This window comes from Ziziphus jujuba, chromosome 11, assembly GCF_031755915.1.
Source record: "Ziziphus jujuba cultivar Dongzao chromosome 11, ASM3175591v1".
NCBI lineage: Eukaryota > Viridiplantae > Streptophyta > Magnoliopsida > Rosales > Rhamnaceae > Ziziphus > Ziziphus jujuba.
In genome coordinates, this window is record NC_083389.1 from 12024036 (window position 1) to 12084983 (window position 60948).

General features: G+C 32.8%; 3 protein-coding genes across 3 annotated transcripts; 1 reads left to right on the plus strand and 2 right to left on the minus strand.

Moving 5' to 3' along the window:
* Positions 1–35287: 35287 nt before the first annotated feature.
* LOC125419245 (beta-glucosidase 18-like) lies at positions 35288–38231 on the minus strand. Its single transcript, XM_060812516.1, has 7 exons — positions 36954–38231; positions 36791–36857; positions 36467–36525; positions 36261–36336; positions 36041–36115; positions 35864–35951; positions 35288–35756 (listed from the first exon to the last, which is right to left on the minus strand). Exons 1-7 carry the CDS (start codon positions 37119–37121, stop codon positions 35651–35653), a joined length of 639 nt encoding a protein of 212 aa, XP_060668499.1. The 5' UTR covers positions 37122–38231; the 3' UTR covers positions 35288–35650.
* A 133-nt stretch (positions 38232–38364) lies between these two features.
* LOC125419244 (beta-glucosidase 18-like) lies at positions 38365–41941 on the minus strand. The gene is made up of 12 exons (XM_048464783.2): positions 41693–41941; positions 41533–41599; positions 41367–41425; positions 41166–41241; positions 40998–41072; positions 40842–40929; positions 40468–40720; positions 40228–40346; positions 39702–39954; positions 39397–39499; positions 39071–39179; positions 38365–38668 (listed from the first exon to the last, which is right to left on the minus strand). The coding sequence occupies exons 1-12, from the start codon at positions 41930–41932 to the stop codon at positions 38401–38403; spliced, it is 1710 nt and encodes a 569-aa protein (XP_048320740.2). The 5' UTR covers positions 41933–41941; the 3' UTR covers positions 38365–38400.
* A 5595-nt stretch (positions 41942–47536) lies between these two features.
* LOC125419626 (ABC transporter G family member 9) lies at positions 47537–49780 on the plus strand. Its single transcript, XM_048465936.2, has 3 exons — positions 47537–48346; positions 48531–48859; positions 48992–49780. Exons 1-3 carry the CDS (start codon positions 47584–47586, stop codon positions 49655–49657), a joined length of 1758 nt encoding a protein of 585 aa, XP_048321893.1. The 5' UTR covers positions 47537–47583; the 3' UTR covers positions 49658–49780.
* Positions 49781–60948: the final 11168 nt, after the last annotated feature.

Sequence of the window (60948 nt, forward strand, 5' to 3'; positions counted from 1 at the left end):
ATGCGTTGTGCAAAAGTAATTCAGTGGGATATATATTGTTAGATTTAAAATTAAATCAATAGTGATATGGTACACATATATATTATAGTTAGACAATTATTGTACATGTAAATATATAATTACATATTTGCTGTTTATACAGTTTCTAATCCGCTGTGGAATACATTTGGATTATGGGGTGGTACAAAGTTTTGAGTTGTACGATTGAAAATGGTGGTGTTGGAGAGGAAAGAAGTGAACCATGTTGCAGAAAGCTTTGGAGTTCTTTGAAGGTGATACAAATCTAGGACGATTTACTTCTAAATCCGCATTATATTAGTCTGGATCTAATTATGTTCAAGTTCTAATGGTCATATTTACCCCTAATCAACCTGTGATTAGAAACTTTGATATATAATGAAGACGCCACAATAGATGATAGAAGGTCTATTGATAAGTCAAACTAAAATACTTATTCACTAATAGTGTTTTAGATGTTCAAAAAAATAAAGAGAATTCAATTTCACAAATAATTTTCTGTATAAAATTTAGGCTTGATTTCTCATTGAAAATAAACCTTTAAATAGGCTTTGAATGAACAAAATAAAATCCTAAAAGGATTAGGAAATTTCGGCCAACATAGAATCCAATTAGGAAATTGCTTAATTTCACATCCTTCCCTAATCTAATTTGGGATTAATTAATTTCCTTATTTTGAAATAGGAATTAATTAATTTACAATGAAAATAATAAAATAATAACTTTCCTAAACTTATTTGTCCAGCAAATAAATAAATAAAAACCCAAAAAAATCAAACGCAAATTAGAAAACGAGTTGACTAGTTTGACAACTAAGCTGACTTATGTCTGATGTCCGAGCTAACTTATGTCTGATGTCCGAGCTAACATATGTATGTCTGATGTCCGAGCTAACTTATGTCTGCTTGGTGTCTGAACTAAGTTATGTCTGATGTCCGAAGTCCGACGTTCGAAGTCAGATGCCCGATGTATGGGTATCCGATATAAAATGTTCAATGTATGGGTGTCCGATATAAAATGTCCGATGTATGGGTGTCTGATGTAAAATGTCCGATGTATCAGCCTCCACCACTTGGATGCTTAAAACAAATCTTTTATCTTCAGGTATGGACAAGCCCTTTTGAGAATGAATTACTTCCTGGATAAAGGCAGCAAGGTTGTCCTTAAACCTCTTAGCTTGAACCCTAGTGATTGGTCTGGTCTTCATCTGTATTGGATCAATACCCCAACGAGTTGTCGGTTGTGCGAGCTCAGGCGGATTCTCATCATTCCTCTCCTCTTGAAAATGATTTGTCCTCAAATCAAAGTCATCATCTGCAGCAAAAGGAGACAAATCAGCAACATTGAATGTAGCACTAACATTATACTCACCTGGTAAATCAAGTTTGTAAGCATTATCATTTATCTGCTCCAAAACTTGAAAAGGTTCATTGCCTCTTTTTATCAATTTTGATTTCCGCTGTTTGGGAAAACTCTCCTTCCTCAAGTGTAACCAAACCCAATCCCTAGGTTCAAAAACAACCTGTTTTCGGCCTTGGTTAGCATTCCTTGCATATTGCTCGATCCTCCTCTCAATATTTGCCTTAGTTTTTTCATGAATCTGCTTAACAAAATCAGCTTTTTGTTTCCCATCTAGATTAGCACGTTCACTTAAAGGTAAAAATGTTAGATCTAATGGAGTCAAATGATTAAAACCATAAACAATTTCAAAAGGAGTAAATTTAGTTGCTGAATGCAAAGACCTATTATAAGCAAATTCAACATGTGGTAAACAATCCTCTCAAGTTCTCAAATTTCGACTAATTAATGCTCTTAACAATGCAGACAAAGTTCTATTCATTACTTCGGTTTGTCCATCAGTTTGTGGATGACAAGTAGTTGAAAATAAAAGTTTGGTACCTAACTTAGTCCACAAAGTTTTCCAAAAATAGCTTAAGAACTTAGCATCCCTATCCAAAACAATAGTCCTAGGCATTCCATGTAACCTCACAATTTCTTTGAAAAATAAATTAGCTACATTAAATGCATCATCAGTTTTATTACATGCAATAAAATGTGTCATCTTAGAAAATCTGTCTACAACAACAAAAATTGAATCCTTACCTGTCCTTAACCTAAGCAAGCCAAGAATAAAATCCATAGACAAATCTACCCAAGGATGTGAAGGAATCGGCAAAGGTTGGTACAATCCATGCGGCTTCAATGTGGACTTAGCCTTTCGGCATTTCAAGCAACTTTCACATATTTTCTCAACATCTCTCTTCATGTTAGGCCAATAAAAATGTTCTTGCAGTAAGGATAAATTTTTAAAAACACCAAAGTGTCCCATTAAACCAGCTCCATGACCTTCCCAAACTAATAACTCCCTAATGCTACAATTAGGCACACAAAATTTGTTTTCCTTAAATAAATATCCCTCAAATATGTAAAATTTATTAAATTCATGTTTCAAACTGGTTCTAAATCTTTCTCCAAAGTCACTATCATGCTCATAAAGTTTCTTTAATTATTCAAAACCAAGCAATCTAGCATCTAAGGTAGAAAAGAGAACATACCTTCGGGATAATGCATTAGCAACCACATTTTCCTTACCTTTCTTGTAGCGGATCACATATGGAAAAGTTTCAATAAATTCAATCCACTTGGCATGCCTTTGGTTGAGCTTTCCTTGGCCTTTGATGTGCTTCAAAGATTCATGATCCGTATGAATCACAAATTCTTTTGGCATGAGATAATGCTGCCACGTTTCCAAAGTCCTCACCAAAGTATACATCTCCTTGTCATATGTCGGGTAGTTTAGTACAGCTCCATTTAAGTTCTCACTAAAGTAGGCTATGGGCCTTCCTTCTTACATTAATAAAGCTCTAATACCTACACCCGAAGCATCACATTCAATTTCAAAAGTCTTAGAAAAATTTGGCAAAATTAATAAAGGTGCATTACATAATTTTTTCTTCTTTACAACTTCATTCAAAGGTGCTGCGATGGTGCTAAAATCCTTGACAAATATTCGATAAAAACTTGCCAAACCATGAAAGCTCCTCACTTTGGTGATAGATGTTGGTGTCGGCCACTCCTTGATTGCTTGAACTTTAGATTGGTCAACTTTAATTCCTGTAGCACTTACTACAAATCCTAGGAAAACAAGCTCATCTTTGCAAAAGTCACACTATTTCATGTTAGCAAACAACCTTTCTTTCCTAAGAACATTTAAAACTTGCCTAAGATGGTCTACATGTTCATCTAAGTTTCGGCTATACACTAAAATGTCATCAAAGTACACAACCACAAATTTGCCAATAAATGGACACATAACATGATTCATAAGCCTCATAAAAGTACTAGGTGCATTCGTTAAACCAAAAGGCATGACTAACCATTCATACAGCCCATATTTAGTTTTAAATGCGGTTTTCCATTCATCACCTTCTTTCATCATAATTTGATGGTATCCACTCCTAAGATCAATTTTAATGAACATGCAAGCACCATGCAATTCATCAAGCATATCATCTAATCTAGGAATTAGATGTCTATATTTGATGGTGATATAGTCCTACAATCAACACACATTCTCCAAGAACCATCTTTTTTAGGCACTAATAAAAGAGAAACAGAACATGGACTCATACTCTCACGAATATAGCCTTTATCAAGTAACTCACTTACCTGTTTTTGTAGCTCCCTTGTTTCTTCGGGATTGCTTCTATATGCAGGTCTATCTGGTATGGCAGCCCCTGGAACAAAGTCAATTTGATATTCAATCCCTCTAATTGGTGGTAATCCTTTTGGAATTTCATCCGGAAAGACATCTTCAAAATCTTGCAAAAGAGAAAGAATTGAACTTGGCAATTCAAGTTCTTCAAGGTTAGCTTGATCATTAAAATAATTATTTTTATAAATCATGACCAGCAATGGTTTCTTACTTAAGATAGCTTTGTTTACATCTCCAAAACTCAAATAAATTTTTTTATTCTTTCTTTCCTTCCTTTCTTTTCCTTTCTCTCTCTCGGCCACCATACTACCTTCCTCACTCTCGGCTTTTCTCCCACTCTCAGGATCTTCTTTTTTTTCATTTCAATTTTAGCCTTCTCTTGGTTTTTCCACTCAAGTTGGGTTTTAGAACACTTACCTGGTTGGTCTTGCATGGCTTGGACTCCTTGGTTGGGTGTTGTTGCCGTGGGGGCCATGCTAGCTCTCTCCTTGAGTTGTTCGGCTACCCTCCTTTGTTGTGTTTGAATTTGATCTTTGTACACCTCTTTAGGAGTTAATGCCACCAGTTAACCTTCCTACCTTTAAATCTAAAAAAAAAATACTATTCTCGCTACCATAATGAATAGCATCTCTATCAAATTGCCAAGGCCTACCAAGTAAAATATGTCCCACATGCATAAACACAACATCACACAAAACCACATCCACATATTTATCAATGCTGAATTTTATTTTGGCTTGTTTATTTACTTTCATCTCACCACTATCATTTAGCCATTGTAATCTATATGGTTCTGGATGTTTAATAGTTGTTAACCCTAATTTATCAACCACAATGTTACTAATTACATTAGTAAAACTTCCACTATCAATAATCATACTACAAATCTTACCTTGAATCTCACATCGGGTGTGGAAGATATTCTCTCTTTGAATTTCATCATCATCTTTGTATACAGCCAGCACTCTCCTAGAAACCAACCTTAATTCAGCATGTGAGGCATTCAAATTTTCGGCCTCACCTTCAAGCTCTTCCTTCTCCTCTTGCTCGGTTTCACACTCACTTTCTTCACTTTCTGACTCTAGCTCCCCATTGCCTTTTAACACCATGATCCTTCTATTTGGGCATTGGCTAGCGATATGTCCTCGTCCCTGGCACTTAAAAAAAATAATTTCTCTTGATCTAGAAGGTTTAGGATCAGATTTTACCTCATTTTTATGTACTTAGACAGATTTGGCTTTAGGCTCCTTTTTTGGCTGATTGGTGCTTTCTTCTCCCACCTTCGGCTTTGCCTTGCTTTCATAGGGTGGGTTGTTTCTCCAGCCACTTGGAATTGATCTCCCGCTATTGGAAACTCCTCCAAACCGTGAGCCTACACCCCTCCTCTTGAATTGATGCTCCAATTTAATAGCCACATGCAACATCTCCTCTAATCCCACATATTGTTACAATTCTAGTTGGTTGGCTATCTCATGATTCAAACCACCAAGGAATCTTGCCATGGTTGCTTCTCTATCCTCATTCATGTTTAATCTCATCATAAGCATCTCCATCTTCTTGTAATAATCCTCCACGAACCTACTTCCTTGAGATAGGGATTGAAGCCTTTGGTGCAGCAACCTATGATAATGTGATGGTACGAACTGCTTCCTCATAGCTCCCTTCATTTGGCGCCATGTAGTGATCAAGTCATCACCAACTCTCCTTCAGGTGTTTTGCTCATTGGTCCACCATTGGAGTGCATAATGGCCAAACTCCATTGCTTCCAATCTCACCTTCTTAGCCTCCAAATAATTATGGCAATCAAAGATCATCTCCATTCTCTCTTCCCATTCCAAATATGTTTCCGGATCACTTTTACCCATGAATGGTGGAATGTTTACCTTGATGTTGCTAATATCATCACCTACATCGTCTCTCCTATGCCTCCCATGGCCTAGCCTCTCTTGGACAGTAAGTGTTTCATCCATTCCTTCTTCAAAGTCATCTCCGAAATTTTCCTCCCCTAACTCCTCTCTTGGTCGTCCTCAGCCTCCTTGACCTCGACCTCGTCCTCCATGAGCATCCAATCTTATATTCGACCCTCTTTGTGATGTTTCTATCATGTCCATCCTCTTATCTATATTGTCAAATCGGGCATTCATCCATGGCAATTGCTCCAATATAGCCCTCATGTCTGTTTGCTCATCACTCCCCGTAGCTCGGGAATCACCTTTAAATCCTACAGACTCCTCTTCATTAATTCTCAAAGGTGGGTCTCCTCTTCTCATCCTTGAATCTACCATGTTAGTATGAATAATATGAAAATAAATTAAATTCTCACTAGATTCACTCCCTCACGTGTTTCACTCAATACAAGAACTCGACACTCGTGTTTGCACACTAATTTCGGCTTTTAACCCTCTTTTGTGCTCACACTCTCTTGCCTTTTTCCTCTCAATGAATTATCTCAAAGTCCTAATTAAAACACCCACAAAACATAAATTAGATCATAAGTATGTTTTAATTAAACTTATCAACAAAATAGTAGCTAAAAGTAGACAATACCAAAGAATTCAACAAAACCTAGTTTTCGGCTTTTCTAGGCAAAATAAAGCAAATTATGGAGAAACCTTTGGAATTTTTAAGAACTGAACCAGATGGTAAGAGATTAAGGATTCAAGAATAAAATTTAGGAAAAAGAATTTCAAACTCAAACAAGAATCAAATCAAACAAAAATATAGAATAGTGTTGGTTGTTGTTCTTGTAATTCAAGTTTTGTATCAATTCCTTTATCTAATTTTAATCCAATAATTTAAGCACCCAAAATTCCAAATATCCAGCAGCAAAAATAATTCTCCATCAACTTAAATATTGAATAAATAATCAACAAACCAGTAGCTCCAACAAATTTCCAGCAAATAAATCTAACTCCAGCAAATTGAATTTTTTATTTATTTATTTATTTTTATTTGGCTTGTTCTTCTTTTTTTTGTTTTTTTTTTCACTCACAGAATATAAAACAAATGCAGTAGCAAAGATCAACACTAAAAATTGCAATTCCACACCAAAAATCCACCAAACCCGTGGCCTCCAACAAAATACAAAAGTGCAGTTTTTTTATTTTTTATTTTTTTCTTTTTTTATATATGTTTGAATTTTCTTTTTCTTCTTTTTTCTTTTTTTGAAAATATGAATGCAAATATTGAAGACTAAAAAAGCAAAGAAAAATCGACAAAAACCAAAATTAACAAGAACAATGATGAAAAACAACCAACAAACTAGAAAAAAAAAAATACGATAAAACTAGGAAATCCTAATTCAACTAGGAATGAATTTTTATTTTTATTTTTTTTTAAGATGCAGAACGTGTATGGGATGGATGCAACCTTAACCTATTGCTAAAATTGCATAATAACATAAAAACAAATAAAGCAAATAAAGATAGATCAAACCTGAACAAAATTCGATTCTGATACTAAATTATACGAACCTAGGACGACCTGCTCCTAAACCCGTATTATATTAGCCTGAATCTAATTATGTTCAAGTTCTAATGGTCACCTTGACCGCTAACCAACCTGTGATTAGAAACCTTGGTATATAATGAAGATGCCACAATAGGTGATGGAAGGCCTATTGATAAGTCAAACTAAAACATTCATTCACTAATTGTGTTTTAGGTGTTCAAAAGAACAAAGAGAATTCAGTCTCACAAATAATTTTCTGTATAAAATTTAGGCTTGATTTCTCATTGAAAATAATCCTTTAAATAAGCTTTGAGTGAACAAAATAAAACCCTAAAAGGATTAGGAAATTTCGGCCAACATAGAATCCAATTAGGAAATTGCCTAATTTCACATCTTTTCCTAATCTAATTTGGGATTAATTAATTTCTTATTTTGAAGTAGGAATTAATTAATTTACAATGAAAATAATAAAATAATAACTTTCCTAAACTTATTTGTCCAGCAAATAAATAAATAAAAAGTCAAAAAAGTCAAACGCAAATTAGAAAATGAGTTGACTAGTTTGACAACTAAGCTGACTTATGTCTGATGTCCAAGCTAACTTATGTATGATGTCCGAGCTAACGTATGTGTGCCTGATGTTCGAGCTAACTTATGTCTATCCGAGCTAACTTATATCTGCTTGGTGTATGAACTAAGTTATGTCTGATGTCTGAATTCCGAAGTCCGAGGTCAGATGTCCGATGTATGGGTGTCCGATATAAAATGTCTAATGTATGGATGTCCGATATATGGGTGTCCGATGTAAAATGTCCGATGTATCAGCCTCCACCACTTGGATGCTTAAAATAGGTCTTTTATCTTCAAGTATGGACAAGCCCTTTTGAGAATGAATTACTTCCTGGATAAAGGTAGGAATGTTGTCCTTAAACCTCTTAGCTTGAGCCCTAGTGATCTGTCCGGTCTTCATCCATATCGGATCAGTACCCCAGAGAGTTGTCGGTTGTACGAGCTCGGATGGATTCTCATCAGAAGGGTATTGGAAATTCGATCAACATGGTAGAGCTCAAATCTGATGCTATACCCATTTATCCATTCAAAATCATCCATTAACGACCATATGAAATAGCCACGCACATCGGCCCCTTCCCTGCCAATATCCACAACAAAGAAAGTACTTTTTTTTTTTACCCCAAATTGAATGATATTATTCTCATATTCCCCTAATATTATTCTCATATTCTCAAATCTTCTTTCTCTGTCATAAATATATTTTTATATGAGAATCAAATACTTTTTCTTTTTTTCTTTTTTTAATTTTTTTAAGATAAATCCTATGAATTGAACATATATACGTGTAGCAAAATAAAAGTACATGTGATTCTTATATTTACTAGCATTTTAGTCTACCGAACGAGACCTTTAAATGGAAAAGGCATACAGAGAGTGGCATTTCGTGGGCTTATAAATTATTACCTTATTGCACTGGCTAAAGCTGCAAGGTAAGCTTTATGAATTTTATGCGACCCACATCTTGTATCAAATCTTCTACTAGTTCATTCTGCTTTGTTTTTGGAGAATATCCTGAGAAATAGTTGGGTAAAATAAAAAAATTTCTTTTATGGCCAAAAGAGCTAGCAATAAATTAAAATCAACTAAGATACATGAAGATTTTATGGAAGAACACCTTTGGTGCCTAATTTTCTATCTTTCATTCCTATGTTAAATAGTATCGCACCTATGTTAAATGCTTTTTTTTTAATCTCGTTTATTTTATTTTTGTTATTTTTTTGAATATGTTGACATCGCATATGTAACATCCCATCCCAAATCACATCGGAATTCGTGCACGTTGATCGAGGTTGACCGTTGACCAAGTGGGGTCAAAAGTTGACTTTTTGTTCCAGTTGAAATTTTTCGTTGACCAGGGTACCGTGCGAAGTGCATGCCCTGAGTTCGTAGACTAGTAGCACGTCAAAAATGGAGCTACGGTTTGAAAGTTATGGGCAAAACAAGTCAAGGTGCAAACTGTCCAAAAGGTGCTGGGAGTTGACTTTTTACTGTTGTATAATTTTGTTTTGACTCTCATATGGTTGTAAAATACTTGTCGATACGAGTTCATAGACTAGTGGCACGCTTAAATCAGACATTTGGTTAAAAAGTTATGGACGTTTGAAGTTCGCCGGATGCCGTAATATTTTATTATATCTGGCTTAAGTGCACAGTAATGCCACGTGTCATCACCTGATTGATCCACGTGGATGAACAGTGTCACCCACGGTGGCTTTTATTTGGCAAAAGCGCCGGGGAGGAGAGAGAAAGAGAGAGAGGAGAGAGAGAGAGAGAGAAAGCCGACCGGCCACCGGAATCGTCCAATTTTCTGGCCGACTCTTGCTACAGGCGCCAGCCACCCCTCACCACCTACTCATTTCCAGCCAGCCCACCAAATTTCACGGCCACGGGACCTCTAACGTGCCGGGATCGGAGGGTTTTCCGGCGAGGCGCCGAAAATCTTCAAAACCCGATCTCTCCGCCGTCCGGCCTCCGTTTGCCTCACCGCCGGTCCCGTTGGAATCCTCTCCCCTCGATCTACAAAACCGCCAAAAATCTCAACCAACAGCCACCGCACGTGCCGCCGCCGGCGACGGTTGCCGGTGACCGCAGCGGCTCGCCGGAAGTCATTGTTCCGGCGAGTACCCAGTTGCACCGCCGGTCCCTGTCCACTGATTCCGACCTCCTGAATCCAAATCTGGCATCCTTTTCTGCCAATTCGCCATGGTTTGGGAGAATTGAGGAGTCGAATCCTGAAAGCTTTCCGGCGAGATTCCGGCCACCTCGGGTCCGATCTCCGGAAAGTAAGACCGAATCTGTGATCCTCATCATTCAAGCTTCGATTCGGTATATCACTCGTAACTTTTAGTTTTCGTTTGTGTTCGCTCCCCGGGTACCCAATTGGAAGTTACCCGATTAAAATATTAATATATTTGGTTGGTGTACTGTGGATGTTTTAGGTGTGCGTGCGAGTAGTGGAGTTGATCCTGCGGAGGATCTTAGCTGATATACGCGCTTAAGGTGAGTGACCCACCTTTAAAAATATTTTGGGGTAATTAATTGTATTTAATTGGTATTTGAATTATGCTCATGTGGTGCAATTTAATTATTATTTTATTGTGGTTTAATTTTAATTATTATGCATGAGCAAGGTATTTTCAGTAATGAATGGTATGTGGTTTTAAGATTATTTTTGGGCATAATTGGTTTAAATATTTTATGAAAATATTTGTTAAATTGGTGGTTTAATTTTATAATTATGCCCACGGTATTTTATTTGTTGAACCTCGTATTACGAGAAAAATTATGGTTTTATAGGTTATCGATGTTTTCGTACCGATTTGTTAAATGAAAATATGTGGGATGGTAAGTGTGAAAATTTGGTATATTTCCCACGGTAAATTTTGGAAAGAACGGTACGGTTGATTTAATAATTATTTTAGACGCATTCATACAATATTGGTGTTCTGGTGTATGTATATGTGATTTAGCGCGCAAGTATTATGTCTCCCGTGAGTTGCCATTGGACCGTGGGCAGGCAAGTTTGATATTGGCCACAGCCGCCCCCTTCCTTGGCCGGGATGACGGTTTCAGCAGCGGTACTGTCGGGACGCCGAAGTGCCGTTTGCAAGTTTCTCTCTTTAATCTCTCCGCCAGTCGGTGCTCAGGACGCTGGGTATCGGAGGGCATCACCGGTATATGGTGTGGTGTGTCAAGTGTAAGTTTTCAAATAAAATTTCAAACCCCAAAGGTGTTCAAAAGTTATTTATTATATTTATTTACACTTTATTTATATTTGGGGTATTTATTTATTTATTGTGTATTAAATTGTTTGATCCCTTGGTTTTCGGGAAATACGAACATCGGGTTTTGTGAAAAGGTTTTAAAAAGGGAACATTTCCAACGGAGTGATTAGTGAGAGTTTTGAGGGAAATTATTACCTTCAATTGTTATTATTATTATTTATTTATTTAATTGCTGGTATTACTTAAATTCCCTCATTTGTTACTATTACTATTAAAAGTGTTCAGTAGCTAGAGTCACTCACTGAGATGACTAGCATCTCACGTTTTTAAATTCCGTTCGCTTAGGTGCAAGGGGTGGTAGACGTTCTTCCGGAGCGAACCAATTCTCCGCCGCTATAGTGTTTCGAGAAGTACTTTTGTACTCGTTCATTTCAGCTGTATTATTTCTTTCATCTTTGTTGTATTTTCTATTGAATAGCACTTCATGAAGCTCTGTATACTATTTTGGACACTTATGTTTTAATTATGCGCTGGGTTGCTGTTATTGTTGTGAAGTGCTGTACATTTGTGGAATCAATTTGTAGTATTGTGAGAGGAATAAGGGGACGATTTTAGAAGTGTGTTTTCAGTGCAGGTAATTTTTAGTAAGTCCTACCCTTAGGGGAGGTGCTGTCGGATTTTTCGTTGGAAGGTTTGGTGGTATTTCCCTGGGATCAGGGCTTGTCTAGGGTTCTGGAGAAGGAATTCTGGACAGGTCCTGACAGCATATATCAATGATGAAAAGGAATATAGACCAAAAAAAAAAAAAGAAGACAGAAGATTTAGATCTAGGATGTTTGAAATAGACCATGAGATATTTTATATATGTATTAAGCACAAACAGAAAGTTGTTTGCATTTACTAACCATTTTCAGTAACAAATATGGGCATGTTATTATATCGTTCCTTAAGATAGTCAACGATCTTCTTCATGCCTGTTGGAACTACAAAAAGCCTTTCATTTCGGTCTCAAAACAAAGCACAAACCAACTATCTTAAATAGAATTTTAAGGAAAAATAACTACATACAAGAAGAAAATTAAGGAACAGGAACCAGAAAGGAAGTGAGGAAAAACATTTTAGATAACCAATGTACAAACAACATGATATCAAAAGGCGCTCATTGTCGTGTAAGAAAAACTATATCTATCTAAACATGCTCAACATTTCTATATAGCAATTAGATCAATGCGGAATTAAAAATTAGATCGACAAACGTACCTCCAGCCATTTCCGTTGTCTTGTAAACACTCAAGGATATTAGAATGGTCTTCTAACCCTTATCTCTCTCTAAACTGATGGTGTGTTTTTCTGAATTGAGAAAGTAGGCTTAAGGACCTAAAAACATAGTATGCACAACCTTTATGCGTGCTCTGCCCATCACAGAGTCGTTCCAATGCGTGCAGTTAATGGGTGATAAATGGAACGTTATGAAATAACAAAAAATTGTTCATAAGGATGGAATAAATGTGGACAATTATTATTATTATTATGGAGAAAAACCAACATTCTCCCACTTGGTCCATATATTCCATCATTCACCATAGCAAGAAATACAATGCACGAATCATGGCGATAGGTTCTCTAAAAACAAGTATTATCTTCCATGTATCACAATGCATCATGTCTCTTTAAACACTATCCCATATATCTTAATGAATAAAACCTATGTTTATTCTAGGTCCAAACCAAATGATATTTCTCAATTATAAATAAATAAATAAATGAATATACAAATATGTGCACAAAATGCAAATGAGAAAATATCAACTGAATAAGAGTTACATTAAAACAATTAATGTACGTATATCGAAATCACATTATTGAACCAAGTCCCATACGAATTACATGATCCTTAAAATTCTTTGGTGGCATGCCTTTAGTTAAAGGATCGGTAATCATCAATTCAGTGGTAATGTGCTCTATGATCACTTTATTCTCTTTAACACGTTCTCTTATGGCTAAGTATTTGATCTCGATATGTTTACTTTGACTACCACTCTTATTGTTCTTAGCCATAAATATCGTAACTGAATTGTCACAGTAAAATCTCAATGGCCTAGAAATGAAATCCACACTCTAAGGCCAGAAATGAAACTCTTCAACCATACACCATGCGAGATAGCCTCAAAACAAGATACGAACTCAGCCTCTATAGTAGAGGTAGCAGTCACAGTCTGCTTCGCGCTTATCCAAGACACAGCTCCATTAGCAAGCATGCAAATATAACCAGATGTTGATTTTTGTGAATCAACACAGCCAACAAAGTCTACATCGGAATAGCCGATCACTTCCAAATTACCAGTCCGTCTATACATGAGCATGTAATCTTTTGTCCCTTGAAGATATCTCATCACCTTCTTTGCAGCTCTCCAATGGTCAACACTTGGATTACTCTGATATCTCTCCAGCATTCCAACAGTAAATGCAATGTTAGGTCTAGGGCAGACCTGAGCATACATAAGGCTTCCAACAGCTGAAGCATATGGAATAGCTTTCACTTGTTCCCATTTGAAATTATTTTTTGGGCACTGATTCAAATTGAATATGTCACCTTTTACAATGGGTGCTATACTTGGTGAACAATCCTTCATGCAAAATCTTTCTAAAACTTTATTGATATAGGTTTCTTGAGACAATCTCAAAATGCCTCGAGATCTTCTCTATGAATCTTAATGCCAATGACATAAGATGCCTCACCCATATCCTTCATATCAAAGTTCTTTGAGAGAAATTACTTCACCTCATATAACAAACCCTTGTCATTAGTTGCAAGCAAAATATCATCCACATATAGCACAAGAAAACAGATTTTACTCCCACTAATCTTTTAGTATATACACTGATCCATGACGTTCTCTTCAAATTCAAATGAAGTGATGACATCATGGAATTTTAAATTCCATTGATGAGAGGCTTGTTTTAATCCATATATGGATTTATTAAGCTTGTAGACTAAGTGCTCACCATTGCTAGAGAAGAATCCTTCTGGTTGTTTCATATAAATTTCTTCTTCTAGATCACCATTGAGGAACTCCATTTTCACATCCATTTGATATAACTCGAAATCAAAATGAGCTACCAATGCCATAATTACACGAAGAGAATCTTTCTTAGATACAAGAGAAAATGTTTCCGTATAATTGATTCCTTCCCTTTAAGTGAATCCTTTGGCAACAAGTCTTGCTTTATGTCTTTTAATGTTATCTTGTAAGTCTTTCTTTGTTTTAAAGACCCATTTACATCCAATGGCTTCTACACCATCAGACAACTTGACAAGATCCCAGACTTGATTAGATGCCATAGAATCTATCTCTTCTTTCATGACATTGTACCACAAGTCAGATTCCTTAGAACTCATGGCTTGTGAAAACGTTTCAGGATCATTTTCGGCTCTAATGTTGTAATCCGATTCTTGCAGATACACAATATAATCACTTGGTATTGTTGTTTTTCTGACTCTTGTAGATCTTCTTAAAGTTGCTTCATCATTCTCTTGAGGAACTTGTTGTTCCTCATTAACAACTTGACCTACTGGATCAATAACAGCTTATGGAACTTCAATAGTTGATTGTCTAACACCTGTTGGTTCTTGAGGGGTGTGAATGACAATCGATCTATCATTTGAACCAAAGGATTGACTTTCATAGTGATCCAATCGATCTATCATTTGAACCAGAGGCTTGACTTTCATAGTGATCCTTTTCGGAAACTATATCCCAAAAGTCATCACTCCCACTGATCAAGTCATTTTCAAAAAATTTTGCATTTCTTGATTCCACAAATCTAGTGCTATGAGATGAACAGTAAAATCTATAGCCCTTAAACCTTTCAGTATATCCAACGAAATACCCACTTATGGTCCTCGGGTCCAAATTCTTTTCTTGTGGATTATAGACTTTCACCTCAGACGGACATCCCCAAATGCGTACATTCGCAAACTTGGTTTCTAACCTTTGAATAACTAAAATAGTGTCCATTGGACAGCCTTGATTGGAACTCGATTTAATATGTACACAGCCGTCTTTAGAGCTTCAGTCCATAAGAGTTCAGGGAGTTTCAAATTACTTTGCATACTCCTCACCATGTCCAATAAAGTTCGTTTTTCTTCTTTCCGCAACACCATTTTGGTCCGAAGAACCAGGCATAATGTATTGAGTAACTATCCCATGTTCTTGAAGAAACTTTGCAAAAGGACCAAGTGCTTGTCCATTCTCAGTGTATCTACCATAATATTCTCCACCTCTATCTGATCTCACGATTTTTATTTGCTTTCCACACTGTTTCTCTGCTTCAACCTTAAACACCTTAAAAGCATCTAGTGCTTCATTTTTGTTATTAAGCAAGTAAAGATACATGTATCGTGAGTAGTCATCTATGAAAGAGATAAAGTACTTATCACGGTATGCATCCATTTCTGCACTACAAATATCCGTATGAATGATTTCCAACAATTCAGAACTCCTCTTGGCACCTTTCTTTGACTTGTTAGTCTGCTTGCCCTTAATGCAGCTTATACAAGTCTCAAAATCAGTAAAATCTAAAGTACAAAGTACCTCATCATTTACCAACCTTTTAATTCTATCAACGGAGATATGTCCCAATCTCCGATGTCATAACATAGAAGATTTCTCGTTCACAACACATCATTTAATACCAACATTTCTATGAACGTGCATAGTAGCATAGTTGTCATCATTTTGTAAATTAAGACGAAAAAGATTATCAGATAAAGTACCATAACCAACAATTTTAGATTTATTAGACAAACTAAAACTAGAATCTAAAAAATTAAACGAATATCCAACTGATATAAGTCTGGAAACCGAAATCAAATTTCTAGAAAAACCAGGAACATAAAAAGTTATTTCTAAAGACAAAACGAAACCACTACTTAAAACTAGTTTGCACGTTCCAATAGCCTCTACATGTGAGGGCATCTTATTTCCAGAGTAGATGCTTTGTTTACTTCCCACTGGCTTCCGAAGGTCGTGTAATCACTGCAAGGAATTGGTCACATGGATTGAAGAACCAGAGTCAATCCACCAAGTGTTATGATTAACAATTTTTCCTTATGCGCCTCTTCTTCTTACAAAAAAAGCACTTTAACTCCTTCTTGATGTCCGACTGGGGATGAATATTACTTTTTCCCTTTTGTTTGGCTTGATACTTTTTCTTTCCTAGAATTATCAAGTTCACTTTCTCACCCTCCTCCATTGCCAACCTTCCCTTCTCTTGTACACACATGGTCGTCGGCTCATTAATTGACCATTTGTCCTTATGTGTGTTATAGGAGATCTTAAGGAGACATACTGCTGGGGCAAAGTGCACAGAATGTAGTGAACCAGGAAAGTTTCTGACATTTCAACTTCCAACACTTTCAATTGAGCCTCTATATCCCTCATGCGCATGATATGATCACGCACGCCTCTAATCCCAATGAGCTTTATGGATGCAAACTACATAATTAGGGTGCTCGCTAATGCCTTGTCTGAAGTCACAAATTGAGCATCAATTGCCTTCTACAATTCTCGAACATTGCTATATTGCTCAACAGAACCCCAAATAGCAGCAGATATTTTGGTCTTTATGAACATGACTGAAATGCCATTAGATTGCTCCCATTTTTTCATCAAAACCAATTTGGTCTGGAGTGCTGGTTTCAATAATCTTAGGAGGTTCATCTTTCCTAATGGCATAGTCAATGTCCATCCACCCTAAATGAAGGAGAATCCTCTCCTTCCAAACCTTATAGTTGTCACCCTTAAGTTCAAGAACATCGCATTTCATATCAGAGAAATTAACAGATTGAATAACTGCAATATTTAAAACATACATGCTCATTACTTATAATTTTGAGACTACAAACAACAATTTCATGTGTTACCAATGTAAATCATGCTTTGAATTAATAAACCTAGTGACATAAAACTTGCCTGTGGACGAAAGTCCTATTCAATTAGATTCTTTTAATAATTGCCTCATGATAAAACTATCAAATTATGCTCATTTTTTTAATTCATATGGGTAGATTAAGAAATATAATTTGATATTTTAACCTAATTAAACATACAAATATAACAAAATTTTTCTGTGGGTAGATTTTATTATATCACGTATGATTAACTACAACTAATGTTATAATGTGATCCTTAAACTTAATATATAATCCTAATTAATTAAAGATGCTATGTCTAATCTCTAATTAATTAAAATTATATGGATCACCTTCATTAACCAATTCACAATAATGAACTAAATATTTGCATAAAAAACATAAGTAATGCAAATAAATTCAATAAATTTATATATGCATAAATATTATTTAATTGAATTTTGCATATATATCAGCAACAAATTTTATACACACAAAAATAAATAAATAATATCTACATACAATAATTAGAACATTTAAGCTCTTTAATCAATTTTTTTATTTTTTATTTTAATGTGTATAAATTACCCAACTTAATATTGTGTGCATATGAGTACCAAAATATGCACATACAATTAACAAAATAAATAATTTAAAACAATCATTTAAGTAATTTATTGAAATTCAAATAAAGTACCCATGTGGTATAAATAAATACAACATAGATCGTAAACCATACACAAAAGAAAGCCAAATCTAGTGGTCCGATATGTTTTGGTTCCTCAAGATTCCAATACCCAAAAATTGTATATTTTATATCAAAAAACTCAAAATTCAATTACCTAATAATTTATGATGTTTTTATTTAATAAAACACATCTAAAACAAAGGTTTGATTCTACAAAAAAAAAAAACTAAACTCAATTAAGGCATTATGCTGAACAAAACGCAGAGAGCAACAACGAACAAGGCAGAGGTAAACAGTGCTCTGATATCAAATGTAAGAAAAACTATATTGATCTAAACATGCTTAACATTTCTATACAGCAATTAGATCAATCAAAATTAAAAATTGGATCGAAAAACATACCTCCAGCCATTGCCATTATCTCGTAAACATTCAAGGATATTAGAAAGGTCTTCTAAACCTTATCTCTCTCTAAATTGATGGTGTGTTTTTCTGACTTGAGAAAGTAGGCTTAGGGACCCGAAAACATGGTATGCACAACCTTTATGCATGCTCTACCCATCACAAAGCCATTCCAGTGCATGCAATTAATGGGTGATAAATTCATAACGTTTTGAACGTTATGGAATAACAAAAAATTATTCATAAGGATGGAATAAATGTGGACCATTATTATTATTTTCTTAATTATTATTATTATTATGGAGAAAAACCAACATATCGAACACAGCACAATATTTAAGTAGAACCAATTACTTTATTTTATCATCATGTAGCATATGTAATCATTAAATTTACATTATATATGATAATTAAAAGGAATAAAAGATGACATGGTGTACAACTTATGTATAACATCTTTTTGAAAGTAAGAAGGCTATGAGAATTTTTTTTTAATTATTTTTTTAAATAATGGGGTGTGGGGATTCAAATATGAGTCTTACCGGTCACCAATTGGATACCATTTCATTGTGCGATGGTACTAAGGAAGCCTCAAATTGGGCGGTCGTCACCAACAGAGTAAATGCAATCTTTGGCATATAGAGTTGAATAATGGTTTAATCCAATGAAGTCCAAACTACCTCTTATAAGTTTTTTATCCTTATCAGAAAAACTTGGCAAGTCCAACCCAAGGTAGTGATGCATTTCGGCAGGGTATTCTCCATATATTAGGGGATCTAATATCCTTTTTACCAGGAAAATTTCACTACATTTCATTTCAATATACAATATTCTAATATATTATCTCTTAGTCTAATATATATCAGTCTATATTAATATTTACTAATTGACTGAACTAAGCTCATCTAGGATTTTTAATCCTTGTTCTCCGAACATAAAATAGTTCTGCGTTGAAGCTTGTGAAGTTATATTAAGGCATAATTTCCATTGTGGAAATAATATTCCTCAACTAAAGAACTCACCAGCCAACATTGAAGGCGAAAGCTCTGTTAACAGCTCCTCGATCCACTTCTTCATCATCTCTAAATGGTTCGTACATAAATGCATGTGCTACAATTCCAATTAAGCCACCTTGCTTCTCTACTTCACATCAAATTTGTTAATCCCTCCATTCAAATACACCATCAAACTTAAATATGAAAAAGAACAAAAACATAATTAATATATACTATTTGTCCTCGTTGGTGACATTGACATAGTACATTAGTGTATGATCAAGAAGTTTAAAAAGGTCTAAAAATGAAAATTTTAATTTGGATGATCACCTAATCATGGATCAAATGTATTGTTCACTAAATTAATTTACCTTAAAATGCTTATGGTATATATCAGCAGCCTTGGCATCACTACTAGAATCGAGCTGATACACGACGCAAGTACTGCGTCGCACTAAATAAAAAGCGACGCATTCGACGGAGTCGCCAAATATCCTGTCGCGAAATATATAAGATAACAGGCGACGTATCATAACAGTCGCCTAATAAAACATTTTAGCGACGCACATTTAATTTTTAGCGACTCATACAGTAATGTACTTATAGCGCGGATAAAATAACGACTCTTTATAATAAAGTCGCTAATAAATTTTTAGCGACACTTAATACAGTAATGTACTTATAGCGCGGATAAAATAGCGACTCTTTATAATAAAGTCTCTAATAAATTTTTAGCGACACTTACATAATAAGTCGCCAAATAATTATGTCGCTAAAAATACTTCCTGAATAGCAACTCATTCATGTTTAGCGACACATTTGTTTGTCACCTATTTAGCGACGCAGTATTTTTTGCAACGAATTATGTGAGTCTCTCTTTTAACGACCATATATTTTTAGCGACTATTTTTTAGTGTCTCCAAATTAGCGTCTCATTAATTTTTAGCGACTCTTTTTTGTCGCCTATTTTGCGACTCATTATTTTTTAGCGACAAATTTTATATGTCCCTTTTTTAACGACCCGTATAAATTAGCGAGGTGTTTTTAGTGTCTCTAAATTAGCGACGTTCATGTTTTAGCAACAAATTATAAGAGTCGCATATTTATTAATTTTTAGCGACTCATTTACCCATTTAGCGACATATGCAGCAATATATTTATGTCGCTAAAAATTGAAGAATTCTTTAAGCGACATTTTGTGTAGAGTCGCGAAATTTATGAGTCGCCAAATTGATCTTATTATATATCGTTATATATTTTAGGTGACTTTTAGTTATCTTCATAAACCGCCATTTCTTTTATATTTTTTTAGATTTATTTTTGTTAATTTTTAAAAATTTATTAAAATATAAAATTAATTATAATACCAAAAAACCCAAACTAACTTCGTCCAAAATAATTAGAATATAAAAATTTAAAATAAATACTTGTTCATAACAAAACAATAATCAATATAATTAAATATCATATCATTGACATATTTTTACATATGCATACTTATTGAGATGGAAGTTGATGTACTCGTGTTGACGATATTACCCCCTCATACAGCATATGGAAAAATGAAAAAATTTGTTAGCACTGACGCAAAATAAATTAATAAAAACTTAATCATAATTAATAAATTAATTTGTAATTTGGCGGCAAATGAAAATTTAATGAATAGTTACCTTCTTAAGGTTTGGCGTGGCACATTTCTCCTAATTAAAGTGGAAAACACATAAGAAAAAAACACATAATGAATAAATAAATATTACTTAAAATATAAGTTAATAAATATACGTACCAATTTATTTAGAAGATATTGTTTATCCATATCCCCTCACAGTCATTACGAACATAGTCACTTTCACATTCATCCTCATGATCATTTTCATCAACACTTGGCAATTGTATGGCAAATGGATTGTGAGCCATTGTAGTATCGCCAAGAACATCTTCTTCAACCAATTCTTCTTCAACAAAAGTACAATGTCGTGGTGGAGTTAAAACAACAGACCATCTCGAGTCAAATTGATCTTCAACATAAAATATTTGTTGAACTTGTGAAGCCATGATGAATGGGTCAGATTTATATCCAATTTTACTAAAGTTAACACATGTAAACCCCATCTCATCAACTTTCACACCACTGCTGTCAACCCAATCACACTTGAACACTGGAATTCGAAACATAGTGTAATCGACGTCCCAAATCTCTCTTATGATCCCATAGTATGTCATCTCGGCTAAAATTGGGTTATTATCCTTAGCACTAGCAAAATGCTCACTTTTGACAATAACTTTGACACCACTATTCTGGGTAACCCTCTTATTATCCATATTTATAGTGTTGAATCTAACTCCTCTAATGACATATCCTTCATGTTTCGTTACCACCCATTGCGGACCATGGGCTAACAATCGTAATGTTTCAGACACTGTGTGATTAGGTTGACTTCGCTCTTGTGCAATCTAGTCAATAGAAAAATATGAAAAATTAAAGCTAAAACAATGATATTATATATTGAATATTTAACTTTCCCATACCTTATCACGTAACCAGTACGTAAATGTACGTTTGTGTTCTTCTTGAAACCATTTTGCTTTTTTTACTCGATTTTTTTTGCTTGACTTCAAGACTTCAAAATGAATACTAAAACAAATAAAAGTTATTGTAATTAATAAAAATATCCAACATATCAACTTATTGATGCCTATTAATATATTCAAAATATCAACTAAATTATACATGTTGATATATATATATATATATATTAAAAATATCATCTAATTTATACATTAACATGTATATTATACGCACCTGACATACGGTTCCACTTCTGGTGTATTCGAAAGTATATATCTATGAACTTGCTCCCAAAGTTGTTGATCAATTGATTGATTTTTTCCACCTTTAAATGGGGCACCAACATCATCCTTATCATTTAACTTTTGATATCTACCAATTGGGTTTCCAACTGCATCTAATCCTCTCTGAAATTCACTACAAAACTCAATCACTTCTTCACATATGTAACCCTCGGCAATACAACCTTCTGGCCGATTTTTGTTTCGAACATAACTTTTCAATACTTTCATGTACCTCTCAAACGGATACATCCACCTGAAATGTATTGGTCCACACAATCTGACCTCTCGAACCAAATGTACAGTTAGATGAACCATTACATCAAAAAATGATGGTGGAAAGAATTTCTCTAAAAGGCACAAAGTTGTGACAAGATCATTTTGAATATTTTCCAATTCAGCAACAATGATAGACTTCTTGCAAATTGCATTGAAGAAAAAACAAAGTCTTGCAATTGCATGTCTCACATGTTTAGGAAGGATTGCACGAATTGCAAGAGGCAAGAGTTGTTGCATCAATGTATGACAATCATGAGATTTCAATCCTACCATCTTTAAGTCCTCCATTGAAACAAGATTCCTAAAGTTTGAAGAATAACCATCTGGAACCTTTAAGTCCGCTAAACACTTACAAAACAAGTTCTTCTCATGCTTTGATAATGTATAGCAGGCCGGTCGTAGGAAAGTTCGATTTCCTTGAGGCTTAGGGGCCAAGTCTTTCCGTAAACCCATTTCTTGTAAATCTAACCGAGCATTAACTCCGTCCTTCGTCTTACCAGGAATATTGAGCAATGTACCATATATGCTCTCACAAACATTTTTCTCAATATGCAGGACATCTAAATTATGTCGCACATGGAGAAATTTCCAATATTCCATTTCAAAAAAAATGGACTTCCTCTTCCAACATTCTTCAAAATCAACAGTCCTTTTCCTCTTGTGTGAGTTATCAAATCTCATTGCATTAAGCTTATCTAAGATTTCTTCTCCAATCAACAGTTTTGGAGGCACTCCAAATTCTTGAAATCCATTGAAAGCCTTCTTTTACCTTCTATATTGATGATTTGGAGGAAGAAATCTTCTATGCCCGGTAAAACTCATTTTTTTTCCATGCTTTAGCCTTGTAGCAAAAGTATTTTCACTGCAAATTGGACAAGCATAATATCCCTTCACCGCATGACCGGACAAGTTACCATAAGCTGGGAAATCATTTATTGTCCATAGCAACACTGCCTTCAACGTGAATTCTCCTGACGGTAAGCATCGAAGACCGTAACACCCTCATTCCACAACCGCTGCAGGTCTTCAACTAACGGCTCCATGTATACATCAATTTGATTTCCTGGTTGCTTCGGTCCAGAAATTAGAAGACTTAACATCATAAATTTCCGCTTCATACACAACCAAGGAGGAAGATTATACACAACCGTCATCACAGGCCAACAACTATACCTACTACTCAACATATTATGTGGATTAACTCCATCGGCCGCGATCCCAAGTCTCAAATTCCTATCTTCGGATGCAAAGTTTGGCCATAAACGATCAACCAACTTCCAAGATGGAGAATCCACAGGGTGTTGCATTTCCCCTGTCTTAACCTTTCTCCCATTGGCATGCCATGTCAAATTCTTAGCTGTTTCAACACTACGAAACATTCGTTCAAAACGCGGAATAATAGGAAAGTACCATAAAACTTTATTTGGAATATTGCTAGCAACTCCATTCTTATCAATTTTTCATCTAGCAGATCCACATTTAGGACATTCATTAAGGTCCACATATTCCTTCCTAAACAGAATACAACTTTTAGGACATGCATGAATCTTGATGTACTCCATTCCCAAAGCACTCAAAGTCTTCTTAACATTGTACATGGAGGTTGGCAACACATTGTCATTTGGCAACATCTCGGATAACAATTGCAACAGTACATCAAAACTCTTATCAGAATATCCATATCTTACCTTTAAGTTGTACAATTTAACCAAAGCCGACAACTTGGTAAATTTGGTACAACCTAGGTACAAAGGTTTCTCCGCATCCTCCAATAAGGTAGCAAATTCATTAGGATCATTATCAAAAGTTTCTAATGCAGCACGGGTCATGTCTAAGCTATTGAAAGCCACGTCTTCCTTACTACTACTATCATTTTCATTATATTCTACATTAATATTCCCAAAATGAGAAGATGGTCTAATACCATCAGCACATGACTCACCATGCCAAATCCATCGCCGATAGTTGACATCAAACCCATTCCAATATATATGGCCTTTAATATCCCTAATAGTATGGATTTTCATATTCCCGCATTGCATGCAAGGACACCGTATGGCATTACAATCATTGGCATTCTCCATGCTAAATTTCAAAAATTCACTCACCCCCTTAGCAAAATCGCTTGAGGTTTTATCCTTCGTTATCCACGATTTATCCATTTCCCTACCAATCTAAACAGAACAATATCATAAAAAAAAATTTAAGACAAAAGCAAGATTAAGAAAACCCATCGCAAACAAATTATTGACAAAAGCAAGATTAAGAAACCCATCGAAGCAAGATTAAGAAAACCCATTGCAAACAAATTATCGACAAAAGCAAGATTAAGAAAACCCATCTCAAACAAATTATCGACAAAAGCAAGATTAAGAAACCCATCGAAGCAAGATTAAGAAAACCCATCGCAAACAAATTATCGACAAAAGCAAGATTAAGAAAACCCATCGCAAACAAATTATCGACAAAAGCAAGATTAAGAAAACCCATCGAAAACAAATTATCCACAAAAACAAGATTAAAAAAACCCAGCGAACCTAACCTTCGGGTATAATGAATAAATAGATAAAAAATAACCCAATCCACCACATGTCACCGCCAATCATAAAGCGAAAGGAAACTCACCGTAACCATGGAGACGAAGAAAGAAGAATCCAAGCTAACCACGAGGGAGCTGAGACGAAGAAAGAAGAATCCACGAAGAAAGAAATCCAACTTCTAGATAGCAATGCAAGCAAATGGAAAATTAAACACGAAATATCCCACTCTTCAAGTCTCTTGCTTCCAATTCTAACACCTATTATGAAGTGTACTAACACATATTTTGTGAAAAGAAATGGTATTCAAAATCCCACGTAAATCTTGAAAACGCGCCAAAAATTTTCAGAAATTGGATAAACAGGCGACGTATTCAGATAAACTGTGTCGCTAAAGAATAAACAGTTTCATAGACGCTCCTTTTAAAACAAATAAGTTTCTCCAAGTACTGTTTATTTCCTTCTTAAACTTTTGGCAATAACTCTAAAATTGTAATTTTACATTTAAAAAGGTAGATGATCTAGCGACTCATTGATATAAACAGGCGACGCATTTACATATAAAAGGGTCGCCTTATCCAATAGTAATTAAAATTTATTTTTTAATTTTTGTTACTTTTTTTCAAATTACATTCAAAAAAATTTTCACATAGCATTCCAATGAACACCAAGTCAATTAATCTAAAAATATAAAACAGTTCTATCAATGCTCTTTTCAATTATTCTCATATATGAGTATACACAAACACAAAAACACATCTCACGACATAATTTGAGATAGGATATAACAATTGTAAATTGGTCTAAAGCAAGGACCCATAGTCCAATTGCTCGAAGTAAGTATGTTCAACGAGTTGCACTTTCATGTTTCGGCTATCAGTGATAGTTTATATGAACCCAAATAAACTAATAGATTACATTTGGGAAGGAAATTTCAAATAAAAAGCGACGCATTAAAATATTTATGAGTCGCTTATGAGCAAATAATTTGTTTTTTGGGTTTGTGATCTTTCTGTTTAATCAATCTGATATTATTTCAGCATCAAATAACCAGTGAAAATATTTAAATAAGATAAAGAAAGTTTTTTTTTTTTTAATTACAGTAATCGACGACGCATAAACAGTCTTATGCGTCGCCTAATATCCAAAGTTTTTTTTTTTTTTGGGTTAAAAAACCTTCCTTTTTAACTATTTGATTTTCTTGGAGCATCAAATAACCAGTGAAAATAGTTAAACAAGATAAAGACAGTTTTTTTTTTTTTTAAATTATGATAATAGGCGACGCATAAACAGTATTATGCGCCGCCTAATACCTACAGTTTTTTTTTTCTTTTTAAATCTTCCTGTTTAACAATTTGATTTTCTTCCAGCATCAAATAACCACTGAAAATATTTAAACAAGATAAAAAAGAGTTTTTTTTTTTTTAAATTATGATAATAGGCGACGCATAAAAAGTCTTATGCGTCGCCTAATACCTAAAGTTTTTTTTTTTTAATTTTAAATCTTCCTGTTTAACAATTTGATTTTCTTCCAGCATCAAATAACCAGTGAAAATATTTAAATAAGATAAGAGAGTTTTTTTTTTTTAATTATGATAATAGGCGACGCATAAACAGTCTTATGCGTCGCCTAATACCTAAAGTTTGTTTTTTTTTTTAAATCTTCCTGTTTAACAATTTGATTTTCTTCCAGCATTAAATAACCAGTGAAAATATTTAAATAAGATAAAGAGAGTTTTTTTTTTTAATTATGATAATAGGCGACGCATAAACAGTCTTATGCGTCGCATAATACATAAAGTTTTTTTTTTATTTTAAATCTTCCTGTTTAACAATTTGATTTTCTTCCAGCATCAAATAACCACTGAAAATATTTAAACAAGATAACGAGCGTTTTTTTTTTTTTAATTATGATAATAGGCGACGCATAAACAGTCTTATGCGTCGCCGAATACCTAAAGTTTTTTTTTTTTTTTAAATCTTCCTGTTTAACAATTTGATTTTCTTCCAGCATCAAATAACCACTGAAAATATTTAAACAAGATAAAGAGAGCTTTTTTTTTTTAATTATGATAATAGGCTACGCATAAACAGTCTTATGCGTCGCATAATACATAAAGTTTTTTTTTTATTTTAAATCTTCCTGTTTAACAATTTGATTTTCTTCCAGCATCAAATAACCAGTGAAAATATTTAAATAAGATAATGAGAGTTTTTTTTTTTTAATTATGATAATAGGCGACGCATAAACAGTCTTATGCGTCGCCGAATACCTAAAGTTTTTTTTTTTAAAAATCTTCCTGTTTAACAATTTGATTTTCTTCCAGCATCAAATAACCACTGAAAATATTTAAACAAGATAAAGAGAGTTTTTTTTTAAAAAAATTATGATAATAGGCGACGCATAAACAGTCTTATGCGTCGCCTAATACATAAAGTTTTTTTTTTTAATTTTAAATCTTCCTGTTTAACAATTTAATTTTCTTCCAGCATCAAATAACCACTGAAAATATTTAAACAAGATAAAGAGAGTTTTTTTTTTAATTATGATAATAGGCGACGCATAAACAGTATTATGCGTCGCCTAATACCTAAATATTTTTTTTTTTTTTGTCTTCCTGTTTAATCAATTTGATTTTCTTTCAGCATGAAATAACCAGTGAAAATATTTAAAGAACATAAATGAGTTTTGTTTTTTTATTTTTTTAATCAATCTGATTTTCTCTCAGCATCAAATAACTAGTGAAAATATTTAAACAACATGAATGAGTTTTTTTTAATATTTTTTAATCAGTCTGATTTTCTTTCAAGTATATTTATTTTTTATTTAACATTTCAAAACACTTAAAATGTATATGCTTTTAAATTTTTATAGGCGACGTAGTTTCTTCTTTATACGTCGCTCGTTCTTATTTCTTTCTTTTTTTTTTTTGTATTTCCATTTTTTCGTTTGTAAGTGTCTTTAAATATTTTTATTTGCCCCTAAAATGTTTTTAATAACCATTTTTTATTCCCCAATATTCATGAAATATTATAAATAAAGTGGCACGTTAATCTATGGGCTTTCTTTTCAACAATTAACCATAAGTACGGAAACTCATGAGAGGGCTTCGGGACAATCGAGGTGTCAAACATCCTCTCATTATGCATTCTTGTTTCTTTCAAGGGTTTGAAGGATTTTGTGGGTTTCTTTCCTAAATTTAAAAGTTCCTTCTTCCTCTGCTTCTTCCTTCTTGCCGGTGGTTGGGTTGGAAGAACTTCACCTTCTTGCCGTCGCCGTCGCCGTCGCACTGGGTGGCTGGGGTTTTTGCCGTCTCGTCGCCGGGATTGGGTTGCTGGGTTTCTGCCGTGCCGTCGCCGTCGCTGCTGTGGTGGCTGGGGTTTTTGCCGTCTTGTCGCCGGGATTGGGTTGTAAAGGTGTGCTGTTTTTCATCCCTTTTGGGGTTCGGTGGTGTATGTGTGCTGTTTTTGTGTGCTGTTTTTCATCCCTTTTGGGGTTCGGTGGTGTATGTGTTTGCTGGAAAAAAAAATGTTGTTTGCTAGTCTTTTTGTTTTTTTTAAATATTTGTTCGTTACTGTAATTTTGGTGGGGTTTTATGTTGTCAAAATCATGGCTTGTTGTCGACAATGGGTTAGCTAAATTTTGTTTGGAAAAATAGCTATATTTATTGAGTGGGGTTCGATTGTATGTAAAGCAAAATGATATGCTATTATTTGTATTATGTGTTTATATGGTTAAATTCAAGATCTAGCCTTTATAAATTGCGTCGGAAATGTCAGAGGTGGTGCTCTGTTGTGGGTCTTAAAACGACGTCGTTTGTACGACTCAAAATCCATTAGTGATTTAGTCGCCGGATGCAAAGTTTGAAAATGTTAATGACTGTTAAAGAGGATAGATGTTAAGAGAAGATACTATTACTACATCACTTGGTAAATAAATTACATGAATTTATCGTTTATTATTGTTATTAATGTTTTATTCATTATACTACACCCTATGTTCATATTGTTAGTAATATTAATTTGTGTTTATGTTTTTTGTATGTAGAATTATGGATCCTTTTAATGAACATATCCTCTCGGATGGGGATGGCGCTGGATCACCATCCAGTGATATGGAAAGGCCGAATACATCATCCCCAAGGCGTAGAAAACGAGGGGCCACAACAATGAAAGGCCTTAGGAAGCATTTGGCAAGAAACAAAAGCTTGGAACCTCAATATATTGAGGTTGGAGTTGCTATTAACTCTGAGGCCGTTCGACTAAACAATTTGGAGGGCTCGTTGGCTAGGAGCACAATACCAATTAATATACCTAATTGGAGAGATGTGTCTGATAGGTTAAAAGATAACCTATGGGCATCAATAATAAAGGTACGGAGTGCATTATTGTTAGATATTGTTTATTATGAATAATATTTAATTGATGGAGATTTTATAATTCTTTTTTTGCATTTGCAGCTTGTATATATGCATTTTACTTGCATTTCTAACTTACCGCATTTACTTGTCAATCAATGTTACTAAATATATATATATATATATATATATTTTAATTTTGCAGCAATATACGGGTAAGGATGATAGTTTTAGGAAGGCAACTTTAAAAAATTGTTGTGACAAATGGAGAAAATTCAAGAATTACTTATATAGATCTTTTGTTCAACCATATATTGACACACCCGAAAAGTTGAAGCATCGACCCTCAATTTATGAATTCATAAGCCAAGAGGTGTGGGATGATTTTGTACAACAAAGGTTGTCGGATAAATTCCAGGTATAGTTTTATTTAACGCACGGTACTGTTGTATTAAATTGCGCTGCCATTATTTATATAAAAATTAAAATTTGTTATGGTGACTTATGTTATTTGGGTTTTCTAATATGTTTGTTTATAACTTTTGTAGGCATTAAGTCAAAAATATTCGGAAAAACGGCAATTAAACAAGTATCCGCATAGGATGGGTGCAATGGGCTACGCGAGATTAGAAAGAGCCATTGTATGCAATTTATTTTTATTTACATTTAACCATATTAATTTTGTCATTGTTACTTGATCACTTGCATGCATTATTAAAATTAATTTATTTGTAATTTTGAAGCAACTTGAAAGAGGCACTGAAGATTACGTAGACCGAGATGACCTGTGGATACGGGCACGTATGGGGAAGGATGGAAAATATGCAAATGAAGAAACTGAACATGTAGCGGAAAAAATTGTGAGTATTGTATTTTATATGAATATTTGTTGCATATATTATTATTTAGTTCATTATTATATAAACTGATATATTCAATCATTTAAACAATATATTGTAGAATGACTTAAAGAAGAAGGCAACATAAGGAGAAATTCGGCCTTCACCTCCTGTGGATATCCTAACACAAGCTTTGGGAAAAGAGGAGTATGGAGGTAGGCTTAGGGGTCGAGGCAAAGAATACACAGTGAATAACTTTTTCCATACTCCTAAGCCGAGTTCACAAAAAAAGACCAAGTCGGAGGGAAGTGGAAACAATTCAATCTATGAGACGCTGCTCAAAGGTCTGGTGGCGATCGTCAGAAATTCAAGCAGCAGCAGTGCTGCACAAGTTGATGCACTCATATCGGCATGTGGTATTCAGATTTCGTCACTCGCTCATCCAGCCGATACTGTTGCTGCTCCTGGGACCCAAGTCGATGATGTTGCTGGTCAAGGGACCCCTCCAGCCGATGATGTTAATGCTCCTGGGACCCAAGTCGATGATGTTGCTGCTCATGGGACCCCCCCAGCCGATGATGTTGATGCTCCGGGCACCCAATTCGATGATGTTGCTGCTCATGGGACCCAATCTACATATTGGATTGATGCTCCTCGGATCTATCCTGAGGTAATTATATATATATATATATATATATATATGTATGTATGTATGTTTAAGTGGGTTATTACTATCTATATAGCTCCCATGGTTGAAGAGTCTTACCTACCGCCATGAGGTCATGGGATCGAGTCTTTAAGTTGAAGGAATATTGTCATGTGAACATATATTAATCTTTTTATTTTTTTTTTTTAACTTTGCAGGGTGTAAAATGCAATCTTGCACAAGGCAATGTTGGCCATATAGTAGCACGTGGCACTTTGGTACCTTCGCTGCCAACGGATATGTGCCATGGTGTGAAGCTAGGTGCAGCAAATTATAAGGTCACTGTTGATGACGTTATTGATGGATTTGCACCTTTGCCTATTCCGTCATTTGACATCATACGTGTCGGTGATGCTGAAGGTGCATTTGTTGCATGGCCAAGAGATCTTGTTATCTTGCCATCTGAGGAGGTATTGTTCGATGCAGCTATATATATTAATGAAGTTTAAAATAATTTCATTTTTGTTCTATTTTAAATGTTGTTTGTTGATATTTTGTAGGGAAGCTCGAACAGGTCAAATGTTGAGAATGATCAAGATGATAATGTTGATCCCTTAATCGTTACCCCAACGATCCGAGAGTTGCTACGTCGGATCAAGGATGTCGATAGCGATCATTTATGGTTTTTAATATGAAAAAAGAGATCTTTGGGGAAGAACAACAGTTGGGCATAGCGAGTAGCGATATAAACGATTTTTGTTATATGCAAGAATTATCTTCCGAATGCATCTTGTTCTACATTAGGTAAACTAAATTTGGATGTCTTTATAACTAATTCTTTAATTTAATTAATTAAACACTATAATTACTTGTAATCGGATTATGTAGGCATTTATGTGAGGGATTGACGGGCTCCTTCGAAGGGAAATATTGCTTTGTTCATCCGGATATTATTGCTTCGGTTGGTCATCAAAACCCTCATGAACGGATATTAAATATATTGAGTAGATGGCAAGATGCAAGAAATAATCAACTATGGTTATTTCCCTACTGTGCAAGGTAAAATTGTGTTAGTTTTATTGAATTATGTTATGAAAATATTCATTTCGAGAAACATCATATTAACTAAAATAGTTATTGGTGTTTTTAGGAATCATTGGATGCTATGTGTTGTTGATTTATACAAAGCAGTAGCATGGTTTTTTGATTCTTTGAAGACTCATAAGAATATAATTGATAAGGATCTAAAATCTTTGATCGACGAGTAAGTTAATTAATAACTCTAATATTTTTAATTAATTGTTCTTATATTGGATTTGTACGTACTTTTGAAGCTAGCTATACTGTATAATCTTATACAATATTTATATTTCTATATAGTTCCTTCGTTGCATGGAACCAAGGAAAGACATTTGAAAAGAAACTTTGGTAGCAAAATACTAAGGTAATTATTATATATAAACTTAGCATTGTTAGTTGTTAGTTAATTTAAATACTTGTATATATTCGTATCTAATATTACACATAATTTACTGTTTGCAAATTTAGACACCGATGCAGCCCGGGAATACGGAATGCGGTTACTATGTGATGATGATAATGCGAGATATCATTAGGCGCAAAGTTCCTTCCCGAGACTTAAGAGGAATGGTAAATGATTATTAATTTAATGATTTCATCATATTTCTATTATGTAATAATTAATATTTATGATTATTTGTATATGTATTAACATAAGTTTCTCATGTTCAGTACGAAGGTGTCACTTGGTTACAAGCTGAAAATGTCAACGAATTTAGAGATGAATGGGCAACAGCGATGATCACAAGTATCTCAAACCAATGAATATATATGCATGGTAGTGAAATAGCTAGCTTTTGTTTGTACATATAAAATATCGTAGACAAATTTGTGAAAATCGCTCATAAGGTAGTATTTGTTTTGCATGAACTTTGGTTTTAAACATACCAATTTTACAAAATTTCAAACAATATTAAAAATAATTAAAATAAACGATAAACAGGCGACGCACAATATGCTTGAGTCGCCTGATACAAATAATGTAAAAAAAACAAAAACCATCACAGTTATGTGCTTCAATATTTTAACAGATTATTTGATGCCAAAAGTAAACCAGATTGATAAATATTTTCACAAAACCAAAGGAAAAAAAAAATATTTAAATAAAAGGTCAACAGGCGACGCACAAAATGCTTGAGGGTCGCCTGATACAAATAAGAAAAAAAAAACAAAAAAAAAGCTCTGTGATCTGCTTAAACATTTTCACTTGTTATTTAAAGCTGAAAGAAAATCAATTGTTTAATACTTACTAAAAACACAAAAAAAAAAATTAATAATACATTAATAGGCGACGCATAATGATTCAGCGTCGCCTGATATCAATAATATGTCTTCCAAAAAATTTTTTGGAAAAAACAAAAAAAAAATGCACTGTGATGCTGCTTATACATTTTCACTTGTTATTTAAAGTTGAAAGAAAATCAACTATTTAATACTTACAAACAAACCAAAAAAAAAAATTTATTACCCTAATAGGTGATGCATAAGAGTGTGTATACGTCGCTTTACATCAAAAAAATATTTTTCTAAATATTTAAACATTTTCACTTGTTATTTAAAGTTGAAAGAAAATCAACTATTACATACTTACAAAAAACGCAAAAGAAAAAAAAATGTTACACTAATAGGCGACGCATAAAAGTGTTTATGCGTCGCCTTATATCAACAAAATTTTTTCAAACAAATTTTTTGGAAAAACAAAAAAAAAAAAGCACTTTGAAGTAGCTTAAACATTTTCACTTGTTATTTAAATTTGAAAGAAATCAACTGTTTAATACTTACTAAAAATCATAAAAAAATATATATAATAATACACTAATAGGCGACACATAATTCTTATCTGTCGCCTAATATCATTAATATGTCGTCCAAAAATTTAGTTAGAAAAAATAATAAAAAAAAGCACTGTGATGCTGCTTAAACATTTCACTTGTTATTTAAAGTTGAAAGAAAATCAACTGTTTAATACTTACAAACAAACCAAAAAAAAAAAATTTATTACCCTAATAGGCGACGCATAAGAGTGTGTATACGTCGCTTTATATCAAAAAAATATTTTCCCAAATATTTAAACATTTTCACTTGTTATTTAAAGTTGAAAGAAAATCAACTATTACATACTTACAAAAAACGCAAAATATATATATATATATATATATATATTTGTTACACTAATAGGCGACGCATAAAAGTGTTTATGCGTCGCCTTATATCAACAAAATTTTTTCAAACAAATTTTTTGGAAAAACAAAAAAAAAAACAAGCACTTTGAAGTAGCTTAAACATTTTCACTTGTTATTTAAATTTGAAAGAAATCAACTGTTTAATACTTACTAAAAATCATAAAAAAAAATATATAATAATACACTAATAGGCGATACATAATTCTTATCTGTCGCCTGATATCATTAATATGTAGTCCAAAAATTTAGTTGGAAAAAACAATAAAAAAAGCACTGTGATGCTGCTTAAACATTTTCACTTATTATTTAAAGTTGAAAGAAAATCAATTGTTTAATACTTACAAACAAACCAAAAAAAAAAAAAAATTATTACCCTAATAGGCGACGCATAAGAGTGTGTATACGTCGCCTTATATCAATGACATTTTTTCCTACAAATTTTTTGAAAAAACAAAAAAAAAAAAAAAAAAAACACTATGATGCTGCTTAAACATTTTCACTTGTTATTTAAAGTGGAAATAAAATCAATTGTTTAATACTTACAAAGAATCCAAAAAAAAAAATTAACTAATAGGCGACTCATAATGCTTCTATGTCGCCTGATATCAATAATATGTCTTCCTAAAAATTTTTTGGAAAAAAAAAAAAAAAGCACTGTGATGCTGCTTAAACATTTTCACTTGCTATTTAAAGTTGAAAGAAAATCAACTAATTAATATTTTCAAAAATCCAAAAAAAAATAATAATAATTTAATAGGCGACTCATAGAGTTTGTTATGCGTCGCCGGATATTTGTTCAGTGGAACGAAAAAAAAAAATTAAGATACTGTAAGTTTTCTTAAATATTTTCACCTATTTGGAAAGTTGATAGAAAATCATATTAATTAACAATTATCTTTAGTGTAGCATTTAAACAATACAATTGATAAAAAATATACGCACTCTATTAAAGGCGACTCTATTGGGCTGAATATTCAGCGACTATCAGTCTTATGCGTCGTGTGTTTTTGTTTCTCGCGACTTCTCGACGTCAACTTTTTTCTTATGCGTCGTCGATTGGTCGAATTTTTACTGACGTATTAACCTCAGGGTCATGGTTTTATTTTTTTAGACGCATTTATCTCGTAGCGTCGCTAATAATGTGTCGCTAGAGCTTAATTTTCGCGTAGTGCATGTGCCATCAACATGCTATGCATTGCGATGAGGGGATCTACATCAAAATTTCCAACAGAACAGTTTCCAAATGGCGGCGAGCAGTGCATTGGTGGAAATTGTCCAGTTAAGTAGGTACACTCAGTGATGAAAATATCAATATTGATGAAAATATCAATGGTATGATTTTACGGAAATATTTCGATATCGATGGAAATATCAAAAAATTATGGAAACTAGAAATATTTAATTTAAAATACAGATTTTTACATATGAGATAATTAATATAATAAAATAATACAAAAAAAAATACAATTATTAGAGTATAAAAATAATAACATAGTCTATAAACATTAAAATTAATTGTACTTAAAGAAAATATAATGTTTGTTAGCACCAAAATACAGAAAATTTAACAAATAATATTAAGATACATAAAATTCTCAAATATAATTCATAATACATCATCAATATCAAAAAAAAAACTCCTTAATGCTTCAAATTGATTATCATATCCAGATTCTCTTCTTGGATACTGACTACCACTATATCGATATCACATGGAAAAACAAATTATTTGACAAATCACCGATATTGATTACTGCACCTTCATCAAACCAAATAATTTAAATAATAAAAAAAATCTCATCTCTGCATAACAAGCAAAAAGCAACAAGTACCTTTTTTTCCCTTTTTTTATTTTATTTTTTCTATTACACGTCACCGATATCGATTACTGCACCTTCATCAAATACACTCTACTAGAAGGCTTGGCTCCTTGTTGGTTATCCAGCGCTTCACTCCATCTCCAAATTCTTTGAAACATATAGTGGCAAAATGTACAAAATCTTCTCTACGACAAGGACATTAAAAATGTAACTTCAGAGAAATTCATAATTAATTACACAGAGCTTAATTAAGTATAACAACAATCGATGGCAGAGATAAAGACATAATTACTGTATTAAATGGTTTAGCCAACCCCCATATCTATTTTCTGGTATTTGCGACATATCCGCATGGAAAATTGTCACAAATGGCTCAATTCCTGCATTAATTATTATTATGCAAATGATTATTAGTGATTAGTTTTCTGCTGGTTCTAAAACTTAGAACAAAAAAAAAATTAAGAAATACCTCGGAGCAACAGGTTGTCTATGATTTTGTTATAAAACTCGATCCCTTTTGGATTAACATTGCCAAATCTTCCTTCTATTACATCACAACAACAAGACAATTAAAAAAATACTGATAAATTAAGTTCTTATTATTATTATTATTATTTTTTTTTTTTTTGGGGGGGGGGGGGGGGGGGGGGGGGGGGGGAATTAACAGAGTTAATATAACAAATACTTACTAGGCAGAATTCTTGTCCATGAAATTGAGATCCGATATGCATTTACTCGAAGAGACTGCATTATTTCAATGTCTTCCTATATATGTTAAAAACCACCAAATTAAAAAACAAACCCTTTCCTTCAATTAGTAGCTGTGCCCGTCAACCGTCAATCATAGTTCAGAATAAAGACAGGTAAAACAAAAATAAAAGTGACATTCAATTACCAAATAGCGATGGTAATTATCATTTGCAACGTCTCCATTTTCGTTATTTTGAATTTTTCCTGAAAAACTTGAGATGATCAGACAATATAATATATAATTAAAAAAATATATCAAATGTATCTCATTATTACTACTCATCTTTCTATTTATTCAAAGTCAAACACTGAAGAAGTGATGGAAAATAATAACAAATATTTATATATATATATATATATATTATGAAGATATGATAACTATAGATAATGTGCCTCATAATCTCTTTGCATAAGTTTTTCGCTACATCAAAACGGCATAATATATATATATATATATATATTGCCCTACCTGAGATGTAAGTGAAAACATCCCAGTTGCTACGGCCCTTACCATCTTCAGTATATCCACCTTCAATCTGCATGCAATATCGAGCAAAACTGAAACTTAGAAACTAAACAGAGAAGAAGGAATAATAAATATTTAAAGAAAAATAAGAAGAAGAAGTGCAAACCTGATATGAACAAGTGCTGGTTCCAAAGAAAAAGGGTTCGCGGAATTGAGATCTTTGGATTTTCTGTTCATCTCCATTAATGGAAATTTGAGATAAAGAAGACCCAACAAGGAAGATGGCAACAAACAAGGGAAAGAAACAGAGCCGGCCAGACCTTGTGACTTCCATTTTTGTATAATTTATTTATACACTTTAGATTCACGTGGCTTATTATAACTCTAGATCTTTGTATGACAATTTTAATTTCTGTCAACCCTATAATAGTCTCACAGTTGAAACTCAAATAGCTTATTATTAATAATTAATCCACCCAAGTTGCAATATTATAACTTCGTGTCTTTCTCGTGAGAGAACTTTAATGAAATCGTTGCTTTTTATTGAATTATTCTCCCACAATGATTGTATATAATTTGTTCCCATTATATTAAAATATTTTCTTCATTATTATTATTATTATTATTATTATTATTATTTTGGTAATTTCTTCATTATTGTATGCGTTCCACACTGTCTTCCTCATCCGCACTATCGTAATTATACCACGTGAAACTTATAACTTTATAATTACAAAAAGGAGATGTATAATTTTTAAATTTATAATCAAAAGAAAATTCAATTATTTTTTAAAAGAGACTATTTTATCTACATCTCTTGAGGTTTCGCGTAAATACTAAAATATCATTAATTTTTTTAACAGTTCATCTACACCCTTAGAGGAGCCGAAATTACCTTTATATCTTTCTTCAATTAAATTACTTTCAAAATTTTTCTATTTCTTTTTTTAGAAATAATTAATCTGAAGATTTAAAAAAAATGTCTATTTTTTAAATAATTTTTATTTAATCACCACAAAACTTTATTTTTCAAATTGAAAAATTATCGCTTACTTAAATAAAATTAATTAAAATATAGATTAACAAAACTTTAAAGTATTTTGACGAAGAGTAATTTAAACTTCCCTAAAAAGTATTGGATGATATTATTAGAAAACTGAGAAATATTTTTGGTGCAGATTAAGGAAATTTCTTATGGCAAAACCCAGGATGTACACGTAGATGAAGATGGAGGTGTATATCACATCCCTGTTTTGGGGATGGACGCGTGCTAGCTAACAATGAATTTTCTTTTCATTTTCTTTTTCTTTATGCTGTGGGTGTTCACCTGGATTGTCCTTGTCAAAAGTTAAAAATTTCATTTTTAAAATAAAAAACAATGGGTGTAAAGGACATGCTAGCCAACCCCACCTGTCTCCTTGCCACCTTTTTAAAAAGGATAAATTGCTCAAACACACTTTTTATGTTTTGGATTTTATATTGACAAAATTGCCCTTTATCTTATCTTGTGGTGTGCAACTAAATGCCTCTCTTCTTTCCCCTCTAATGGTCTGCCGCAACCAATCCGGCCCTCTCTCTTATAAATTAGAGAATTATTATTATTATTATTATTATTACATATTTGCTGTTTTTACAGATTTCAACCTGTTATGTATTACATTTGGATTGTGGGGTGGTACAGAGACTTGAGTTGTACGGTTGAAAAGGGCGGTGTTGGTGAGGAAAGAAGTAAACCAGGTTGCAGAGAGCTTTGGAGTTCTTTGAAGGGAATTGGAAATTCGATCAATATAGTAGAGCCCAAATTTGACGCTATACCCATGTGTCCATTCAAAATTATCCATTAACGACCATATGAAGTATCCACGCACATCTGCCCCTTCCCTGTCAATAGCCACGCACGTCATGCCATTACTTGTTTCAATTATACTGCTTTTTATCATTATAGGAAAACAAATATTATAAAATTCTATGAGACATTTTAATTTTCAAATGTTAAAATTGGATATATAACCTTTTATATATATTCAACAATATTATTTTAATGTTTCCCCTAAAAGAATGAGATTAAATTGATTATAGGCTATTCCAGAAATTCCTTAAAACATAACAAAATTTCTGTTACGTCTGAATTTCTCAAATCTTCCTTCTCTGTATCATAATTTTCTGTACCAATCTAACTATGATCCTTATTTTTGCCAAAGTTTGAATTTATAACCAAAGGAGACCTTTATCTTTATGGAAATTTTAAGGTATAATTTAGAGTGGTTTTCCATAAACTATTACCTTATTGCACTTGCTAAAGCAGCAAGGTAAGCTTTATGAAATTTGATGCGATTCACATCTTGTAGCATATCTTCTACCGGTTCATTCTCTTCTCCTTTTGGAGAATATCCTGTGAAATTGTTGAAAACATTAAATAAATTTCGTTTCCAAAAAATACATGATTATATATGATGATATGGAGGTACATGATTATTTATGATGATATGGACGGTGATCATTTCGTAATATAAACATTATCAGAAGAATTTGAAAAAACAAAAAAAAAACTTTGGGATGAAAATCTCATGGATGAGAGCACAGACCAATAATTGTTTCCACTTACTAACCATTTTCAGTAACAAAGATAGGCATGTTATTATATCGTTCCTTGAGATAATTTACGATCTTCTTCATGCCTCTTGGAACTACAAAGAACGTTTTCATTCCAGTCTGAAAACATCACAAGCCAACCAACATAAATAGAATTTTAAAAGAAATCAAAGCAAGGCAAGAGAGAAATTAAGGAACAGAAACCACAAAGGAAGTGAAAGGGCCATGAGGATTAATTTTCATTTTTTTATTTTTTTATTTTTTATTTTTTTGTGTTTGCGTTTTTCTTTACATATACTGGGGATTTGAAAATGAAACATACCGGTTCACCAATTGGAATACCATCTCGTTCTGTGAAGGTACTGAGGAAGCCTCGAATTGGGCGGTCACCACCAGCAGAGCAGGAAGAGAAAATGCAGTCTTTGGCATATAGTGTTGAATAGTGGTTTAATCCAATGAAGTCCAAACTGCCTCTAATAAGCTCTTTCTCTTCATCAGAAAACCTTGGCAAGTCCAACCCAAGGTAGCGACGCATTTCAGCTGGGTATTCTCCATATACTAGAGGATCTAACATCCTATCTTACACATAAAAATCAAAAATCAAAAAATAGAAAAAAAAAAAAAATTGCTTCACTAAGTGATTCTCACTTGGTAGTCATTCTCACTTGGTGCTTTTGCACTAGTATAGTGATGTTATAAACATACTTTCCATAGAATAGTGATGTTATAAAGCTTCATAGTATAGTGATGTTATTAACATAGTTTCCGTCTAAACATAATCTTCGTAATCATAATTTTCCTAGAATTTTAAATCATATTGTCAATGGAAATGAAAGTAAAGAACTCACCATGCCACATTGAAAGCCAAGGCTCTCTTAACAGCTTCACGATCCACTTCTTCATCATCTCTAAATGGTTCATACATAAATGCATGTACCACAATTCCAACAACCCCACCTTGTTTTGCCTACCTCAACACATCAAATTCATTAACTCCTCCATTCGAACACAAACTCATCACTTAACAGAAAAAGAAACCAAAACCAAAAAAATACTATTCGTCATCATCACAACTTAAAATATTTTACCTGAAAGTGTTTGTGATATAAATTAGCAGCCTTAGCATGTGACATTAACATGTTGTGCAACGCAATAAGAGGCTCAACATCAGAATTCCCAACAGAACAATTTCCAAAAGGCGGCGAACAGTGCATCGGTGGTAGCTGTCCAATTAAGTAGGAAAAATCTGCTATATGGTTAGCCTCGTTGAGAGTAGTCCAGTACTTCACTCTATCTCCAAATTCTTTGAAACATACAGCAGCATAATGTAGAAAATCTTCTCTGCAACAACGACATTAATTTTAATTGGGACTTGATAATTTATAAAGACATAACTATGTCCCCCAACCACCTGCATAGAAATAAATTTTAAAAAAAAAATAAAAATAAAAAAGGTTATTACTGTATTAAATGACTTAGCCAACCCCCATATCTGTCCTCAAGTATTTGCGGCATTTCATGGTGGTAAATTGTCACAAATGGCTCAATTCCTGCAATATGTAGACATTTTCTGAATCATATTATCATCAAGTGGTCTTTTATGAAAATAAATAAATACCTCTGAGCAAAAGGTTGTCTATGATTTTGTTATAAAACTCTATTCCTTTTGGATTAACATTGCCAAATCTCCCTCCTGGTACATCGCAGTAAGACGACTAAGTAATTTGACTGAAAAATTATTCTATTTTGGGGGGGAATTAACAGAGTTGATTTAACAAATACTTACGAGGCAGAATTCTTTCCCAAGAAATTGAGAATCGATATGCATTAACCCCAAGAGAATGCATAATTTCAATATCTTCCTATGTGAGAAAAAAAACCCAAATTAAAAACAAAACCCCTTTACTAGCTTTCGGTCAACCATTTATGGTCCCAGAGTAAAAGATGAACATGGTAAAATAAAAATAAGAATGTGAAATTCAATTACCAAGTAGCGATGGTAATGATCATCCGCAACATCTCCATTATCGTTATGTAAAATGTTTCCTGCAGTAATTGATACGATTAATTACATGTTTCTATGCAAACTAACACTAAATTGGTAGAGAAAATAAACCCAAAATTTTATATATATGTATATATATATTATGAACCTGGAATGTGACTGAAAACATCCCAGTTGCTGAGACCCTTGCCATCTTCAAGATATGCTCCTTCAACCTGCATAATTGTGTAGGGAAAAAAAAAAGAAACAGAGTGTCAGAAAACAGAGAAGAAAGAATGATAAATATTTTAAGAAGAAGAAGTGCATGCCTGATATGAAGAAGTGCTGGTTCCAAACAAAAAGCCTTGAGGGAATTGAGATCTTCCAATTTGTTGTTCATTTTCATTAATGGAAAATTGAGCTAAAGAAGAGCCAACAAGGAAGAAGAAGAAGACGACAATGAAGAGCAAGAAGCAGAGCAAAGAACTCTTGACTTTCATTGTTAGGATTAATATCTGCAAACATTTATGAGAGAGTCGCACATCATTTATAAAAGAATACGACCACATCAATTTCTTAGTGGACCAAGTTTTAGATCTTCTGTATAATAATTTATTTTTTTAAAAAATAAAAATAAATAAATTTGGCGTTACATTCTAGGATTTAAAACAATATCTATTATCAGATCAACTTCAAAGATAATGGCAATTAAACTATAATATTTTTGTAATTCATTTTTTGTCAGGTAAGTGATTTTTTTTTTTTCCCCTTTTTCTACCAGGTAATTTAATAATTAGCCTACCAAGTTGGAAAATCACTACTTTTTCTTCTAGTTGGGAAATTATAATGAAATCATTTTTTTATTTTTTTATTGAATTACTCCACAAACAATGATCGAAATTATTTTAATATTTTTTCTTTAATTATCAGTTTTTAGTTTGTGCCAAAAATGTCATATTGAGAATGAAATTATTATAAATCAATTGAAAATTTTAAAATAGAAGGTAAGGAAAAACAACTTTGAAAAAGTTCAATGAATCGTTTTCTTACTTTAATCTTTTAAAACATATTGTATTATTGTTATTAACTTCCTACATTTTTTATTAGAAAAAAAAAACTTTTGGCGGACCACAATTATAATGGTAGAGCCACATAAGTTCAATCATGGCTACTAAGTTGCAAAATAAATAAATAAGTAGGTTTCAAAAGTAAATAAATAAATAAGTAAATAAAATTCGCATATTTATATATATATTTTAGAAACATATTGCTACTTAGTAATGAAGATACCATTCTATGTACTTATTTTAATATCATTTTCAAATAAATAAAAAGTAAAAAAATAATAATAATAATAATATTTTTTCCTCACAATTGCTCTATTGAAGGCTAGTTGGGCCATGGCTTTCGTGGCTAAAAGTTTTCGTTGTGGCCTAATTAAAATTAATTATTATGTTAATTTTTGTTTCATCGTGACTAAAAAGTCCATGACTAATGTTCATTTTTGTATAGAAAAAATGTAATAAGAATATATATAATATTAAAAGAAATTCATATCTCTCTTTTTTTTTTTTTTTTCATCTCCAGAAAATTCACTTTAATAAAGTGAATCATTTACTACATATAGTATTTGTTTTCGTATCTTTTAAACAGGTATTTAATTTTTCAAAAGCTTTTCTACTTAAGTAATTATTATCGGAGTAAACAACGACTTTATGTAGGATTGTTTCCAAAGGATATGTTGTTCCAGAAGTATGCATGTCAATCAATTGTTAAGTTTTTTTTTTTTTTTTTTAAATTACTTATTATATTTGATAATGAATATTTTAATTAGTGAAAATATAAACAAATAATTATAATATAATTAAAATTACGATAATACCGTTTTGTTTTATCAATTTTTATTGAAACTTTTTCGTATTATATAGTTGGACGAGTGAAAATTGCATGGTCTCAAAATTTGGTAGTTTTTAAACATAAAAATTACATCACATCATGTGAATTTTATGTGTAATTCCCATGCACGTTTGTGTATAAGGACTATCAAATTCGTAATTTAATAGGTAGACTCTATGCAATTTTATGTATAGAAATTGCTAAATTCCGGATTCATTGGATTTTATACTTAGTTGAACAAGAGATTCAAGTTTAAGGAACGAAATTTTATAGTCTTCAGATATAAAAATTATCACATCATATGAATTTTACATATAAACTCTATGCAATTTTATGCATAGGAATTACCAAATTCCGAATTCATTGGATTTTATATTTAGTTGAACAACAGACTCAAGCTTAAGGAACCCATCACATCATGACCAAAAAATATATATATATAAAAAATCATTCGGCTACCTACTCAATGGAAATGAAAACTAATAGATGGCCCATAGAGTAGGCCTACACGAACTACAATTATTGCTACCAACTTTTAAATGTGTTGTTTTCAAATATCCATTTAATAATCAATTGTATTTTAATAGACTCATAAAACTTTCATTTCCATTATGATATCCTTTTCAATTATTTTTTCAGCTAGTTGATCCATTCACTGCTTTCTTGGAGTTACATGAGAAAAATATTTTATATGCATATATCTGCAAATCTTTTGCACATTTATGTTTTACTTTAAATAATATAATCTAAATCTGACTTTTTATATGATAACATTTCTGCCTTTTTTCTTTAATGTATTTCTTTTTCATTATTTCTCAATGAAATATACATTCTTGATTACTTAGCTGATCTCTATGTATATTTATAATTTTTTATAAATATACATAGAGATCTGCAAATCTTTTGGACATTTACGTTTTACTTTAAATAATATAATCTAAATCTGACTTTCTATATAATAACATTTCTGCCTTTTTCTTTGATGTATTTCCTTTTCATTATTTCTCAATGAAATATACATTCTTGATTGCTTAGCTGATCTCTATGTATATTTATAATTTCTTATAACATGAAATAAAAGAAGAATAAACTCTATAAGGATACAACATAAAAGTTGACTTTTTGAAGTGAAATTATATATTAGCATAAGTTTTAGTTATTATTAATTTATTATAGTCATATTTTATTGTAACTTAACGTATTGATATTATTAATAATTACTAAGAGCAAAATCACCAACTAATGAATTTTACGTTAATAAATAAATTTTTATTAAAGCATTTTTTTTCTTTTTTATATTTTTTTGTAAATTTTTATCAAACCAAAATCACCAACTATGTATATTTATAATTTTTCATTAACAAGAAATAAAAGAAGAATATAAACTCTAAAAGGGATACAACGTAAAAATAATATAAACTCTAAAAGGGATACAACGTAAAAATTGACTTTGAAGTGAAATTATACGTTACCATGTGTGTTTTATTCACCCAAAACCCAAAAAAAAAAATATATATATATATATATATTAAATAAATAAATAATAAAAAATTACCATGTGTTTTACTTGTTATTTATTAATTTATTATATCTACATTTTATTGCAACTTGACGAATTGATGTTATTAATAATGACTGAGAGCCAAATCACCACCTAATGAATTTTACATTAATAAACTAAATTTTTATTAAAGCATATCCTTTTTTTCTTTTTTTCTTTTGGCACTTTTATTGTAATTATGTACAGAAAGAGACAATATTATAATTGTCGATAAACTATTAATATTGAGAAAGAATATTAATATATTGTTTAAGCAAATAGGTTAGGTGATAAGGACATGTCAGATTACTGTAACCGTACTTATTTATCGTTTTGGATAGATTTCATTCTTCTACATATGCAAGCCACAAAACATAGATGATTTAATATTTTGTACACAATGAAAGAAACTTGCATAATATATTAACCTATGGAATATTTTGTCAGTTTTCATATAATTTTCATTTGAACTTTGGATTAGTTATATCTACATAATAATGAGAAATTATTTATCTTTTCTTTTTTTGTTTTTCTGGAGTCTGTCAAAATTAATTCCTCTATAAAAATAGTACAAAACAATAATCATTATCCATGGAAACAGAAAAACAATCACTAATCCTACAACGATAAGCTAAATATTCTGATTCCACAAAACAAATAGGTAAACAAGTATATGGAGAGAAAGAAACAAACAAACTAGGCCCTCGATTTAAATAGTTAAGCCCAAGTTATGACCTTACATGAACCCATTAGACTTCATTAGTGGCCCACTTCGATTTCTTCGACCTTTCCAAATCCACTTGGTATCCCTAAAGTTGCACATAAGCCCATGAGCTCTGAAAAATATCACAAACTTTAAAATATATAAATGGAATATTTTGAAAAAAAAAAAAAAAAAGAATATTTTTTATCTCGTGCTACTTTTCATTTCTATTTAAACTCAGTATTACTATTGATAGTTTTCCGAATTATTTCTTCAAACTACTCCCTTAATAGACGCTGATTCCAAATCCGTCAATGTACAAAATTCACACGCATCCACACACACACACACACACACACACACATATATATATATATTTATGTACCTTTTTGTATGAGTGATTAGTGCATATTGCAGTTCATAATTCATTCCAGCTACAAGATTAGGTTATATATAGCCAAATGGAATCTGATTTCAAGATTATAAAAAAAAAAAAAATTAATAATAAAAAGATTTAAAAATTCTGCTTTTTAATTTTAGGAAAAATTCGCAAATAGTAATGGTAACTGATTTTGTTTTCCGAAGTGAAATTATTTGGTGATGGATCACATGGAGAGTTCATGACGTAGAAGATGAAATTTAGTATAGAGCATTTTCGTTTTCATTTTTATTTAGTTTTTATTTATTTTATTATATTATATTATATTTTTTGTTACAGGCAAATATCAGCCTGCCAACTAGTATTTACTAAACCGACATTATATATTTGGCAATTGATCCAATCATTTCCTCCTCTATAGCCTAAACATTTATTGCGTGATATAGTTTTTGAATTTCCAATGTCAAAGGGATATTAATATATGCCTAGTCATAAATGTTAATAAATGTTTAAGGAATATAATGCCTTCTACCCAATATATATATATATATATATATAATGCCTTAAAATTTTGAGCTTGTTTTGTTTTATTTATTTATTATTTTTTTTTTTTGGGGGGGGGGGGGGAATATTATGGTTTTATTCATAAATAACTAAAATATTTTTGAAAATTGTATTAAAAAAGGCCAAACTGGGTCCCACAGATACCCAAAATACAGAATCATGCAAATAATATGAAGAAAAGTCCATGTATACTAAATTAGGCACAGTACCATGCAGAGAGCTCGGTCTACTGTACATTGTTCTGCTTTATATATATTTATATAGATGTATATATCACATATATGTCTACATATGATATATATAATATTATGTGTATATACAAAACAAAATGGGTTACTTCATTTATACATGTAATTTAAATTATAAATAAGTTCATTGAGATAGTAGAATTATCGTGTGAAATAGAGTGAAAACAGAATGAGAAAGAATGACGCTGCTAATACGGGACTACTCTTATCAAAGCCAAGAGTTTTCTTTCTTTTTTCTTTTTCTTTTTCTTTTCCTTTTTTTTATTTTAATTTATATTTTCTCGTTATTATATATATATATATATTAAATTAATCCCTATAATTCTATACAACCCCGTATTCATGTGTGTGTGTGGATCTCTCTGCGTCACAGTCTCCACTTCAAGAAATAAAGAGGGGAGAGAGGGGAGAGAAAGAAAGAAAAGAAAGAAATAGTTTCAAAGAGATTATTAATAATCAGATCTTTGATCTTCTCCTCTGGAATTGTGAAAAGATTAAGTAATTGTTCATATAATCTTCTTTTGCCCTTTTATACATACACGTAAACGTACTGATCGAAATTTTGGGTTTAATTTCTTGGTATATACATTTTGTGGCCTAACAATGGAGGCCGATGTGGAAGCTCAAAACGGTATAAATGCGGGTTCAGATTCTTCTACCATTTTCCATAAATCAATCCGACCCGTTATTCTTAAGGTACTCATATTTATTTCCCATCTTTTTATTTTCTTGTTAAAACAAGCATTATTAATAATGTTCTTGAAATCTATTTAATTCAATGTTTGAAGTCTGAATATTTCTTTTTTTTTAAAAAAAAATTTAACATATATTGTTAATTTTAGTTTGAGGACGTGGTGTACAAGATTAAACCCAAGAAAAAAGGATTAAAAATGTTCGATAAAAAGAACAACTCAGAAGAAGAGAAATTGATACTGAAGGGACTAACAGGTGTGGTTAAACCCGGTGAAATGCTAGCCATGTTAGGCCCATCAGGGAGTGGCAAAACGACTCTGCTCACTGCATTGGGAGGAAGGTCTGCTAATAATGGAGGAAAGCTAGGTGGGAAAATAACCTACAATGGGAAACAATTATCAAACGCAATGAAAAGGAACATTGGATTTGTTACCCAAGACGATGTTCTTTGTCCTTTCTTGACTGTGACTGAGACACTTGTTTTCACTGCTCTGCTTCGACTCCCCAATACTATCCTATCCAAAGACATGAAAATCAATCAGGCTGAAGCTGTGATCAACCAGTTTGGATTGGCTAGGTGCAAAAATAGCATCATTGGAGGTCCATTCTTGAGGGGGATTTCTGGGGGTGAAAGGAAAAGGGTGAGCATTGGACAGGAAATGCTTGTGAATCCCAGTTTGCTTTTGTTGGATGAACCCACTTCTGGACTAGATTCGACCACAGCTCAGATAATTGTTTCCACATTGTGGGAATTGGCTAGAGGAGGAAGAACCGTTGCAATGACTATCCACCAGCCTTCAAGCAGAGTTTTCTACATGTTTCATAAGGTTTTGCTTTTATCAGAAGGCAATGCTGTGTATTTTGGAAATGGATCAACTGTTATGGATTACTTTTCCGGTGTTGGTTACGCCCCTTCGTTCGCCATGAATCCTTCCGATTTTCTTCTTGATCTTGCAAGTGGTGTGTTTTTTATACATGCAATTGGGATGGTTGTTTAGATTAATTTAATTTGAAATTTATAAATATGGTTAAACAAAGCAGAGGATAATAAAATTAGTTTATTTTTATTGTCTTTGTTTTTTTTTTTTTTTTTTGACTTGTTAACTATGAAAACCAATCAATTTGATGCATTTACATGTTTTAGGTTTGACACCGGATGGTTCGCATGAGGATCAAAATGCAGTTAAGCAGGGTTTAATTTCAGCTTACAAGAGCAATCTACATGATAATGTGAAGGCTGAGCTTCACCAACTCAACCTAGAACAATCTCAGGATCAATATGGACTAGAAGATAAGAACTTTGGAGAATGGCCCACAAACTGGTTGCAACAATTCACTGTGTTGCTTAGCAGAGGAGTAAAAGAGAGAAAATACCAAGCATTTTCTGGCCTCAAAATTGGCCAAGTCCTTGTAATATCCATCCTTTGTGGACTACTATGGTGGCAATCAGATGCTTCCCACATACAGGACAAAGTAAACACATCCATAATACTTGAATATCTCTTTAAATTTCTTTAATTTGCAATTTTATCAAACACATTTATATATATATATATATATATATATATATATAAAACTAGTCTCTCTCTTGGTAATCCAATGCAGATTGGCCTCCTTTTCTTCATGGCTGGATTTTGGGGTTTCTTCCCTATGTCTCAAGCAATCTTCACATTCCCACCGGAGCGTAAAATTCTCTCGAAAGAGCGAGCTTCAGGGATGTACAGGCTATCAGCATACTTCATGTCAAGGATAGTTGCAGACCTCCCAATGGAACTAGCACTTCCAACAATTTTCCTCACCATAGCATATTGGATGTCAGGGCTAAAACCCACAGCTGGGCATTTTTTCCTCACCCTGTCTGCACTATTGCTTAGCGTTTTGGTTTCTCAAGGTTTGGGATTTGCTCTTGGTGCTTTGGTTATGGATCAGAGATCTGCTACAACACTCGGAGCAGTCATTATGTTGTCATTCCTTCTTGCTGGTGGATTTTATGTTCAAAATGTGCCTGGTTTTATTGCTTGGATAAAGTACATTTCGATTAGTCATTATACTTTCAAGCTGTTTTTGGGTTCTCAATATTCAATTAATGAGACATATCAATGCTCTGAAGAAGATGTTAGCAGAATTTGCAAGGTTGAGGAATTTCCAGCAATTAAGCAGGTGGGTCTTGGTGGACAAGCTATTTCTGCAGTGGCCATGTTATTCATGCTTGTGGGTTACCGATTGATTGCTTATATTGCTCTCATGAGAGTTGGGGTAACCAGAAAATAATGTTCATTTTCAGTGATTTTAGATTTTTATTTTTATTTTTTATTTTTAATTTAAAATAATACATATTAGATACCGATTCAAACTCTAGACTTTGCTACCAAATGTAACATTGCCTTTGTCACTGGGCTTGATTAAGGAGAAAATATTTAAGACTTTTGAGTTAAATTATTGTTCTAACCTATGTTATATTAAGATGTATCATTTAGAGAAGGAAATATATCTTGATGTACTTTTTTTTTTTTTTTTGGATATATTATATTGACTAAAAGCAATCATTATATTTATCCACAAAAAAAAAAAAAAAAAAGGTACAGCACCTCTTTATAAATTTTCGACTTTAATGCCCTAACTACCATTTAATAAATTTATTTATTTAAATGCGGACATATCTTTAAGCAGATATATTTCATCAAAAAAAATAATAATAATAATAGCAGATATATTATGGTTGAGGGAGAATGGGTAATGCCCAATTGTTTAAGCAAATTGTAGAACAAAATTATAAATTTTCACAAATGTCCTACTCTTTAAGAAAATTATAGAGAAAAATTATATTATGGATTTTCACAATATACATACATATATAGATATCCAACTCTTTTAAGAAAATTATAGAACAAAATTTCTAACATATCTAATGGGCCAAAGAGATGGTAGCTCAGCCCATAAAGTGAAGTCCATATACTAGGTTTTAGAAAATTTGGGCTTGACCCAGTCTTTTATGTTATAGAACGCGAGTGATTTTATTTATTTATTTATTGATTTTTGTTTTCTTCTTATAAATGTTTTGAAGACAAAAATTCTTGATGGAATATAAAAATATCTGATTCCAGAAGCAGATCCATATGTTTTCCAAGAATCAATGATGTTTCGGAGCATGATTTCATCCAATATAATACAAGTTGTGTTTAATGATTAATTTATTTTACAAAATTCTTACCAAATACTTATGATAAACTGGAAGCAGTTTAGGCATGTTGGTGGTGCTAAATAAATAATAATATCCTTTACTTTATACCCTTCAACAAGGCAGCTAGATAAGAGTCTTGTTTGTTTGTGGACATGGAAACAAGGTTTAGGGGACCAAATATGGCCCTCCATCAAATCTCTTTGCTCCCTACTCTACTCTTTTTAGACAACACAACAACAACTTAAAAAAAACAAAAAAAAAAAAAAAAAAGAAAACACGTTCACACTTACTCCTCTATCCCAAATTACACGTCAAAATTAACACCCAAAATTTAATGATACTTTTTCTTTCTCCCAAATTTCTTTAGTTTTCTATTTATTTAAAGCCATGGGAAAATAAAAATATATAAAATTGACTTAGTATTGGACAATTTATAGTTTTGGTCAGAAAGAACAAAAAATATAAAAATAAAAAATTCTATTGGCAGATGAGACTTGGAGTGCAATTGACTTTTGAGCCCCATATGTGAGACTGTTTACCATTGAACTCCATTTATAATTGGGTTAAATTCTTTCTGTGCCTCCCACCAAAAGCAGTATTCAAGCTCGGATTCACACACACTAAATATTTACTAGTATTGAACCCCAGCCACCAAAAGGGCAAAGCTAGCCAAAATTTTGTTCAAAGTTCAAAGATGACATAAGCATATTCCTTATAATACGGACCTGAAAGCTTCAAATTTGGGCCCATTTTACACCCAAAAAGTTATACTTTGGATATAATTACCAAGGTTGAACTGGTTAAGGTTTTAAAATTTCCGATGTGTAGACCAAATGTTCATCGTCAAAAAAGAAAGCTTAGAATTTGGAATTTCTGGCTTCGGAAGTCCAAAAACGTGATATAAATTTAAGCATTTTTCATCGCCGCATTGCACTTACTGGTGCGGGTTTGAATAATTAATTGATTGCCAAACCCAAAAGTACATATTCACACTATCTACTATTATTATATGTTTCGATTTAATTTTGAAACATTGAACGAGTCTTTTTTTTTTTTCTTTGTTTTTTTTTGGGGGGGGGGGGGGGGCGGGGGGGATAAGTAAGAAAAAGATTGAATGACTTTGCCGATTATCATGTGCTAAAATAAAGTCGGTTTTGTGTTTGAAAAAATCAAATATATGTTAGATTTTTTATGGATCTAAATATACATAATAAATTCCATAAGTCATAATTTACTAACCTCCAAACGCAGCCATTGATAAATTAGATCTTTAATCCTGCAAAATAGAAAACAATGTAAAGTAGTGCCTATGGACACACTACTCTCAAACCACTCTCAGATCTCTGAAAACCCTAATATCAAAATACCGTATGGCATCAATTGTTTGCTTGCCCTAGACCTTTAAATAGTCTCTGCAAGTCAGACTTATCCATTAATTTTGACACACATAAAATAATAATAATTTGATAATATAATTATACTAGAAAAAATATGGATAAGTCATTGGGCTTATAAAGAGAGTTGGTCCTCCAGTCCAATGGGCCAACTAGAGTCTTATAGAGAGTGTGTGACCAAGGGCCCTACTACAAAATAATAAAATAAGCCAGTCCCATTAATGGCATAAATAGGCCCTGTAAGTGAGTAATTGATTATGCCAAGTCCACAAATATTAATTTAATTCAACATTCTCCCACTTGGACTGCATAATCATCATCATATAATCCAAACTCACTTACTATAGAATCTCCCGAACCATAATGCCATTTCATCCAAATATATAGTATACCGACAGGGCACAACAATATACTAGACTAGGCAGTAGAGATTCTCTCAGTAAATCTCCCAAAACATGTTACCATTTCAACTGAGCACTTTGCATGCCATAAACTCAGTCTAGGTAGTAGAGATTTACCTAATCATGTGCAATCCCCCAACACACAAAACCATTTCATTCAAGCACATTGCGTATCGACAGGATACAACAATATACCCAAACTAGGTTGTAGGGATTCACCATGGCACCTGTGGATCAACATACACATATACATAGACTAATAGTCTCATCAGGCCTGTAAATATAAGGAGCAATAATATGTGTAATAAATCATCTCATAAATAAATAATGATCCACATACATCAATGTATTAAAATATTCAAAGAAATAAATAATTCTCAACATGGATATTACTACAGAAAACATAACAAACTCCCACTGACCCACAGCAGTCTCAACTGCTTAACAATCCCATACGGGACACATGCTCCTCAAATATGCCTACCGGTAAAGCCTTGGTCAGTGGATCTGCCACCATGCTATAAGTCGGCGTGTGAACAACAGTAATGAGGCCCTCTTCAACTTTCTCCTTTACCACAAAATATTTCACATCAATGTACTTCGCACCAGGAGTACCTTTTAAATTATTGGAGAAAGACACCGCTGCAGTATTATCACAATACATCATAATAGGCCTCTCAATGGAGTCAACCACTCCTAAATCACGGATAAAATTCCGTAGCCAAACTGCATGACGGGTAGCCTCATAACACGCCACATATTCTGCCTCCATAGTCGAGGATGCTGTCACTGACTGCTTGGCACTCCGCCAAGACACAGCACCTCCTGCCATGATAAATATATAACCAGTGGTAGATTTCTTATCATCCACACAACCTTTATAGTCTGCATCACTATAACCCACTACTTCAAGAGAGTTGGTGCGACGATATGTCAACATATGATCTTTAGTACCCTGAAGATACCTAAAGACCTTCTTAACTGCTTGGTAATGAATAGGAGCAGGATTGCTCATAAATCTACCAAGCACACCCACAGCAAAGGCTATATCAGGCCGTGTACAAACTTGAGCATACATTAAACTACCTACTGCTGAAGAATAGCGAACATTCTTCATTGCCATCCTTTCTCTATCATTCTTGGGGCACTGATCCTTAGAAAACTTTTCACCTTTCGTAACCGGTACACTTCCAGGAGAACAATTATGCATATCAAATCTCTTAAGAATTCTATCAATATAAGCTCTCTGAGACAATTGTACTACATAATTAGTCCTATCTCGAACAATCTTGATGCCCAAAACAAAAGAAGCCTCACCAAGATCTTTCATATCAAAATAGTTGCACAACATCTGCTTTGTCTCAGCTAATAGGTCAGTGTCATTAGTAGCCAAAAGTATGTCATCAACATACAACACCAGAAAAATAAAACTGCTCCCACTGACCTTCATATATATGCATTTATCAACAACATTCTCCTTAAAACCATTTTGGATGACAACCTCATCAAACTTAAGATACCATTGTCTTGAAGCTTGCTTAAGACCATAAATAGATTTCTTAAGCTTACAAACCAAATTACCATTCCCTGTTTGTTGGAAACCAACTGGTTGAACCATATATACATCCTCATATAAATCACCATTCAGAAAAGCAGTTCTGACATCCATCTGATGCAACTCCAGGTCATAATGCGCTACAATCGCCATAATAATTCTAAAAGAATCCTTTGTGGATACAGGAGAGAAAGTCTCTGTATAATCAATTCCTTCCTTCTGACTAAACCCTTTAGCTACAAGTCTAGCCTTATACCTCTCCACTTGACCATTGGAGTCCTTTTTAGTCTTAAAGACCCATTTGCACCCAATAGGCTTGCTACCCTCTGGTAACTCAACCAAATCCCATACTCCATTTGATGCCATGGATTTCATTTCATCTTCCATTGCATCCAACCAAAAATTTGAATTTGAACTGCTTATGGCTTCCTCATAAGTGACTGGATCTGAATCATCACTTATGTCAAACTCATGCTCCTGCAAGTAAACCTCATAGTCATCAGGAATAGCTGATCTCCTAGTCCTTTGTGACCTCCTCAAGGGTACATTAGCATCTGCAATAGCTGGAATATCTTGCTCTTCAACAATGATTTCATTCTGACCAACTACTGGTTCATCAACTACTGGATCAACAATATCTCTATCAGGAACAACTATACTGGGAATGAAAACACTTTCTTCTCTAAATTGAGATTCCCTTGGACCATTACTATCATCAAACCCAAAATCATCTTCAAAATAAATGGCCCTGTCTGATTCCACGATCCTGGTGGTGTGAGAAGGACAAAAGAATCTTGAACCCCTAGATCCTATACAATAGCCAACAAAATATCCACTAATGGTTTTAGGATCCAACTTCTTAATTTGGGGATTATAAATCCTTACTTCAGCTTTGCAACCCCATATTCGAAAATGATGCAAATTAGGCTTTCTTCCTGACCACAACTCAAAAGGTGTCTTAGGAACGGACTTACTTGGAACTTGATTCAAAATATAAGCTGCCGTCCTTAAAGCCTCTCCCCACAAATAATCTGGCAACCTAGAATTTGCCAACATAGACCGCACCATATCCAACAAAGTTCTATTCCTTCTCTCAGCTATGCCATTTTGCTGAGGTGTACCAGGCATCGTATATTGCGCATCTATGCCACACTCACGCAAATAAATAGCGAAAGGCCCTGGGTTCCTTCCAGTTTCATCATACCTACCATAAAACTCACCACCTCTATCAGACCTTACAGCTTTTATTTTCTTATTCTTTTGAAGCTCCATCTTTACCTTAAACTCTTTAAAGGCAACTAAAGAATCTGACTTCTCACGAATAAGCTCAACATGTCCATAACGAGAGTAATCGTCAATGAAGGTAATAAAATATCTATAACCACCCAAAGCAATTGGTGTAAAAGGTCCACATATGTCAGTGTGGATTAACTCCAAAACATCTCCACACCTAGCTAACTTATCCTTTCTTACCTTGGCAGTTAACTTCCCTTTCACACATTCAACACAAGTCAACAGATCAGAGAAATCAAGATTAGGAAGTATCCCATCCTTCACTAACCTTTCCATTCTGTGCCTAGAAATATGTCTCAAACGTTTATGCCATAACATTGAGGAATTGTCATTAACTCTTGGGCGTTTGGAAGCAACAATAGAATTAACAGAGAAATTGAGACCATTATTAAATAAATCAAGCTTATATAAATTGCCACATAAAGTTCCAAAACCAACAACTTTACCATCCTTAAATAATTCAACTTTGTTATTTCCAAACAAAAAACTATAACCTTGACTATCCAAAACAGAAATAGATAACAAGTTTCTTCTTATTGAAGGTACATAAGAAACTTCTTGCAACTCCAAAGCATATCCAGTGGAAAGCTTCAACTTGATTGTTCCCACAATGTCCACCTTCACTCTTGAGCTATCTCCCATATAAACATGCTGCTCAAGATTGGTTGGGCCCTTTCGGCTTATCATCCCCTGCAATGAATTAGTAACATGAATTGTAGCTCCAGTATCTAACCACCAAGAATTCATAGGCACATCAATAATATTGGTCTCAATCATTAAAATATTACCTTTCTTCTCTTGCTTTCCCTTTAAGGTCCAACAGTCTATCTTCTTGTGCCCAACTTTATTGCAGTATCCACACCTTCCATTGAAGTACTCTTTCCTTTCTCTAATCTGAAAACCACCATCCCTAGGTCCTTTAGGCTTCATACCAGAAAACTTCTTCCTATTGGGGTTAAAACCCTGCCCAGGCTTGAAACCTTGTCCTGGCTTGAATCCATGTCCCTTCTTTTGGAAAAACTTCTTGGACTTATCTACCTGATGTGAAACCATAGCAACAGACCTAGACTTACTTAATTTAATATCATCCTCTTCCTTGACAAGGATAGTAGTCAATTCCTCCAAACTACAACCTTCTTTCTTAGTATTCAAACTCGACCTTATATTATCAAACTGTGATGGAAGACTCCTCATTATAGAATAGGTCAAGAACTCCTCTCCAATGTCCATCTTAAGATCCTTCAGCTTATTATAATAGGAGGAAAGTAGCATAATATGGTCCCTTACTCCTTTAATACCATCATACTTGGTATTGTTCAATAGGTCCAAATAATGATGCTTCTCATTCATATCAAACTTGATAAACTTCTTTCCTATCTCCTCAAGAAGTCCCTTTGCAGTATCCACTTTAGGAATACTAGCATATATGGCCTCATCCATGTAATTCTCCATCATCATCATACAGCACTTATTAGAGTGCTTCCAATCCTCATAAAGTTTCTTAGCTGCTACAGTACTTTCATCAGTCGGAATCTCTGGTGGATCTATCTCCAAAGCCAAATCCAATTTCATGAAGGTCAAATTCATAACTAAGGTTTTCTTCCATTTCTGATAATTTGTCCCATCCAATTTCATCATGGCAGTCATAGGCATAAGATTTGGGGTGCTACTAGCTGTAAAAATAGTAAACAACAAGACATTTAAAAAAAAAAAAATTTAAGACAATTCAATTACTATTTTCCAGCCCCTCAACACAAAAACACAAACACAAATATCGCTTAGGGCCTTTGTAGCACTAAAGATACCCTTACGCGGGCCAGGGACAGTCAACCAAATAACCACAATCAAATGCATTGAACTGAATCACCGACAGGGCAACTCAGAACCTGCAATACATGGCATTTAATTAACTTCCACTGCCATTCCAGGCGTCATACAAAGCAACTAAAACTACCGACAGGGTAGCTTAATTACCCGCATAGACCCTGGTTAATAAATGGGAGAAAATAACATATTGGCAATTTCATGAAATAAGCAAATATAAAACATCCCATCCACTATGCCAATATACATTACATTGGTACACATAATGCAGATAAAATAAGTCTCACGACAGGTGAGTACCTAAAATCCCACACTACTATACCAACTAGGCACAAAGCCTCTTTGGGTAAGCTCACACAATCCAATTTTCCAATCACAAATATTTAATTTAATTTAATAAAATTGGAATGTGATAATTAAACAAATAAACAAACAATAAATAAATAAATTGAACAATTGAATCACTAAATTAATTAATAAATAAACAAAAATAAATCAATAAAAATAAATAAGTTTTTTTTTTTTTTGGCCTGCTGACGTCATCTGCTGACGTCAGCAAACGACGTGTCGTGCTGACGTCAGCAGATGACGTCAGCAACCACCCATAACGACACGTCGTTTCTCTCTTCTTCTTCAGCCAACCGGGTCACGGGTGACCCGGTTCCAGTCCAAACGGGTCACGCGACCCGCGATTTTACCCGGCCAAATCTCACCTTTCCGGCCATCGTTGCCGACGATTCCGGCTCCGTTAGTTTCGTCTTCCCTCGGGCAACGTTTCCCACAAACAAATTTGATTCAAAAACAACTCAAAATAAACATCCAAGCTAGGTTTATTTTCGGCCAAAAACACAAACAAAAAACCCATGGAAACATAAGAAATTCGAGCAAATTTTAGTCAAAATTGATGCTGTTTGTTTCGTTTATTCTTGGGAAACTTTTCCCCAAATTAATTTGGTCCAAAACCCAGAAAATCAGTATGTGAAATTCATGGCCGAAAACCCAGTTTTTTTTTTTTTTTTTTTTTTTTTGAACAAGCCCGATATTTACAAATAAATTTTTTTTTTTTTTATTTTAAGAACAAACAAAAGCGACCATGAGTATATATATATATATTGGAACACTGATAATAATGGCAAAAAAAAAACACAGATCAATATTCACATGCTAACTGCAATAAACTTCAAAAAAAAATTTACTATGCATATTAACCATGTGCTCTGATACCAATTGTTAGATTTTTTATGGATCTAAATATACATAATAAATTCCATAAGTCATAATTTACTAACCTCCAAACGCAGCCATTGATAAATTAGATCTTTAATCCTGCAAAATAGAAAACAATGTAAAGTAGTGCCTATGGACACACTACTCTCAAACCACTCTCAGATCTCTGAAAACCCTAATATCAAAATACCGTATGGCATCAATTGTTTGCTTGCCCTAGACCTTTAAATAGTCTCTGCAAGTCAGACTTATCCATTAATTTTGACACACATAAAATAATAATAATTTGATAATATAATTATACTAGGAAAAATATGGATAAGTCATTGGGCTTATAAAGAGAGTTGGTCCTCCAGTCCAATGGGCCAACTAGAGTCTTATAGAGAGTGTGTGACCAAGGGCCCTACTACAAAATAATAAAATAAGCCAGTCCCATTAATGGCATAAATAGGCCCTGTAAGTGAGTAATTGATTATGCCAAGTCCACAAATATTAATTTAATTCAACAATATATGCATATATATATATATATATATATATATATATATATATGAATTATAAATATCTGGTGTAAAATATAAATGTAATAAGGGATAATTGATATATTTAGATTTTTGCTGAACTCTTTGATTTCTTCACCAAAAGTTTTAATAAATAGTAATGAATTGTCGGTGAATGTCATCAAAGATATCTGACAATTTAAGCATTTATTTTCATCATTTTTGTCTCTCTGGTAGCCAATGGAAATTTATTAACAAGGCTTGTGAGCACGTTTTTCTACTTATTTTTATTAATTACCTTGTTTATTCAAAGCACAAGCAGAAATTTTTCCAAAAAGTGAGTCAGAATACAAAGAATATAGGCACATACTTTTGCACCCAAAATTAGTGGATCGCTCTATGTCTAATCAAAAAATGAAAAAAGATGCTTAATGCTTCTTCACCAATATTTGTATCTGCATATATAATATAAGCCTTATTCCTATGAGCTTTTCACTCCACTTTTGTTTTTTTCACTAAAAAGGCAGTAAAAGTGGATCTCAATCCTTGCGTTCTCTGGCATCCCATAAACCACCAGTGAGTGGTCCAGTGGAAATTTGTCCCATTAATTGTTTGTTTGTCAGAAAAGTAAGTTCATACATTCACCAAGAAAGTAATTTTTTTTTTTTTTTTTCGTAAATCAAGAAAGTATGATGGTTGAGTTTAAAGGCCTTTGCGGCCACAAAAAGCATCTTTTATTCATTTATAAGGAACTATAATATAATGTTTCCTATTTATATATTTATATATTTTGTATATGTAACCATGTTATAACATTTCCAATTTGCAATGTAAGATTGGAATGTATTGATATACCAAACATATAATATCCCAATTATTTATCCAAAAAAGACATACAATATCCCAATTAATAATTTTTTTTTATAAATAAACCGAATAATACTACAATTTACCTTTCAAGTATATGTGTATATATAGAATTATTCTACTGTCAAAACCGTCTGAATACGAACTAGAAAAAAATAAATATTATTTTTAAAAAAAATATCCTAAATAGTATCGATTTTTCTCCCACACATAGAGAAAAAACCAACACTATTTAGAATTTTCTTTAAAATAGCATCTGCTTTGTTTCTTGTCTATATGCGAACGGTCCTGATTATAAAATTATCCTATATATATATATATATATATATATCTTAGATATAAAATTCCACACATTGCTTTCTAAATTATTATTTACAGTCTTATTATGGTATTTTCCAAATGAATTTTGTCAAATATGTCACACATACTGTTCAAAGTAATTTAAAGTCAAATAAAATAGTTTCCAAACAACATTACATAAACATGTGTATGTTTGATTTTTTCAAATTTATCTGTTAGAGGCAGCAAATTAATAGTTTAAGCATAAATGTATAGTGTCTTATAGTATAGCTTGAGTACATGTAAATAGAATCAAACAAATCGAAATTAATTGTTATATCTATATACCATGCATGAATGAGAACCATTTTGCCATTTTTCTTTTTCTTTTTTTCTTTTTTTTTTTGTTTTTTTTTTTTTGGTGATAATAATGAGAACCATTTTGCTTGGGCATTGTCAACTACACTCTAATATTTATGCTTTTTCTTAGTGTTGATATGGTAGGCAAATGCCTAATGATTTTCTCTCTCTTTTCCTTTTTCCTTTCTCTATTCGAAACAACGAAGAATCTCTTTTTCTCTTTATTTGTAAATAGAAATGGATGATATACGACAAAATGCATGTCAGACAATTATTTGTCAAAAAAGGTTAATAGTATTGATACCATAGGGTGACAACACGGGCATTATTAAAGGAATTCGGTAGAAAAAAAAGCTACGGCCTCATCACTTTGGGTCCTAGTTTACCTAAAAATTTGATATTTGTTATTCCTTTATCTCTTAATCATAGATGTTGTTATTTTCTCGAAGATAAACACTAAAAATTGTAGCTATAGATATGAGTTCATAAAATGCTTGGATTCTAATCAAGAGGATAGAAAGATTCGAATACCACCAAATATCCTATAAAAAGTTTTGATCGATTTAAGATTCATAGCAGCTTAAACAATAATATATGTAATTTTATTCTGTTGTCAAAAAAATTATCTCCAAACAATATAACATATTTCATTTTCAATATTGGAATTACTAATTATTTTTT

Excerpts from the sequence above, each read along its gene's own strand:
- LOC125419245 (XM_060812516.1), bottom strand. The coding sequence starts at position 37,121 with ATGGAAGTCACAAGGTCTGGCCGGCTCTGTTTCTTTCCCTTGTTTGTT. Across the intron at positions 36,337-36,466 it reads ATAATTACCATCGCTATTTG|GAAGACATTGAAATAATGCA; the intron begins GTAATTGAATGT and ends TAACATATATAG. Across the intron at positions 36,116-36,260 it reads ATGGACAAGAATTCTGCCTA|AAGGAAGATTTGGCAATGTT; the intron begins GTAAGTATTTGT and ends GTGATGTAATAG.
- LOC125419244 (XM_048464783.2), bottom strand. The coding sequence starts at position 41,932 with ATGTGGTCGTATTCTTTTATAAATGATGTGCGACTCTCTCATAAATGT. Across the intron at positions 41,600-41,692 it reads CCAGCACTTCTTCATATCAG|GTTGAAGGAGCATATCTTGA; the intron begins GCATGCACTTCT and ends ACAATTATGCAG. Across the intron at positions 39,500-39,701 it reads GTATTCCAATTGGTGAACCG|ACTGGAATGAAAACGTTCTT; the intron begins GTATGTTTCATT and ends TGATGTTTTCAG.
- LOC125419626 (XM_048465936.2), top strand. The coding sequence starts at position 47,584 with ATGTTCGATAAAAAGAACAACTCAGAAGAAGAGAAATTGATACTGAAG. Across the intron at positions 48,347-48,530 it reads TCTTCTTGATCTTGCAAGTG|GTTTGACACCGGATGGTTCG; the intron begins GTGTGTTTTTTA and ends TACATGTTTTAG. Across the intron at positions 48,860-48,991 it reads CTTCCCACATACAGGACAAA|ATTGGCCTCCTTTTCTTCAT; the intron begins GTAAACACATCC and ends AATCCAATGCAG.